We start from the raw sequence: 71,576 nt of genomic DNA on the forward strand, positions 1-71,576 counted from the left end.
TTTTTTTTCCTTCTCATTCCCTTAAACAGTGGTCACATGAGTGAATGAGCTCAACTCACCGGACCAACAGAAAACTATGTCTTTTCTTTCCATTACTGTCAGAATTTCCAGCTGGATTCCTGTGCTGTGCTGACTCACCCCAGAGCTGTGGGGTCACTGGAGCTGTCTGAGGAAGCCGAGAGTGCTGCTGGGGTGATGTGATGTTCTGCCAGATGGATGTAACCCCCGTTCAGTCACTGCTGGGGCTGCACGCAATGAGATGTAACATTCATCTGCAATCGAGAAGAACTACTGGAAAAAAATAGTACTGTGTGAAAATAAATATAGATCCTATTGTAGCTTAAAAATCCCCTAAACAATTTGCAGTGCTCTTCAAAATTGAGCAGACAGTTGACAGAAGCAGGGATGGGTTATTAAAAGCAGGTATAGATAGGACAATAGGGAAGACCCCTTGGCACTTCTGTCAGGCTGAGGGGAAGAGGAGCTGAGTGACCCACTGCGGGGATGGGGTGGTGTCCAACACCTGAGCTGGGGTCTGCGATGGAGCCCCTCAGTCGGTGCTGCCTCTGTGGCGGTGCCCCAGGGCATTCATGCCTTACAGGGTGATCCCCACCGTCTCTCACCACTACATAACATACCTAGTGGTCACATTGAGTAGATGTGCAGAGCTGCTCGTCTGGCACCTCTGCTGCTTGTCAGTCCTGCCATGGTGTTCACCCGTGCTGGATGGAGCCAAAGCCTCCAACAGCAGCTGTAAAGGTCTTGGCCTGGTGTTGCTCCCCCTCCCATGGCGATGGAGGAGCGGAGACACCGCTGGAAGGTAACGGGCAGAGCTGGACCTGACTCCACGGAGATGTCTGTCCTGCAGCTTTTAGGGGCAAGGACCGGCCCCCAGTGCCTGCAGGACAGCCCATGGGCAGCACACATGGCCGGGAGGACCCCCGGGAACCCCCGCTCCCACCCTGAGGTGGGGTCCTGCAGCTCAACACCCACTGCCATCCCGTCCCAAAGGGACCCCTAGTCCTGCCCTGCAGAGCCCCGCACATCCACGTCCCCACATCCATGTCCCCACAGCCATGTCCCCACATCCATGTCCCCACAGCCATGTCCCCCACATCCATGTCCTCACATCCATGTCCCCACATCCATGTCCCCACATCCATGTCCCCACAGCCATGTCCCCCACATCCATGTCCCCACATCCATGTCCCCCACATCCATGTCCCCATATCCATGTCCCCACATCCATGTCCCTACATCCATGTCCCCACAGCCATGTCCCCATATCCATGTCCCCATATCCATGTCCCCACAGCCGTGTCCCCACAGCCATGTCCCCATATCCATGTCCCCACAGCCGTGTCCTCACATCCATGTCTCCATATCCATGTCCTCCACATCCATGTCCCCACATCCATGTCCCCACAGCCGTGTCCTCACATCCATGTCCCCACATCCATGTCCCCACAGCCGTGTCCTCACATCCATGTCCCCATATCCATGTCCCCATATCCATGTCCCCACAGCCATGTCCCCACAGCCATGTCCCCACATCCATGTCCCCACAGCCGTGTCCTCACATCCATGTCCCCATATCCATGTCCCCATATCCATGTCCCCATATCCATGTCCCCACATCCATGTCCCCACAGCCGTGTCCTCACATCCATGTCCCCATATCCATGTCCCCCATATCCATGTCCTCACATCCATGTCCCCACATCCATGTCCCCACATCCATGTCCCCACAGCCGTGTCCTCACATCCATGTCCCCATATCCATGTCCCCATATCCATGTCCCCACATCCATGTCCCCACAGCCGTGTCCTCACATCCATGTCCCCATATCCATGTCCCCACAGCCGTGTCCTCACATCCATGTCCCCATATCCATGTCCCCATATCCATGTCCCCACATCCATGTCCCCCATATCCATGTCCCCACATCCATGTCCCCACAGCCGTGTCCTCACATCCATGTCCCCATATCCATGTCCCCACATCCATGTCCTCACATCCATGTCCCCATATCCATGTCCCCACATCCATGTCCCCACATCCATGTCCCCACATCCATGTCCTCACATCCATGTCCCCATATCCATGTCCCCATATCCATGTCCCCCACATCCATGTCCCCACAGCCGTGTCCTCACATCCATGTCCTCACATCCATGTCCCCATATCCATGTCCCCACATCCATGTCCCCACATCCATGTCCTCACATCCATGTCCCTCACATCCATGTCCCCACAGCCGTGTCCTCACGTGCTCCCCCGCCCCGCCCCCTCCGAAGCCCCGCCCCTCCGGCCCCGCCCCCCGGCCCCGCGCGACACCCGGCGCTTCCGGCGTGGGGCGGGGCTGGCGCGTGCCGCGCCGCCGTCACTTCCGCGCCCGCCCCGCCCAGCGCGGCCGGCGCGTGCAGCCGGTTGGCGGCGGATCCGCTCGCGCCTCGCGAGGCAGCCGCAGCCGCGCGCGCGGCGGGCGGGGTGGGGGGGGAGCGCCGGTCCCGCGCCGGTCCCGCGCCCGCCCCGCCGGCGATGGGGCTGCGCTGAGGCCGCCGGTGAGTGGGGCCGCGGGCACTGCACTGCACGGCCCGGCCCGGCAGGTGAGGGAGGGTCCGCGGGCCTCCAGCGGCGCTCGCAGTCTCCGCCGCCCCGGGCGCGGCGCGGCGCGGCCGCCCGCAGCGCCCTTCAGCCGCGCCGGCCGCTTCTCCACCCGCGACAGCCCCCGCGGGGCGGCCCGGCGCGGGCGCGGGGATCGTGGCGGGGCCGGTGCCGTGGAGCGGGTCCCGCGGCCGGGGCAGCGCCGCCGTCCGGGGAAGGGGCGCGCGTGGCCGGGGGCGCGGGCCGCCGGCGTGTCCCTGCCGCCGGCGTGTCCCTGCCGCCGGCGTGTCCCTGCCGCCGGCGTGTCCCTGCCGCCGGCGTGTCCCTGCCGCCGGCGTGTCCCTGCCGCCGGCGTGTCCCTGCCGCCGGCGTGTCCCTGCCGCCGGCGTGTCCCTGCCGCCGGCGTGTCCCTGCCGCCGGCGTGTCCCTGCCGCCGGCGTGTCCCTGCCGCCGGCGTGTCCCTGCCGCCGGTGTCCGGACACGTGCGGCGCTGGCCCAGCGGCCCGGCCGCCCCCCCGCGCTGCCCAGGGGCCGCCGCGGGCTCTCGGGGCACCCTCGGCAGCTCGGGCAGCTCTCCCGTGCCGCTTCCTCTGTCCTCTCAGCCCAGCCCCCAGTTCTGCCGGCGGTCCCGGCTACCGAACACCGCGCGTTCCTCTGCCTGGGCACACGTCAGCGTGTTCTGCAGTGGCGGGGTCGGTGGGGAATGCTGGTGATCGTGTACCAAAGAGAAACTTTCGAATCCCAAGACGAGGACTCAGTGCGTCTCATCCTTTATTCAGCACATGAGTCAGTGCGTTTTCCTGATGCTGACGAAGGTTATAGAGCACCTTCTATCAGCTGAGCTACGGAGATGGGGATCTCGCAATGTGAGCACCTCTGACAACCACTGCGTCATCCCTAAGAGGAGGCCTGTTTATGCTTGTTCAGGGATAAACAGCTACTAGGTGAATTAAACATTGAGAATTTAAACAGAATTGATACTTAAGGTGAAGAAAAACTTGAGTATCTACAGTATTGGCTCTGAAAGCTTGCTACTACCATCAGTGTTCTGGCTTGCCTGCTGGGATCAGTGTATCCCTGCAGGTGCTGTAGTTGGAAGATACTTTTGGAGCCCTTCAAGAAGCTGAGACAGCATTGCCTCCAGCAGTGGGAGATGGTTAACTCTAAACTGTTCTAACATGAGTGATGGTAGTTGTCTGGCCACGCTGTCTGACTGCTTTCTCTTCTGAGGTTGCTGAGTTTTGCACCAGCTTTAGAATTCATTAGTGTGTTTTCTTTGCTGTATGCAGTCACTGGAATTGTATGGTGTTTTCTTAGCAAGGGCAATCAAGATTATGTTCCATTTAGCCTATTCATTACTCTGTTTTTTTTGTCGTTTTTTTTTGTTGTTGTTGTAGGTGACTTGGCTGTTGTATGTATGAGATTTGTCCGCACACTGGCTCTTCAGACAGGTTAGCAATATTTTTCAGCCCTCAGTTCCATCATGTTTGAAAGAATTGCCACTTTTACCTTTTTTTAAAATTATATACAACACCGTTACATCCTGTAGAATATTGATTTTCTTGATGTTGTGGAGAAACGGCTTTTTTTGGCATTATTTAAATTTACTCTGTGGTAGAAGTGTGGTTCTCATAAACTTAATGTCCCTGTATCAGTGCCATGGGTGAAGCAGTGCATCTTTATTGCACATATACTGAGGAAATGTTTGTCTTGGTATTTGGCATGACACTGATGGCTGTGTACTACTGCTTTTGTTAGCTGCTTTTTCTTGTTGTTTAATTACAGTTCCACAAATTTTAAAGAAAATATGCTGTGCCAACTTGGAACTGTACAATTGACTTGGAAATCTATTGGTACTGATCTAACTCTCCTGACTTCTAAGAAGCATATCATTAACATGACTTAGTGAAACAAAAATGTCATCTATTGTTGGTGTACTCACCTGTGGGAAAGAACACTGGCTTTTGGCTACATGGAGTGTTCTAGTGTGAGCACCTAGGTCAGCTATGAAAAAGTGATGTGCTGCAAGGTTATCATTTTTTAAAGTGCTTCAGAAAATGAGTAAGGGAGATCTTTTTATTAACTTTGGTTTTGACCAAGGCTGACTGTTCATGACACAAGGAGGTATAAGCAGTGAAAGGGTCTGAGCAGTTCTGCAGACTCCAGCAGAGCTGCTGGACAGCAGCTGCTGCCTTCCCAAATACCTCCCAAGAGCAGTGGTGCTGTTCCAAGCTCTGTTTGGTATCTTCCAGTAGTGCTCTCTAGACTTTGAACTCGTTTTGCTCTCCCCCCTTACATTTTTTTGTTAGTTGTCTTCTAGAACATGCGTCTGTTCCTGTATTTCTTTTTCATTTCTTTCTAGTCTGGGGAGGACCTCATGGCATTGTTAGGCACTGATTCATCCATAACCTGGAGAGAGAGGGGTGAAAGGTCCCAGCTGCCTGGTCAGGAAGCTTGCAGTGTCTGCAATGGAGTGTGGGGGCTGCCTAGCAGGAAGGGAAGTTGCATCATGATGTGTGAGTGATTGAGAAACTTCATGATTCAGGCCTGTTCTGCTCCTGTGCCATGTGACAGGCATGGGTCGTCAGACAAGCTATTTTGCTGGGCTCCTAATAAATTATTCTGAAAAAGGAAATTTAAAAAAATTCTGTATTGACATGGAACCCTCAGATTATTTCTTCTCATTTGCCTTGAGGAGGTAGTATCCTACTGTTTTCTGTGTGGAGTATAAAACAGCCAACAAGACATTAATTTTCTGTGGGATGAAGACAAATTCCTTTTATTCTGTGAAAGTAAAATAACTTTTCATTGTTAAAGCCAGATCCAAGTGGATTGTCCAGGTTGTAGAGGAAATCTGCACTAGAACTGGGAACTGGCGTGGAAAGGTCAGGTTTTCATTAAGCATTTTGACCATTGCACCCTTGTTCCTTTTTCTGGAAACCTTCAGATAGCGTTTGCTTTATTTCTGTACACAACAGATATCTGCAACAGGGGATTACTTTGACTTAGCTTGTCCAAGGTCTGTTGTAGAAATTATTACTTCTGTTGTGATAAATGTCTCTGTTGAGTGTTGTGCTCAGGCATCTTTAACTGCAGACCAGGGAGCATGGTTGTAACACTTTTCTTATTTAATGTCTGTGTGGTATGAACCTGATGGTAGCTAGCATGGAGAGATGTTTCATTCCTTTATTGCCTTGTGAAACAAAGTCCTTTAGTTAAATCTTCTAAAACTCTTGAGTTCTGGAAATCAGAAATACAAGGTTTCCTTAGATTTAGTCAGTGCCCAAGCCTTATTAACATAACATGAAAATACGTGGTTCTGCCGTGTGTGTTCAGGCTCATCTTTTGAATGTCTTCAAGAATTGCCTTGGAGAACAGATCTTGTATTTAAGTGCATGTTTTTTGAGCAGGGATTACTGGTCTCCACAGCATGGCATCTACTATGGACAAACCTGCTTTGGGTCTGGAGTCATGCTGTTGTACAGATGAGTAGGTTTTGTGGACTTTCAGTGGTGAAAAATACCACAACATTTTGACTAGTGCTTGGATCTGGTTATGTTTAGCATGAGAGGGTTCATACAAGACAAATCCTAGCTCAAAAATCCTAATTTCACAATAAAACTTGGAAGAAAATGTTTTAAATAACTGTAATGCTAAAATGTTTCCCTTTCACTGTTACACAATGAGCTAAAAATAGTTTTCATTCATAAAAAAGCTGCTTCCTTTGTTAAATAATCTGCATAGGAGAGAACAAAAGTTCATTTTGTAGTAAACTGTAGTTGTATTATAGCTCCAAGTCTGACACCTTTATTCCTGATAGAAATAAGACTGTAAACTTTAAATTTTGGTGGCTGAAAAGCAGGCTTAAATACAAAAGGATGGGTGATTCACAGTCTCTGTTCAGGAGTTATGGATGTGATCTGCACAAAAAGCTGAAGTGCTGTGTCTTGCTGCTCCTTTTCTAAAATGTATCATTTCAGCACCATCTTCATGGAGCGCTGTGGCATGGATTGGGATTGGGAAGGATTCTCCCTGGCCATGAAATCTTGCTGCTTGCTCTGAAGTGGTGCAGTATCAATCACATTTGTAATCCTGTCAAACTTACCAGAATTAGCTGCATTTGCGTTCATTCTGTATTTTAATTTTTTCATTGTGTGTTTTTAATTTGAAAGAGTTTAGCCCTTTTTTTGGTTTGGTTCTGCTTTATTAGAATTGTGACATTGCATGGTTCATCTTAAAGCAGCTTTGGATGAGGATGTGGTAGTAGAACTGGTAGCAAGTCCATTACTTTTTAGTTGGATTGAGATTTTTTTATGTGGTATTTAAGATTAAAAGGTCATCCTTCAAAATCAAAATACCCAACTTTCTTTTTTGACCTTTAGCCAAGTTATATGGCAGTGATATTTTCAGTTTAGAGGGTACGTGCAGCAACAAAAATGGCAGCTCCTTTAGATTTTATTCTAGCTAGAAGATGTCAAAATGGAAGGTGATAAATGGCAATGGCTGTGAAATCAGAGCTGATTCTTTTAAAGGATAGGCAGGTGACAGAACAGTGTAATGGGAAGGCTTTTGAGAGAGAGAGTAGTAAGAGCAGCTTATATTGCAAGCTTTTACTGACTTGGGATGAAAGAAGAAAATACATGTATAGTGTGAAAGTGAGTCACATTGTGAAGAACATGTGTAAAAGAGTGGTAGAGGCAGATATCACAAAGGCTGAAGTGCAAATGAAATGGCAAGTAGCAAGAGACATAAAAGCCAGCTACCTGTAAAAGCATGTTAGTAGTAGTAGTAGTAAGACTGGGAAGTGTCTCACTTGATTCATGGGGAGCACATGTATCTACAGAAGGTGCAGGACATCTGAAATGCTTAGGGCCTATTTTGCTTGTCTTCTTTCACAGTGTCATGCAGGTGCTTAATCTTACGAATATTTGTGACTATATTTGCACTACAGCGTACTTCCACTAGATGTTTGTGTCTACTAGCCCTGATAAGTTTAACTGTACCATTCTCAAAACAGCTCAAAAATATTATCTAGAACTGTGCGGAAGTACTAGAAGACTGGGAAAGGATGAGTCTTCAGACAGTTACAAGGGAAAAGAGCTGAGGAAGATGAGTTGCAGTCTGACAGTTCAGTTTGTCTCAGTTTTTTCCATCAGTTGAGATTAATAAGCAAACATTCTGTTTTCAAGTGCATGGAAGATACAGCAGCATGAACTGATTTGTGGGAAAAGTAATTGTGTCTGAAGTCTTAATACCTTTTTACTGCAGAGCAGAAGGCTCTGTGGCTGTAGCAGAGGCAGTGGAGGTTTTGTCTCCTGAATTAATTGATTGATTTAATAAGGTTTTCCTCATTTTAATGGCCTCATAAGTAAATGAAGGCATGATCTGGGGGTAGATGATCCTATCTGGAGAACTGTAATTAACAATCCAGTGTTAAAGTGAGAGGTTATCTTGAAGGATTCTGTCCTGGGTATGGTTGCCTTCAAGGAAAACATTAGTCAACTGGCTGATTAAATGTGCTTACTAAATTCTCAGGGACTGTGTGTTGGAGGACATGATGAGAGTTCAAAATAACCTGAAACATAGTGTGACATTCAATAGGGGCAAATGCAGAGTACTGCACTTAGGCAGAAATTACCAGCTGTGGAGATGCAGGGTGAGGAATAACTGGTTAGCTACTAGAAAAAGGACCTGGGGGTGTACTGGATCACAAGTTGAACATGAGTCAGTGTCATGCTGTTTGCAGAGAAGACAAATATCTTACTGGAAAGTTTAAACAGGAGTATTGTCTGAGAGATGTAAAGTTTTAATCCGTTGGCTTTGTTTGCTGTTGATGTACAGTCTGTGCAGACAGCATCTGTTTTGGGTGCCAAGATTCAAGAAGAATTTGGACCACTTGGAAGGAGTTCAGAGTAGAGAAAGTGAGTGATCAGAGTTCGAGGAAACAACTTCATAAATGTGGAAAAAATCCAAGTTATTTTGGCAAGAGATGAGGAGTTTAGGGGGAATGTAAGAGATTTCAAGTATTTAAAAGATTTGTAAGAAGGAAATGCTATTTTCAGTGACCATGATGGACAGGTTGAAATAGGATTAAGTTTCATCATGGAAAACACCAATTATACTTTTAACATTTCTCACAGTAGAAATAGTACTTTAAGATGTCTTTACTTGTGGCCATGAATAACAAGTTTGTGTGTTTAGAAGGACTGGTATATGGTTTAGGTTGGAGAATAGACAAACTCACTATTAATGTCCCTTTAATCTCATTTTATAGGATTCTAGTTTTAGTTGATGTCAAGTTTGAGCCAATGAGGGAGAAATACACAGGATTCTTTTTGTCAATCTCTTGGTAGTATCATGTGTGTTTAGAAGATCTTGTACAGATTCAAATGGTTAGAACTGTGGTGTTTGTATTGGTTTGGAAACATGGTGTACTGGATGTTACTTCCTTCTCTTGGATGCTGCCTCCTGCAAATGGAGCAAGTTTTCTTGTGCTGTCAGGATGTTCTAAACCTCCATGGTGGAGGTACTACATGGTCGCAATGTCTGTGCGAGTTAAGCCTAGCAGAGCACTGATGAGTTTCCATTCATTTTAGTAGTCTTAGTAGCTTTCAGATTACTCCTTTAGACTCAGGTGATAATCTTATAATATTTCTCATCCATAGTTACAAAGATCTGCCTTTGGCTTTGAAGATCTCTTTGCAGTTCCCCTACCGTGGTATATTCACCACTACAGGGAGCCTAAGTGAGGATGGACCCATTGCAAACTGGAAAGTCCAACTGCAAGTATAGCCATGCTATTTCATATATAATTATTTTTATGCACTGTTATAATTGCTTTTGATTGTCTGCAGTAGATTGCATGACAAAACAAAGGATCCAGCTATTCCTTCTATTTCAGCAATTGATTTGTAACATAACTGGAATGTGTGAAAACACTTCAATTAATCCTGTGCATTTCGCTGTCATACCACGCACGTCTCCAAATCATTGAAGAAAAGTACAGTTACCCTTATGAACTCTGCCCTTAAGATCTGCCATGGTGTTTCACGTCAACAATAGCAAGAGTTTATTTTCTGCTGGCTACATTTAATGCAGCAGTAGATAGCAGGAGCTGAAAGGTCGATGACAGGGGTAATGGTTGGCCTCCAATAGGGAGACTGTACAGTTAAGTTACACTACGAGCCTGACCTTACCTTTACCCCATAATAATATTTATTGAACTGTAGAACTTTTGTGTACAGGTTCATTTCCTGAAAAGTCCTATTACTGTTTGCTAGAAATTTTTTTTTCTCTGAGCAGAGGGATGATTTTTCTTACGTCTGTTTCTCAGTCAGGGGAACTATTTCTATCTTAGAGGTGTGGAGGGTTCTTAACATATCTGCAGTTGTCACTAAGTTGTGAAGGCTTGATCCAAAGCCCAGTGAATTCAAAGGGTTGTTCCACTGGCTTGAGTGGTCTTTGGCTGAGGGTGCTGCTGTCTGAAAGCGGTGCTTCTGTCACTAGAGCAGTACTCCTGATCTGCTGACAAGCCAGCAGAAAGTTCTTTTCAGACCAACTGGTAATTCAAACGGAAACATAAAAGGGCTGTCAAATGTGCAGTCTTGCAGAGTGCATTCTTTAGATTAACCCTATCTTCAGCTGGTCCATTTGGTGAGGACCTCAAAACCTTAAGTAGTGCTTTGAGAGAGGGTCTTGACATTACTTCCCTGCGTCATAGCCATGCTTTATTGCTAGGGTCAGCCTACTGGGCTGTAATACTGGCAGTATAGAAGATGTGTGTTGTGGTAAGGAGTGATGGTGTTGAGTCCAGTTCGGACAGCCAGACTTTAAATGCCAACAGTGTATGGATGAAACACAGCTTCTGCCTGTTCGTTGCAGTTGTACTGCTGTGATGGCTTTCTACTGCTTGGGTGAGATTAACCTGTGGTGAAGGACATGTGTCTGGAGCAGAGGCACATGTAGTGTGTCTGGGTGAACTGAAGCACTTGGAAAACTGTTGTTGCGTTTCAGTGTTGGTTGAAAGTCTGCTTGTGCTCCTAACTTCTTAATTTTCCTTAGTTCATCTGCAAATTTTAATTTTTGTTAGTAATATAGGTTGCTGGTTTTTATAACTTTGTCTTCTCCAGCAGAAATAACTTTAGTAATGAACAGGCAAAAATGTAGGAGCACACAAATTTCACCATGCAAGTTGCATGCCTTTTGTAGGGCAAGAGCACAATGAAAAATTGCTTACGGTCTTGTCAGCCTGACAGAGTCCTTACTCAGTAGTGTGCAGATGGAGGTGTCCTTATAGAACTCTTCCTTCTGCCACCCTTTCCATTATCCAGCAAAATCCCTTCCCCAGAGAGACAGGTTTTTTCAGTAGGAAGACTGTTGGCATAATTGCATTCTGAGCATGTATTGTGTAGGATTTTTATGCCTTAAGATGGTACTGGTATGCTGCTAGCATTTGTAATCCCAGTTCTTAGCCCATGCTCATTTCAGTAGTGACTATCTGCTGTGTTAACTAGCAGCTGTCTCTTTGCTGGAGATGCTGTTCCACATAAGTCCATTTCTGGAACAGGTCATAGGAGTCTGGCTCTGGTTTCAGTGCAAGGTGTTTTGAATTAGTGTAGTCTGCACCTTGCATTTAAAACAAATGTATATTCTCAGTTTCCTGCTTGCTGTCATCCTCTGCTGGCATAATGTCTGTGAAGAAACAGTATCTTAAATGCCATAATTGTCTGTTGTAGTTGAAGCGTGATAACACTTGTATGTAACACGGATGGGTGTGGTGGAAGAGCTCACACAGCCTATAGTCAAACAGTAGTGCTGGTTGATGAGGTACTGGCAAAAGAAGAATGCATTGGGTTGAGAATATTTTAGTGTGCACCCTAAGAAAATAACTTTTTGTTGGCCTAGCTTAATGGAAGTAGTTCACCTTTTGTAAAGCTCACTGTTCTTGGAGACTTGTAATTTTTGGTAGTGCAGACATTGAGCTATACCCAGGCACTTGAGTTTGCTAAGCTTGTGAGGCAGTATTTTGTGGTGAATCATCTGCATGGTGTTTTGCTCTATCCTCCCATCTTACCTATGTTAGTTTCCTGAAGAATGTGTTTTATATCTCTGCATCCCTCTATCAGTGAACAGCCTGGATCTTTGGATACTAATTTTGATTTTAGCTGGGTTAGTGTTTTTTAATTTTGAAAGTGTGGGAGTATATACAGCTATGAAAAAGGGCTTGGTACCTATAATATCAACCTGAATGATAGTAAAATTACAGTGACTTGTGCTTGATTCTTTTCTTAATTTCCCATAGAAGTAAGGTAATGTTCAGAGCTTCAGTCTTTTTCAAAGCATTTTTTATTATTTTGCTTATATTCAGATTAAGTAGTTGTTTGGCAGTTGCCTTTTCCGAATGCTGTAGCCAAGGAGAAACCGAAGTGCACGTTCATAAAGTTAATAGGTTGAGGGTCAAAATAAGGGAAAAATGAATCCTTCTCTATGAACTCAGGAGTTCTGTGTATAATGTTGGCAGGCTTAAAATGTGCCACAAAATAATTTAAAAAACCCCAGGAAAAGTCCAGTTAGTTCTAAATAAGTTGATAGGGTATTTGGCTCATGAAGCTCTTGAACTAAAAGTCCCTGGGACTGGAGATTGTGCACTGGGGAGCATCATTACGTGACTCTCTCTGTGCTGTCTCCTTGACGGCAGGGGAAATGCACGTTTTATCTGACCTTTCTGGCCTATTGTTTTGTTGCTCTATTAGCCTTCAGCCCAGCTTTCTGTTCTTCTGTGGCTTTGATACAAAGGGTATGGAGTTAAAGCCACTTGGGCATTTAATGTAAGTGGCAAGTCCTCAGTGGTGCTTTAGGAAGCTGACCTCTGTTTTCACCTAACATTTATGAAAAAGCAAGGCTGAAGGGGGAAAGCTGAGTCGAGCATCTGGATTAGAGCTATCTGGGAAGAGGCTACTTCAGAATATTTGGCTAGACAGTGATGATATTTCAGTTAGTGAGGTCAATGCTTGAGGAAAAAGCACTCCTTGATACACTTCATGTACCTGAAACATTTCAGTCTTGCTTTTAAGGAAACTAACTTTCCTCCTCCAGGAAGAGAAGATGGATACAGTTACACCTCTTAGTACTGTTACAAAAAATTTTATAGGCTAGGAGAGAGAGAAAAAAGTTCTGAAAAAGGTATTTCAAACAGATAAAAATGTTGCTCTAGACAAGATATGTTAAGGCAGAATTTTTCCTTTAAGGTAAGCGTGCAGGATAAAAGTTAACTATAAATGGACTGATAAGTAAAAGCTATTACTTATGGGAGAAGCAAGTCTCAAGACCTTTACTGATGGTCATTAGGACTGAGAACATTGCAGCAGTTGAAGGGATATTCCTTGTCAAATTTCTGCAGTCTGTTTCCGTTATACAGGAGATGTCTCCCACTGCTGATGCTGTAGAAGTCATTCCCAAGGGGCACAGAAGCACTGCACAGTGTCATTTAAATTGAGCTATTTAAGGTAGTGATGAAATGTAGTAGAATGCGGGGAGTTATTTGAAATTCATGGATTGTAGAAGTCCTTCTCTGAAATATAACTGTTTATTAAATCTCTAAAGCTCTTCTGGATTTGTAGGACTGGTCTGAATGACTGGGACGGAGTAGCTAGATGGATGTGGGACAAGCTTTACATTACAGGCATGGAAGCATAGAGTTAAATGTTACAGTCCTGTATGTCTGTTCTGTTCTTGACTTTGTCAAACTTCTTTTCCTGGAAACAGGGAGCGCAAGTTTTCCCCCTTGGTTTTCTCATCTTGCCTCATATGGTAGTTCTGAGAGTAAATTAATCATCTTCAGGAGCTAAGCTGTGAGGTCCCATAAATTCCTGTGCATAAGAAAATTGTCCTCTACAGCAGTCCAGTCTCGGAATGGAACTTTTTTGCAGATTTTTCTGGGAATTATTTCAGTTACTTTGAGATCAAGACAAATAAATTGTCATATGTGCCATCTTAAATTGAATATCATTCTTTTACACAGTCTTTTAACTTGAATATTTGGTGTTGTTATATGATATTTAGATATTAGAGTTTTAGCAATTCCTGTCTTGCACAGTATTTCTATTGACTGACGAGTTGTTTGCACACAAGAGCTCTTTCCTTGAAGTGTTTCTGGTCTAAGTAAAGTGAGTGTGCCACATACTTCAGACTTTGTCAATTTATTGACTACTTCAAAAAATAGTACTTTCAGTAAGCATTAGAAACCCCAGGTTTAATATATAGATTCTCTTACAGAATACATTTTTAGAAATGAGTACAATTTGATGCTATTTCTATTATTCTGGAATATACTCTTGTGTTGTGTACGTTTAGTAGTTATATAGTTGAACTTAAGACTCCCTTAGTTTTACATTTTGACTTCAGGAAACGGAAGAAATACTGCTGCTTTGTCTGAGCATGCTTGGCTGAAAGCAGTGAAAGGTACTAAGTCATAATTAGGCTGGGAAAGGAAGACGTGAAAGCCAGTTGCTTGCTTACAGTGAGTATGACTGCTGTAGTCATAGCTGTATGCCACTATATGTGCTTCTGAGGAAACAAAAGTTAAATGTCTAAACTTTGGAGGAAAGTTCATCTCTTGTGATTAGTCTGGTTGTGCTTGATGATCTCCTTGCAGATGAAGAGAAATTTAATTCAAATGTTCTTATGTTAACCTCAAAAGTATTTTCCAAGAATATAAGAGGAAGAGGAAAAAAAGTCATTGCCTCCTTTTATTGAGCATCCATACTACAAAAGCAAATATATCCCAGGAAGCAGATACTCTACATCGCACAATAAGGCGGCAGCCACACAGGAAAGGTTGGGCTCTTGGCACGGCCCCTAAGGGGAAATGCTTCCTTGAAAGGACCCATTGTTGCTGGGTCCAGGTCTTCAGACTCCCAGTTCTCCTCTAGAGTGGCTGCGGGTCTCTTGGTGCTGGGATGGGGCATCTTTGCCATCCCCATTATCTGACCATAATAGTCTTGGTTATTTAATCACATAGAAGGGCTGAGTAAAGTTCACGCCTCGTGTGAGAAAGGAACGTTTCTTTGGAAACAGCTTCAGTGCTCAGCTATTGAGAACTCACGCTGGGTGTAATGGCGCCATGCCTTACCCAAGGTATTTGGAACAGTTTAACTTTCTCTTCCAAGAACAAACAAAACACAGTCTGTGAATTCTAACCCAAATGTCTGGTATACTCTTCCAAGAGAGAAAAGAGCTAACAAGCGTCCAAAATAAATGTATGCTTTGTTGGATTCCCTGACTATGGGACGTGTCTTCTTTCCCTCATGGCAGCTAGGTAAGAGATCCAGAGCTGAAAGGAAACAGGTAAAGACTGCTTCTGTGAGCCTGAGAGTAAGAACAAGCTTTGGTTGATTGTGATTTTTGGTGCTTGGTTTTTCAGTTTAAAATTTTCATTAATGTGAATAGCTGCTGCTTGAAGTAAGATAAATGAGATGCTGAGGTTGGGTGGTAAAATGGTTAACTAAATGTCCTTGAGATGACCAACAGCTTTCCTAAATTCTCTTCCAACCTATCTTCAACCTCTGCATTGCTGCTACATTGATAACAAATTTCTAAGTGGTCTGAAAATAATGATCTGAAGACCGGTTAGAAAGTAAGTTTTGAGTGTAGTATTGGCTATAGTACTTTGTTATCATGATGAATTGACATACTGAGTTTATTGTTAGATGTAGAATTATCTTTCCTTAATGTAGTCTGTACTCTACTGTAAACATTGCAATTGCTATTACAGCCTGCAAAAAGTATACTTTACAAAGAATACACTCTACAAATGTAAATACAATTTTGGTTTGGTGATTGTTGGATACAATGGTCTTCCTTAAGCCTAAACACAGAAACAAAAGCTTGTATTATAACAGAAAGCCTAAGATGGGAAGTGATAAAATAGGTATTGAGTGGAGGGCTTTGTTAAAATTTAGCTCGTGTACTTGTAAAATTTCCATGTATTCATTAAACTATTATGTCATTCTTATTGTTAGAGCTTGGTTAGTTGACTAAAGTGTTAAGCTTTGTTTGTAGTACAAATTATACCCTTAACTCCTTTCAAAATATAGTTGAAGGATTTTTGATCTTCCATAGTTATTTTAGTTTGTATGTCTTACCCAAGCATCTGTTGCACATTATGTGGATAACTTTGTATTTAAGGGTTCAGCTGGAAGTTACTGGAGAGCCATAAACTGCATCAGTTCCCATATTTGTAAGGTGCATTTCTCAGGATGAGGGTGCCTCTCAAGTAGAGTATTTCTTCTGTTTGTAAACCACATGCTTATAAAAATACAGATATGTTCAAATAATACTGAAAGCTTTACAGGTGCATTTAAACTATGTGTGTAAGCTCACGGTAGTGCATGTTGAAGTAAAAGTCATAACCTTTATGGTCACAAAAGTGTGATAGCCCCAGGCCTTTGACTAAGTGGTGTATCACCTGTAAAGGGATCTGTTTGAGTTTCAGGGCGGTCTTTGACATGGGTTTTATGTTTTGGGGACAGGCAAAGAGGCTCTCACATGTGGTATCAGGTTTGCTTGGTGGTGTGAGACATCTCTAGCGTTGTGCTGCAGCTCAGACATATGGATCCTTCCAAGTCCAGTAGCAAAATCCACCTGGCACACACCATGGTGTCCTGGGTACCTGCAACAGTGGTACATACCAGAGAAGCAAAAAATGTGGAGTGGAGGCATACTTGTATACAGAATCTCCTTGGAGACTGAGAAACCAAAAAGAACAACATGGAAACTCTTTCCTTTGTGGAGGTAGAGAGACTAATGATGAATCCTGATTACAGACTGTTTGGTGACAAGATGTCATAAGGTGCATTTTAGCAGGACTTTATTATAGCTGTTTAAATAGATTTCAAGATTTTTAATTGCAAGTGTATTAAATGGTCCTTTTTTCATTCTGAGTGGCTGCAAATTCTGCCCATCTGTTTCAAAAGCTGCCAGTGGAGAAATTTTAGGAAATAATACATTATTTTTATAGATGCTAAAAAAAGTAAAGGAGAATGACTGGAACGTAAATATAGAACTTATGTCCAAGACACTGTGGGTGGAAATTTTGGTGCCATCCCTTGCAGTGTTGTGTTCAAATTTGCTTTTTTGGTGATTGATTTTTAGCGTGTGCAATGTTATGAAATACATTTTGAGAAGAATGTGCTTGTAAATATTTTTTTCCTGATCCTTACATTTCCTTAACCTTGTGCCCTTGTCCATTTATTTATTTTTACAGCATGTTTTAATTGAAATTCGTGTTTTAGGTTCAGCTTTTCAGGTATTGTATGTGGAACTCATTGGCAGTCGGCATGGGCAGGAGCTGCAGACTCAAGTAGTAATAGCTGATAAGACTTTTCCTTCTATTTTTATAGCTCCATTTAAAAGTGTGCTTTTTCTGAATCATAGTCTCCTAAGCTATACCTAGAACTTCTTTCCTTGCCTGCTGGCAGTTCTGACATGAGGATAAATATTGCAGATGCATTGAAAGCAGATGTATCGAATGCAACCTTGCATGGCCAGTGCTGCCAAATGTTGTACAGACCAAGAGGTCTCTTTAGCACAATGGCAGAGGAGGTCTTGGGTCAAGAACAGGTTTTTTCAGTGTGCCTAGAAATGTTTTCATGGCCCATGGAAAAGAAGTTCTAAATCTTCTGGAATAATTTTGAAGAAGCATTTTCATTGTTTTTTACTGCTGGTATTTAGGTAAGAGGTACTTTGTTTTTTATGCTGATAGGCATATTATAGCATTTGAATTTCGAAATACATTTAATATTCAGAGCATCTTGGCATTTGGCCTGAGGTATGTATGAGTGCAGAACTGTCTCCTTGGATGTGCCAAATGGTCTTGTGCAACACCTGATGCACAGCCCTTGTAAGGTGATGTAGAAAGGCGGCTTCTATGTCAGGGCAAAAGAATACACTTTTGATCATTCTGTCAGTCACTTAGGAAAATGAACTGCCATCCTCTTCTGCTAATGGTCAGCTATCACCCAGGCTGAGTTTTCATCTTTCCTAAGAATTCGGATGTATTTCAGATGGAATATTTTCTTAGAAGATACATTCATTCCTCTTCCTGGCCTGTTATGGCTCTTCCAGTTTGAGTATTTCTTCAGTTTTAATTTCATTACTGCCATTATGGCAGAGATCGAGCATTAGCTGATGTTTTGTGTATGTGAAGCAATTCTTTTACCTCCATTTTATGCCCATTGCATGAATCAAAGAAAACTTTATTACTATAATGTTTGGAAAAAAGGGACTGTTTGGTAACTGATCTCAGTGTGTGGGAATCTCATGGTACTGTAACAAGAATAAGTGGTTACTCTAGTGGTTTACCCTAGTGGTAAACATTGCCTTTGTAAGGTCTTTTCCCTTGTAGGGTTGATTGCTTCTTGGGGTAAATTGTTGAAAGTATAGCTCTAAAGTGCAGAAATTTTGAATTTCTGAGTGACCTAAATAATGTTTGGCTTCCCACTTGGAAAAAAACCCCCTTTTTTTCCTGTGTTTTGGCAGCTAGTTGGGATACAGTTGAAGATGATGACTTTCAAGGTGTTTTTTATTCAGAAATATGAAAAGCTTTTAATGACATTGAACTATTTAGAAACTTAATTTTTAACCACAGAGGTGTAAGATGTCTCTTATTGGAGGATGCAGTTGTTGTAAATAAGTTCTGGAAGAGGAGTTTTAGTGCTTTAGTAGCCTGTTTGGACCCAGAAGAGTCACTTGCTAGGACAATATCTCAGATGTAAGGAATAGGAATTGTGTTTGATTGTTTTCTAGACAGGTCAGTCAGGTTTTTTTTTTCTTAATTTTCTTTCTGTATTAGTTTACTTTGATTTATTTACTGAGAGTGATTGCATAGGGTGCTGAGGAAGATTGACTCTTTGCACAGAGGTGAATTTGAAGTTTGGCCTCTCTCATGTGTGTGTCTTGCTTTTTCTGTCTGCCTTGTTACATCTCTTCATTTGCCTTTAGTGTTCTTGTCAAAGCAGAGCTGGTTGAGGCTTGTCTTGTACAGAAAAGTACCTTGTTTCTGTGATGTTCAGGTAGTGACAAAGTTCACTTTTAGCTTTGTAGCACTCAGTCTGTAAAGGTCGTCTGATTTGGTGTGTGTGATCACTTCATTATGTACTGCGATAAACTGCAAAATGCTGAGTGAGAAATGTGCGCGTTTCTGACCTGCTGCCTGGAGCTCCTCAATGTGGATGTTGTTGTCTTCTCTCGCAACTGCTGTAAATACAAGGAAGGGTTTGGTCAGAAGCATAGATGCTTTTAGCTGAGCAGATAGTATCAGGGCTTGTGCATAGCCCTGCAAGTGTCTGCAGGCTCCTGGGGAGGCATTTGTCGTTTGAATAGAAGGAGCTGGACCGGGTGGCTGATGCCTGGAAGCGCAGCCTCCGCGCCAGCCCGGCCACAGTCCTGCAATTGTTCAGCCACACTGGAGGGAAGAGGGAAAAAAAAAGCAACATTCCGAGCAGTGCCAAATTTTCTTTGATATGTTAATCTTTTGATAACAGTTTGAAAAGCCCTTGGAGACTTTTTTTAGATTTTAGACAAAATAGTTCATTTGTCAGGACTTCCCTTGTAGATAGGGTCTCTGTTATTAAGAACTGCCTCGCTAACTCATGGTAACAAAAGCAAGTGCAGAGGACAGCTGCTGGACTGCTTGTTGGTAAGAGAAACTATTAGTTATCACAGGACTTTTTACAAATATCTGAAAAGAAGAAAGTAGGGAGCGTTTAAGATACAAATGTGTGAGTTTAGTCATGCATTTTAAGCAGACAGATGACAAGAGCATAAGAAAAAGTAATAGATAATTTTTATGTGTATCCATACATGGATTTTATTAAAGACTTGATCTTTAAAAATTACATTTTAATTTGAGAAATTTGGGGTTTAAATTACCCAGTGATTGCAGGAGATATCAAAAGTTTCTTCTTTTGTAGTTGTAATTTGTCCATACTTTAAAGATTTTTCTCTTGAAGCTATGAAACTTCCACTTATGTTGAAAAGCTGGAAGAATAAATAGAGGGCAACAATGTGTGTATGAATTAGTTTTTAAGGATTGTGGAATTGGGACAAATGTTGAGGACAACGAGGGAAGATTGTCTTTGCTTCCCACCCCCCAAATCAAACTCTAAGGGTAAAATGTGCACTGAAATAGTTTGCTGATGATGCCAGCTGTTTGAAAACTGACTTGAGGTAAGCCAGTAAGTAGTCCTTCGAAAGTGTGGCTTGCAGAACTCTTCAGGTGTACTGATGGAGACTTGCTCTGGTGCTTTGAGAACAATTTCCTTAATGAATATGCCATGAGTTCACTTGCACCTTTTATGCTGTTGATACAAATGTTTGTTACTTACAAATATTTTGGTACAGTTGCTTGCTATCCTGGTTGTTTAGTCAGGATAGATGAACAAATGCAGAGTGGTGCAGTAATTGAGAAAAGGTGCAGCATTGTCTTCACTGTGAGGGATGCATATAGTTTTAAGCTCTGTACTCTGCTGTAATTTCTTCAGTGATCCCATTTGTGATTTATTTTAGCTCCAAAATAGTATCAACTTAAGTCTGAAGCTGCAGGTGCTGTCCTGCTCACAGCTGCATACTCTTCAGGACAGTAACAAATTGGAAATGCTGTTCAAATGCTATTTTATTTTGATATACTGTATTTTGCAAAGTTGCAGATTTACTGTTTAAGCTTGTGACTCAAATGTATGCTCTTAGAAGTACTTACAGTTCAGACACTGTTCAGCTGATCTCTAGACCATTTGTTAAATTTATACCTACATTGTTATAAAATGTTGCAAGTGATTTCATTCTCTTAATCTCAGTGGCAAACAGCATTTTCTTTTACAGACCTTTTGGTATTTCTGACTTCTCTGACTTTAGAATATGCTTAGCTGTACAATAGCAACTCAGTAAGTAAAAATTATGAGTGTAATGATAGTAACTTTCACCATTTCCATTGGTTAAAAGTTCTTTCCTTAAAAGGTTCCTATTCTCAGTTTGTTAAAGGGGGAGAGGATTTCTCTAGCTATTCAATCCAGGGAACTTGGCCTGGGGAGAGGCTGAGTGGTGGCTTGTAATGTGCATCAGAGGCACATTATATTTGGATATTCCCATGTTCATATTGCTTATTGCAAGTGGATTTCAACCTCACTTCGAGTACTAGTAAAATGTCATACTCTCTCATAGTCTGAAAAGTCCAAGGTTTATATTTAAATCTTTAATTAAAAAGTTAAAGTAGATAAATGTTTAATTCCCCATCATATTATAGAAGGAAGGAAGTAAAACTCAAATGCAGATTGTTAAAGTCTCTTCTGTATTGGTAAGGTTTTTTCAGTCTGACCCAGCAGCCTGAAGTCACTCAAGGAGGCAGCCCTGGGGAGTCCATGTGGTGGTGTTCAACCCCAACTTTCAGCAGGGCAATGGGAGACAAACCCAAAGCAGTTAAGCATTTGAGCTTTTGATGATAAGCTTGGGCTGATGGTGTGCCAGAAGGGATAAGACTGGAGAAAGAGTGCAGTTCTTTGCTGTGGAATAAGAATAATTTCCGTGACCCATTAACAAAGAAACTATCTCTATAATGCTTTTTAAGTTTAGAGATTTGAATTTGAGTTTAATATGGAAAATTACCAGCAGCATGTGCCATGTTGAGAATGTGTGTTAGTTGAAGGTTGTTCAGTAAATGAGTCTGTATGAAATAATGCAGATGGAGCTAATGATGTGAGTCAGAAATAGCCTCCTAATTCTCCTCATGTATTCCCTGTCTGATTCTACCCAGCTGTTCAAAGAGTTTACTGAATCACAGGCATTATTGCTAGTGCTGAGATTTCCTTTCGTACTTCTTCAGACCCACAACTTGATGTTCCTTCCTGGCAGCGGAACAACCCTAAAAGAAGGCAATTGCACTTCTCTCTCAAACTGTCATGATGTTCCATAAGGTCCCTGTGCTGACATATTGGCCATATTGAAATCTTAGTTGAGATCCATTGATCTGGAAGCTATTTGCATTTATTTTTCTGCCTGGTGCTTTCCTGTATCAAGTTCCTGCTTGATATGTCCATCAAGGTTGGAGAGTTGCCTGCAGGCACCCTTTTTGATGTTACTGTACATTATAGTGGGGAAGTGTGTGTTTGTTTAAGCGCAGACTAGTTCAAGTATGATTAAGCTAATAATTCTTTCCTGGAGCTGTGAACTCTATTAGAAGTATAATTCTGTAAATACACAGAACTTTGTCTGGCTGCATGGCTTCTTGATTGAAAATGTGATCTGTATGGTGTATATAAAGTTGTTTGATGTGATTAATTGAAAGCTTGTCCTCAGGAGCTTTCTTAGCAATCCTGTGTAGATTTAGGACAGATTTTAACTGGTTTTATATATTATCTCTATCTTTCCCAGAATAGAAAGCTTCTCAGTTAAGAAAAGTGGCAATTTAAACAAAAGTGTGGTTTAGAACTTTAATGATTTGTGTGGCTTAATTTCCAAATAAATCTGCAGTAAAATTATAGTATAGCAATAGAAAATTTTCAGCTTAACAAGGGAAGGGAAGTGTGACCTGGTGCTCCAATCAAAGGAGGCAGTTGTTGCCAAGTTAGCTTCTTTCCATTCAGAACAAAAGGCAAACTGTATCAAGCACTTAATTTATGAAGTACTGAGCTTCTTCTCACCTGAGACTCAGTTCTGTGCTGTGATGCAGTTCTCTCCGAGTGTGTGTTTCTTCTACTAGGACCTTATTCAGCAGTGGGAATAGATTTCTGAGGAGATCCGGATCTGGGTAGCAAAATAAACCTTTCCTGTTGGGTTCCTGCTTCATTTATTGGGTTAACTGGAAAGGAGATGGTAGGTTGCAGAAGACACGTGCGGATGTGATGCTGTTGATAAGCTGCAGGAGTTGGGAGGAGGGACCCTTTGAAGCTGGCATTGCTGGTGATTGTAAGTGCATGGATCTGGGGGCTGACTTTGAGAGGATCTGACTTGGAGTCCAGTGATTTGGTTTGTGAAAATGTTGGGGAGTTAATGACAGAGAAGTTGGTAGTGATTATACTTACTGTCTACTTAATACTAATAGCAGCCTGAAAAATGACAATCAGAGTAGCTGCTTGTGCTGTGACTTAATACTTGAGGACTGGTTATAAGCTGTGGTAGTAAGTGCTGTCTTCCAAGAGATCTATGTATGTGTAGTAAATAAAATTGAAGACTGTACCATGTCAGTGCAGAGAATTATAGTTAATCCATGTCTTGGCAGGTGAGCACTGGCTATTTAGTGATGTTAACTGTGGTAGTTGTTTGTTCCTGTGCATTAATTATGAATTGTATACAATTAACAGGTACAGGGGTGCCCAAATGAAGGTTAGATGCAGTTTTAATTTCAAAAATTTGGCTTTTTGACATGGTACTTTTGATTTTACTTGCTTATGTGATGAGGAAAATTCTGATAAGCCTCATAGTATGTTGTAGCCTTTGTTCGTAGTTCTCCCCTTTTGGAATAAGTATCTGTGTGCACCACATTCATCTCGTAGACAGTGCCATATTTTTTCCATGCCTTTCCTTATTCATGAAAATTGTGTTCATAATCTGTCCTCAAAGCACTTCTCAAGATTAGCAACTCTGAGAGATTTTGATGCAAATTGAATAGTAGAGGAATTGGAAAGAAGGGAAAAGACTGACCAAAAAGCATTTCTTGATTTAGAAATAAACTGGGGACTAAACTTTTTCGAGCATGTATTTATTCTTCTGCTCAGATGAGAAGTGTAGATCTCAGGGGTACTGTGCCTTTCCGCTTGAAGGATAGCCTGACTTCTGAAAGCATCTGATTGGAGCTATTACATATAGAGTGATACAAATGTGTAATATTGACCTACTTTTAAGCTTTTGTTTTACAGGATTAATTTACATTTCCATCATGAAGCTTGTAGCATGTACCAAAAACTGCTTGCTGCATGTAGAATGTAGCCAAGTTAAATTAGTACAAGCTTCTGCCCCCTCTTCTAAAGCCTGCTGTTTATGCAGTATTTCACGTGTATTCATCTGATGTTCAATCATAAAGCTTTATAGAACTCCTTGGATAGTTATTTCTAGAAACTAGTAACAGTGCAAATTGAAGATAAATATTGATAGCGAGTCAGTGTTGTGTTTTATGTAGATGGACCTACCAAAAGTAACTTGAAACAACCTAAAACTTAGGTATAAAATCAGTACTGTTGCTTCAATTTTTAATTCTTTTGTTGTTGAAGGTCTTCCATATCTCAAGTTGAGAAGTTCCATATCATACTAAACATGGAGAAAGAAGAAAAGAAATATGTCAATAAAGCAGAGGAAGATGAGATGGTAATGAATTCTGGTAATCTGTTTTTATACAATGAAAGAAACGCATTTTCAGGGTTTTCTGTTTAAAGGGGGCATATTACATCAGGAAGTGGATTGTCTCATTTTAAATCAATTTAGCAATTTTATAAGGTTATCCTTGGCAATATTTTTTGGTATTAGGAAATTAGTCATGGGATAGGAAAGGTTTCTGTTGAGGTCAGTAGTCCAATAGATAACACATTTTGGTGCTTAACATTTCTTTTTTTAAACATGAAAGTGGAAACAAAATGGGTTGTGTTTTGGTTTTTTTATTATTACTATTATTTTGTTGTTGTTTGGTAAATTGGGGATTCTTCCTGCCAAATCCTGGAGATTTTTTGTTGAATGTTAAAACAGGTTAATGCTTCATAATGTGACTCAAAGCAGTAAGTTTTGACAGGGAAGTACTAGCAGCTAATATTTTGATTTCTGGCCCACTTGGGGTTCATAGGGATTTTTCTAGCCCATTTGGTATATGTAGGGATTTTTGTTTTTAAGATGGTAGGTTTCTGTGAATTGAAGTCCTTGTTCTGTCCTTGTGCACACTGCTAGGAAAAGCAGTTCTTCATTAGACAGCTCTAATACAGAGAGTAAGCAAATGCATCTTATAACAGGAGATGCTTATGGCCTGATCACTAAAATAAATATTTTTTTGAGGAAATAATTTTATTTTGTCCTAAAAAGAAGTATTAACTTCTCTCACCATCTTTCACTCTCCTATTTTTATTGCTAAGGAATGTTTTGGGGGCAAGAGAGAATGGACTTTATCTCTGCTTTTTGTCATCTGAGAAGGTGGCTAAACAAACTTTTGAAAAGCCTTTTCTTAGGAAAGGAGTTTAAACAATTTCCAACACTGTTTAATGAAAAGTGAAAAAGTCCGAGAAGTTAATGTCAATATGAACAATGGGTGGGACTCAATGGGAAACTTCATCGCCCTTTTACAGCAGGAAATATAATCTGATGATGTAATGTGAAACTCAGGAATGTAACACAGTATCCAGTAAATCACTAGATTATTTTCTGTTCCTGGTTGTCATCAAGTTAAGTTGGTGCTTGCATGCTGAATACTTGGGGTTTTTTTAATGGGAGAAGGATTTTTCTAACTGGTGCAAGTTACAGAACCTTTGAGTGTGGCTTGGAGTTTGTAAAGTAGCATTTCTTGTTAAATGGCAGGCAATATAAGCAAGATTCTCTACTAAAAAGTGGTGTTTGATGTATTTATGGTTTTTTTTAGAATGTATAAAATTCAGCCTGCAGTAATAATTCGCTGTGAATGCTAGCTAATCAAATGCTATGTCATAAAATCAGCATTTGGCAAAACCACATGCTTTTGCTCTTAAATGTTCAGCTAACTTGTGCTGTGTCATGGTCAGAAATGTTCTCTGGGAGGTAGAGCACATTGTGTAGCACCGTCAGTCCTTAGGGAGCAGTGCAGAGAGGAGACAGGTCCTGCCATGAAATGTTTTACACAGTGTGGATGATCTGCCTCTGTCAGGCTTTTATTGATGTTTATATTTCTGACTGAGCGAAAACTGTGTTCCTTTTTGCTTCCACTTCATCATGTATTAAGTGTTTCAAATCTTTCCTTCCCCCAGAAAAGAAAAAAGAGGAAATGGTTTTGAAATTTGATTTGCTTTAAATACTGCACATTATGAAAAACTAATGTTGGCATCCTGAGCCAGAATAATTAAAGAGAGTCATCATTACTTGTTTCTACTTCCATGCAGGAGATCTATGGCTATGATCTGTGTCGCTGGAAGTTGGTGCTAGTTACTGTAGGAGTGATCTGTTCTGGTGGCTTTCTCCTCCTCCTCCTCTACTGGATGCCCCAGTGGCGCGTGAAAGCAACGTGCAAAAGGAGCGCGCTTAAAGACTGTGAGGTGGTTCTGCTGAGAACAACTGTAAGTGTGCAGAGGGATGTGCTTCTCCCTGTTGGCAGGTCCTTCTGCTTGCTAGATTACTCCAGTCCTTGCCTTGCAGTGTAGACATGACTGTGTTTTACAGCACTGCAGAACTCTGCTCCCTGGGACTTGTGCGTAGCTTTGCTGCTTCTGTGGGAAGCCTTACAGCTGTTTGCAGTGGGCATTGCAAATAGTTTATCGTGCAGTTTTAAGAATTAAATACATGAATGCTGTTGTCATCAAAAGTTACAGAACAAATACCTTGTTCATATAAGCTGAAACATGGTTTCCCTTCCCTTGTTCAGCAAAGATACATTTGTTGAAGTAAGGTATAACTGCTGACCCAAGTGCAAAAAATACGCTTTTAGAATTGTAGAAAGTAAGTTATTCTTAAGGTAGCTGATATTAACTTGGAGATAATGTTCTGTAGTTCTGTATGGGCTCTGCTAATCTATTATCTGTGATTTTGCTACAGCTGTTGTAGTAAAATGCTGTTTAAATGCTCTTTTGACTAGATCATTTTCCCCCCCTCTTTTTAAGGATGAATTCAAGATATGGTTTTGTGCAAAGGTTCGTGTTATGCCTTCTTTGGGACCCAATCCTTTACGGAATCCTAACCCTCTAGTGCACAAGGTTTCAAATGGCCATGCTGTTCATTTCTCTGAATCTGCTGCAGAAGAGAATAAAAACGATTCGAAAAAATATTTGCCTGTAAGTAAACCTGCAATACTATGCCGGCTAATTCTCAAGTACTATTGAGAATAAATACACACAAGGCAGTACATGTGAGCTGCTACTTTTGTTTGAAAGGCTAACTCATGGAACAGAAATCTCCTCAATAACCTGTTTCTGGAAATTGTGGAAAGCTTGAAAGATTATGTTGAAAGAAAAGTATTAATTTTTCAGTGAAGCTTTTCTAAATTCACTTTCTGTCACCTCTGAGAATAAAGTCAGAAGAGAGGTGTTAAGTGATACCAGTTTAACATCTATGTTTTGTTGCCCTTACAGATTCGTTACTTCACACATCACAGTGTGAAGTACTTTTGGAATGATTCAGTTCAAAGTTTTGATGTTGTACGGTAAGAAATCCTTTTTTCTTATACGTTGTGCTTCAAACTGCATTTAAAAAAAAAAATACAATAGCATGCCTAAGAATATGCTGAAAATTGGTGTTATTTCCTGACCAGCTATTTTAGCTCTTTGAGTCTTTGTTTGAACCACAGTGAGTGCAGGGTGATTTTAACTCGGTGTGAATTTGGAAAGAAGGTGTTTGTTTAATCTGCCTTTATCAAGCGTGTAGGGCAACAGGCTGCATGCCTCTGCAGGCTTTTTGCCTTTTCTTGAAGTGTTATTTGAGAATCAGAGCACCCGTTCATAGACAGTAGTACTGCTTCTATAAACACTCAAAAACTTTGCTTATGATGGAATAACTTATGTTTTTTGTGTTGCTGAGCTAGACCCATAAGGAGTATCTAGGAAGAAGGGGAATTCAGCAAATACTGTTTTTGCTCATCTTTGTGTGGGTCTGCTGCTATGTTTTAGTGCAGTTGAGCTGGATCTGATCCATCTTTTGTTACTCTTTAGTAACAAAAACAGGTCTATTGCACTGATAAAAAAGGTCTTTTAGTGGGCAGTACTAGCTTGTGATGCACTGTATTTTCTCTTATCCAGCAGCACTGTTGCATGATGTTAGTGTTGAAGAAGAGTTTTTCTTTCTGTGATAAGGCCTTCTCATAGTGCCACAAGTTAAATGAGCACAGGCTTGTCCACTTTTGGCAACTGCACATTAAAATGATAATTCAGATCAGAAATATAACCTCTTTTAAACTTAAATCAGTGTTCACTGCATTGAACCATCATGTGGAGAAGTTCAAGCATTACATACAGAAAAAATTCATGACTGTGGCTGAAGGAAAGCAAAACAGCCAAAATTTCTCTTAGAAGAAACATACTTTGCCAGTGTTGTTTTTTCCAAAAAAAGTGTGTGCAAATAATATGGAAAGTTATCAGCAATGAAAACAATTTAAGGAAATTATTATAACACAAGCAATTACAAAACTGAACAGTCTTCATCTGGGAGGGTGGAAATGTCTCAGTTCTTGAGTAAATCAATAAAAGCTTTGTATGCATTTTTTTTGCTAAGCCTCCCATGAAACACAGTTGTGTGGGTAGCGACACTTGTCATTTTGCGTTGAGGGCTCCTGTTTTCATGCCTATAGTGCTCCTAGTTTAAACTGTTCAAAGGGAATAGTTCCCACAGCTGAGATTAAGAAACTGTATTTGTATGTTAAGAACAGGTATTGGGAAAAAATCATACTACTCCATGTGTTTAGAAAAAAGTGTTGTTCCTCAGCATTAAAGCAGTGACTTGAAACTTGGCATTCGTGGCTGTTTGACTGTGCCTTTTGATGTTCTTCTGATAACTCAGCCAATTTGTAAGCCCTGGAAAAATCTCAGATATGCCTGTGAAGTTATGTGAGCATTTATTCAATCACATTCTTGCTGATAAGCCAAACTTTCATTTGTTTGATGTATTAGCCATGACTGAGCCTGGCCACTTGTTTAGTCAGGTACAGTAGCTGAGCTGGACATGATTATTTAGCTATTGAATAATAAAGAGGAGAAAGAACTGGATCCGAGACATACTGGATACTGTTAGAGCACTAAGTCACTTTTCCACAAGGTCAGATAAAAATGCCAGCTTGTTACAACTTCTCTCTAAAGGAGTGGTTGTGTAGTGAAGTACTAGATACCATGTGCAAAGTAGTATCTGAGCTTGTGAATGATAAATGTTCTGAAGTCTTAAAAAATTTCCTTTTCCAAGATATGTTTTCTTATTCTGCTCTTCAGTTTGTATATATAAACCAAAAATTGATATCACCTAATAACATGGTAGAGAATCAAGTTAATATTTGTAAAGAGAGAGTCTGTGAGACAGAAGGCTTTATAGTAAAACCCTTAAGGCAGGCAGCACGCCTGTAGTTGTGGTCTAAGCACAACACTGCAGCATGAGGAACATTCACTTTGGGCAGCTGGTTACGCAAGTACCCAGAGACAGAACAGTTTGATCACATAATGAAAGGCTTAGCATGACACAGAAGGGAGGCAAATTAAGATTTCTTGGGCAACTAATTCAGTTATGAGAGCTTGAGTTTCATATCATTGTTCTTTTTATATTACCATAATATTAAGATCACCATTTTAAACACAGGAAATGCACGTGTAATTGTTCTTGGACTAAGTCAGACTTGGTCACATAGCCAAAGAGGATGCAACTCTGACCTTGGATGTCTGTTTTGTTTTAGCTACTGTCAACTGAATTTCTGAGTGGGTTGATGAGTGCTTTATATAATAAATGCTGCACACAGGGATTTTTTTTTTTATTATTATTAATGCCCTGGGAATTCAGTCTGTAGCAGACTGAATTAAAAAAAAAAAAGCAGAGAACGTCCTGCTAGAAGCTCTGTCTTTACATAGACATTGCACACATAGGTATGCATATTTGTGTATAAAGCACTTAAATTTAGGGACCCTCCTTAAATCCAGTTACATTTCTTTTCCTGCAGGAAAAGAAAGATTTTTTTTTTTGTGATAGTGGGAGGAAAGACACAGCTATTAACAGAGTTTTGTGTATTTTTAAATCTAAGATAGTATTTTTACAATCCTTGAACTTAAAAAGTTTTAGGGAAACTTTGTAAACCTAGGGCCAGGTTGGCACATAATTTTTGTCTTCTGTTCTTGTACATGCAGTTGGTGGAAATGTGATCCTGGCTTTGCAGTAGTGAGGATTTTTAAAGCTTTCCTTGTGTTACAGAGAATGGAAGTAATTGTTACTAAATATGCACAGTAAAGAGTTGGGTGGTTTTTTTTCTTTCTACTGGGATGACTCTGAATCATTTTTGATAGATAACTTAATAGATATCCAATATAAAAAAGATTTGTGTGGAATAGTGCTGGTTTTGTCAGGGCATCTGTGAAAGCCTTTTGGAAGGTGATGATATTTTCCTGTGCTTCCACAGTATGTCCATAAGAAAATGCCTGGATATTGGGCAGCATACATCTGATTTACAGAGTTTCGTAGTTAACACAATCCCATAGCTGGAAACATAATGGTGTTTCAGGTGCTTCTGCATGTCTGCAGATTTCCTGAAGCACAGCATTGGCTTTCACAGCAAGTGGAGAAGTCCTGTGAAAATCAGCCTTCTGGTGATAAGAAAGAACTGAAAATACAGAATGTATTTTTCCTAGTCATGAATAACACTGTGATAGTAAGATGCTGCAAAATAGCTGTGGTATAGATTTATTTAATAAATTGATTAATAATTATTTCTAAAATACTTCCATTGCTACTTAGAGTCAGATAAAGATAATTTGAAGAAATGTGAATCCATATTGATTTCGTATAATGTTTTATAAAACTTGCTCACTTTTTAGAGACCTTTGAATACTGGTTATGCTAGTATTCTACTTAATTTTTTAAGTGTCTCCATTTTGATTGAAATAGGTATGACTATCCTACAGAGTAAGATATATCAACAAGAAGTCTGCTTTTAATGTCTGCATCTGGTATCTGCAGTTGTTGTGTAAAACAGTGTGTGTCTCTTCACAAAGACCTAGCTCTTTTGAGTCACTGAAAACTTAATTTTAAATATCGGGTTTCTTAAATAACTTACTGATTTTTCCTTTACTTAGAGGTCTAGATGAATCTACCTTCTGCTCTGCAATTCATAACGAACACAGCACAGGACTGACAAAGGGAATGCATGATTACAGGTAATATTGCAGTAGTATTTAAAGGGAAGAATTGTTTATGTTTCATTACCTGTGCTCAGAGTGTTAAAAAGCCCAGAAGACAATGGAGTGATCAGTGTCTGTTTTTTTTGAAAATAAGACCTTCATACAGGTTCAAATGTGGAAGGATCTGCTTGCTCATCAATTCATCTTCTGGCAATTTGTGTGTTTTTCTACGATAAAAACCTTCCCCTCAGATAATTTTAAGGGCTTTTTCATGTCACTGTCATTTAATCAGCTCAGATCCCATCAGAGCTTGGTTTCTTGCTCCCCCTTTCATGATTTGCCTTTTTTCATTGTAAGAATAAAACTAAGATACAGGACCTTGAAAACAGTGTTTTACTGCAGGGTAAGAGTTAACACTTGTTTAGGCTTAAGTTAATGAGAATTACATACTGGCTTTCAGAATGACATATTTAATAACATTGGACCCATACAGAGTTTACAGGGAAATCTTGTTATGAAAGAACCTAAAAATAAGGTACAGTTTAGATTGAAGTATAAAATGATTATCTTTGTATTGGAACATCTCACTAGGTAAATGTTTTCTGAAAAGCACTTTTTGAAACTATGATAAATAAGAAGAGAGTCGCAGATTTAAGGACATGTTATACTTTATCATATTAGTGGAATTACTTTGACATCAGTAAGACTCCTAATAAAAATCTTAACTTTTTTTTGGTATTTTTCTTTTTTAATGCAGGAAAGCATTCTATGGAGTAAATGAAATTGCTGTGAAAGTGCCTTCCATTTTTAAGCTTCTGGTTAAGGAGGTAAAATCTTCTCTTTAACAAATTAAAGACAAAAGGTATATCATTGAAAGTTGCTTCAAGTGCAATTGGAAACCCCCTAGAGCCCAGCATTGTAAGACAAAATCATATGGACAATTTTTTTGAGCTGTCCAGCTCTCCTTAGAGCTAAGGATCAAAGAAGCCCCAGCTACAAGCTCTCCCGAGTTCACCGCCTGGTGCCTTAGTAAGGACATTAGAAAACATGTCAGAATTCTTTGAAAGGCTCAGCATCTTATTTATTTTTTGTAGTTAATTTAAAACATGAAATTACTGTGTTCTCCATGAGGAACTCAGGGATTATATATTACAACATATGCAGCAAATCAAATGTGGTGTTGTATATACTTCTGTTGGATTTGTTCCATTTTCCTTGTATTAGGTGGATTTCAATACCTGGTTTGTTATAATAGTGCACAGTGAACTTTTGGACAAAGAAACTCTCTAATCTGATCAAGCTGAGTAAGAACTGAAGGTGGCAGGGCATTTATTAAGAAGAAATAGAAAATAACATCCCAGTTGGTTTAAGAATTGTCACTTAAGGTGCATGCAATATTCCCATTTCCTTGTTTTGAGGTGTAGTCTTCAAAGTCTGTATTTGTGTATTATTTTAGTGAGAACTGTGCTTTTGAGGGGCTGAAGAAGTAGTGAAAAAAAAGGATCATTTTGGCAAACCAGACAAAAATTATATATAAGGAACTGAAACTGTCTCCTCCCTGGAGGAGGAGAAGTTCAGCTTTGTTCTGATGGAGAACGCATGTGACCTTTTGGTTTAACTTGAATGTTCTGTCACTCTTCTAGGTTCTCAACCCTTTTTACATTTTCCAGTTGTTCAGTGTGATACTGTGGATCACTGATGAGTATCACTACTATGCATTAGCAATTGTGATTATGTCTGTAATATCCATTGTTAGCTCACTCTACACCATTAGAAAGGTAAGCTCAAAGAAAATAGAGGCATCTTTTTGGTTTCTTACTGATTGCCTTATTTTGTTGCGAAATTGCCTACAAATCTTTAAGAATTTTCCAGAGCTATACAGGTAGAATATTGTTATGCATTTTGCCTCTTGGAGCTGAAAGATTTATAGTTTTCTTTGAGACCTTTGCAGACAATAGGTTGGCCTCAGATAACAGAAACACTACCTTGCTTAAATAAAACCCGGACACAAGTTTATGTACCAAGTTTTATTGACAGTAGTGATTCCATCTTGCATTGTTTCCTTGTTTGAAAAGGCCCTACAGAATTGAGCACCAGTGAAATGTGTGGATTGTTAAATTGGTGATTCGATTTTCTCTGTAGATTTAGCTAATGGAAATCAAAGTAGTAATTATCCTTAAATTGCAATCGCTGAATTCAGACCAGAGCCAAAAAAACCCAAACAACTTTTACCTAAATTCAAGTTCATACAATCACTGCAGCTTTTACCTTTTTATGTTAATGACCAAATGATTTTATAAGATTTTGCATGACAGTGCATATTTGCTTCCAGAATGCTGTTAAAAATAGGAGCCTGTACAGGTTGATGCACTCAAACTTTATTTGCCCATAAGTTTTCTAAACTGTGTTCAAGTGAATGTTTTGAGTAGCATTTTGTTGTTAAAGAACATTAGTAGAGAACCTCATCACTTTTAACTGTGGAGCTAGAATGTGCATTTAGAAGAAGATAAGCTGTGCTTTTGAATAATGAACTTTTCTCCCCTTTGCAGCAATATGTTATGTTACATGACATGGTAGCAGCTCACAGCATTGTAAGGGTCTCTGTCTGCAGAGGAAACCAAGGTAAATTTCACTGGTGGCTTGGAAGGTTGAATTTAAATTGTTCATGAAGTGTGAGTGTAAAGTGGTTCTGCATCTGTTCTTGAAATGCTTGCATTCCTTAGCAAAATTGCATGGGAAAAGGAGTTCAAAGTGGGATTTAGTGTAATGTTTTCGGGGTTAGTCTTCTAGATGGTATTTTCAGTGAGTGTCAGGTTTGTTCTAGATTAGGTGCTTGTCCTTTTGCTGTTTCTCGTTCTCTACCATTCCACTTATGTAATTGTCATTCTAGTTTTTTTCTTGACTTAAAGATGTGCATGTGTTGGGTCTCCATTACAATTTATTAGCCAACAAGGACTGCAAGATGATTTCTGAACTTCTGCTGATTTGGATACCACAGCAGTTAAAGGTGTGGTATCCAAAAGGTTGTGATGCATGGTATTGTTTTTTAAGACATATATTTCTGTTGGACTCATGTCTTTATACTGAAGTTATACTGTAGCTAATTGTTAATATCTTTTGTATAAGCTTGATTCCTTTCATTTGTCATGATGAACTCTATCTGTGTGCTCTGGAGTTTAGTTTAATCTGTGGTGGAATTGGAGCAAATCAATGGCTTTTTCTGTATATTTTTAAAATCACTTCATGCCATTAATGAAATGAAGTACAGTCTTATTTGTCACCACCTGGATCTTGGATGTGAGGATCTTTATCAGGTGTTGTAGGTGGTGGCTGTTTTCAAGTAAACTTGTTTGTGTTTTATTATTCAGAAATAGAAGAAATCCTTTCCACCGACCTCGTGCCTGGAGATACCATGTTGATTCCATCCAATGGGACAATTATGCCCTGTGATGCAGTACTGCTCAGTGGGACTTGCATTGTAAATGAAAGTATGCTAACAGGTAAACTTGATACACAGTGCTGCATGGCTAAATGTATTAGTTTATACAAAATAAGTGTGGCTTCTTACTTGAAGTATGTTTTAGCAGAAGTGGATATGTTTATTTTGTTTGAAAATTAGACATGTTCCTAAGAACTTATATACTTGTGTCCTGCTTATCTGCAACAGCTACCCCGATACTGCTTGGAAACTTCAAAAATGAATGATGGTTTCTTGTTAAAAAGATTTCTCCTTGATAGTTTGTCTTTCTGCCTCTTGACTTGGTGTTCTCAGTGCAGACAGAGTTCTGAAGCCTGCTTCTTCAGAAAATTTTTGCCCAAACTTTTTAGCTTCTTCCAAAAATGAAGGTAGTGAGTAGAATGTTCTACTGTATTTAAAACCACAAATTATTATCTCAACTTGTGCCTGCATACTCTGAAATCAGGGATCTGATGTATTTAAAGGACAGCTTCAGTGACTAGAATGGACTTTTTGTTACTCTTAGGATAATCTGTCCAAATTGACAGCCTTTAGAAGATTGTAGTTCAGAGATTGTGTTCTGTCATATTCAGTTTTTTTGAATATACTTGATCCTCTTGCTGCTGCTAGCAACTGATAAAAATTGATTGCAGCCCTAGCTTGAGTGCGCTTGGTCACCAAAGGAGGTGAGAATAATTTTCTTCAGCTTCTAGTTTTTCTGAGTAAAGATGGGGTGATGCTTTTCAGCAAGAGAAGGAAGCTTGTCTTGGTTTTGTTTAATGAACTCTGTTTTACATCTGTGTGATTTGAAGTAAGGCATATAAAAGCTGTATTGGTGAATAAGGAATAGAGTTAAATAGTATTTGGGTAAGGACTCTGCTGAGCTGAGGCTAATAGGTGAGGGACTACCTAATAATATGCTGAAAGGAAGATTACTTCCGTAATTCTGCCTGCATGCTGGTGGAGTGAGATTATATTATTCTACTCACAGTTGTGAATGAAAAAATGTCTGTTTCTTGATCTTGCTTAGAGACTTTCTTTCCTTTAAGGTGAAAGTGTTCCTGTCACAAAGATTAATCTGCCAAATCCTTCGGAATATCCAAAAGCAGTGGGAGATGAGATCTACAGTCCCGAAGTGCACAAGCGGCACACGCTGTTCTGTGGAACCAATGTCATTCAGACCCGGTTCTACACTGGAGAGTTGGTCAAAGCTCTGGTAGTGAGAACAGGTATTGATTGTTGGGTTTATCCCTTGTTAATGTACTACTCCCATTTGTTGGTGTGTGTCAACTGGCTGATGCTGCTAAGCTTGGGTAAAGGAATATACCTCAAATAGCTTGATAAAAAGTCTTAAAACCATAATAAACCGGATGATGGTCTGAAGATTAACAGTTGGTAAGCAAGAAAGTGAATCAGTCTTCAGCATCAATTTAAAACTTACTTGAATAGGTTTTCATGTCCTTTTGATATTGTTTTATAGTGCATTGGTTGAACTGCATGTGCCTCTTGGAAAAGGTGTGGCATACCATCAGATTGGGTGGGTAGTGGGGAACAGCTATTTTAACAGTCATTCATGCCAAATGTTTATCTTTGCCTATACTTATTTCAAAGTACATAACATTTGCTTAAAAAATGAATTTGATCTGTCTACAGAAATGCTAATTCATGTGTTAGAGATTTGGGGTTAATTAATACAGATATTCTATGAAAACCAATTGTACAGGCCAGTACAATTGTAGGATTCTGCTTTACAAAGATCATCTTAAGCAAATTACCACAAAATAAATGAATGCAAGCTATAATCTAGGTACAATAGAATTAGATAGAAGAAATTGGACTGCATTGATTAGACTCCTACTTAAAGCAAATTTTCCAACAAATAACTTCATCCTAATTAGCTGCTTCTTAACTCTGGTGTATTCTTTTCACCTTCAGTTAGTCTGCTTTAGAAGTAAAAGTTATGATTTTTTGTTTTATTCTCTTTCTTGAGGCTTTTATTAGTCTTATCTTTCAAAGAGATGTTTTCCTTCCCTTGAACACATCTGCCTTTTAATAATATCCATCTCAACTTGTTTTGTTTCTTAAATAAATTTCCTGTGCCCAGCCTGGTGTACATGTACAACAAAGTGAGCCCAAACAGCAACAGAAATGAGCTGCTGAAGGCCTGTTACTTCTGCTCTGCAGGAAGGATAGTACCTTTTTTTTTAAAGTCTGATACCGTGGTCTGTAACTCTTACAAGGAGCATTGCAATTGCTCTCAGCACACTGAGTCTTACTGCCCTGACATTGGAAGTTGGTAAAATGTTCTTTGCCCATGGCAGGTCCGAGTTAGCTCCTGTTGTAAACAGGATGAATTCCGCTCTATGGGCTTTATTCAGGTTTTATGTCTGCACAAACGTGCTTTTCCTGCTGTGGCTATGTATAGAGAGAGGAGCAAACTGATAAAAAATCCTCTATTCTCCTGTCTGGTTTACAGGAACAGTTTTTAGGCAAGTAGGGAATTTCCCTCTCCACAGAACTGGATAGATGTCACAGCACTTGTAGCTTCTTGCTCCTAAGATGTCTGATAGTAAGAACTAAAGTAATTCTCTCACACTGAGATAACAGAAAAAATCCTTTTGTATGAGGGAGGGAAATGCCACAAAATTGAAGGTACTTTAAAATTTAGTCCTTAAAAGATCTAGGAGAACAGAACTCTATATGGTTGTGTGCAGAGGCATGTAGTCCTAATCTTTTTATAAACCAGGATATAAAATTGAGCTGCTGGGACTATACTCATAGTACTCTTCAAGTTAAACCTTTAACTTGACATGTTTGATGTTACAGCTGAAATACATAAAATGTATTCATTTCTTTCCTCCTAAAACTCAGTTGATGGATGTCATTGTAGCTCCTGTTTGTAATTGAAAAGAATTCAAAACTGGTTATTTTGCTTTAGAGAACAGAATTGTCCACTAAAGTTATCTGTACATCCAGTGTGTTCCAAAGACATCCCATGAGGTTTGCATTTATTGTTTTGCTCTATCCTGATGTGCTCTATCCTGTGTAGCTACAGAACCTTCTGCAAAACCATGTGAAAAAAAGTAGAAATAGTTCTGATTTTTTGTTGACCACTATGTTGAATTACAAAACACTCATTGCTAAATTCTCAAATACATACAGACACGGTGAACTTCTCTGAACAGGCCCATGTCTTGTATTCTACAGTAGCAGATTCAAAGCCTGGACGCTTCATGCATTTTCCTCTTGTGATGAGCTCATCCACTTTAAGAGTGATGCCATAGTTGCTCTGTTTTGGTAAAATCCTGTATGCCAAATGTCAGAGTGGAGGACTCAGCCTTTGCAGTGGTGGCTTGCAGACTGAGAAGCTGTCAAGGAGCTGTCACTAATGCCAGAAGACCTGGCATTGATGTTAGGTTGTAGTAATAGACTTTGAAGTCTAAGCAGATGGAAAATGTTTTGAGCACACAAAATTGGGCATTAATGTTGGCCTCTTTAGCCATCGAGGCAAAGGTTCAAGGAGGACGTCGGGATATCTGTTGGTTGTTCAACTGTAAGACCTTTAGAAGGGTAGTCTCCTAGTTTAGTTGTCAAAATGCCATCAAGAGGTAGATTTCTCCAGAAGATGACTCCCTGCATTGCAGATTTTTTGAATCTTTGATTCTGGCTGTCAAGGGCCCTTATGGAGACTTGCCATTTAAGCATGTAATGTTGGATTCTGAATATCTTAATTTTCTTTTTGCAAGGACTGGCTTAATTAGATAATAAATATACCCACTAGCTCTGCACTGTGAGGGACAAAATGCACTACAACAAACTCTGCGAGGCCCAAACCATGTGAGGATTTGCTGCTGCTGCTGAGGAGGGGTTTGTTTGCATCAGCTGCATGTCCTTGCCATAGGAGAGAAGCTCTTAGTAGGATGTGCATGTACATTTTTAAAGCACCTTAATTACAGTATTACAAAACATCTGCTATGGATATTGAGACACAGTTGTAATGAAATTAGTAGCTTGAGGGTTTTATTGAGGTTTTTAATATATTTGAATAGCTTTGCTTTTGTTTATACTTTTAATAACTTAACTCCTTTTTTATTTCTAGGCTTTAGTACTGCTAAAGGACAGCTTGTTCGTTCCATACTGTATCCAAAGCCAACTGATTTTAAGCTCTACAGAGATGCCTATTTGTTTCTCCTGTCTCTGGTGGTGGTGGCAGGCATTGGGTTTCTTTACACAATTGTTAATAGCATCTTAAATGAGGTATGTTTTCATTTCTGGTCCAGAATTGCCTTATTTTAGAAAAGAGTGACCGTGACTTCCATCACACTTAAGATGATGAGAAGCAATTTGATTTAAAGTGAATTTTTTTTTGCTCTGTTTTATATCAGTGAAATGAGACAAGGTTACTGAGAATAAAATTCAGCACAGAAGCAGAATTTGAATATCTTACAGAGAAATTTGAGTTTACCTTGATTTCTCTTGATCCAATTACTAGATTTTTATCTTTGTTATATGTAAGATTACTATCTGACTTATATACAGTTGGAAAAAATAGGATACAGCACATCTAAAACATGCTGCAGGCAAAAAAATCCTTATCAAAAAATAACCTGATAACTGTTAACTTTTTTGGTTTGTTTTTTTTTCCTCTCAAAAAATTCTGCAATATTCAGCTAATGTTTTAAAGTAATATATTTCCAGGGGATAAAGTGCAAATTTGAAGTTATGCATTGTGGATAATTTAGGACTGGATTATTGTGGTTGCTGATGGTGGGTGAAGATTGTGCTAAATTTCTGGGCAATCCAGAACACGCTGTACTGGGGAAAACAGTGTGTGGGTTTTCCTCTTGGTAGCACTTCAGTGGGATAGTGAATCTGTAAGCAGTGAGTTCTTGTTCATTAACTCTGACCTCTGTTGCAGGTTCCAGCTCATACTATCATCATCGAGTCTCTTGACATTATCACTATCACGGTGCCTCCAGCACTCCCTGCTGCTATGACTGCTGGCATTGTTTATGCACAAAGAAGGTTGAAAAAAATTGGCATCTTCTGCATCAGTCCACAAAGGATAAATATTTGTGGCCAGCTGAACCTTGTGTGTTTTGATAAGGTTAGGTAAATTTTGAAAACTTGCCACCTGGAGGGGCATTGTCTTAGAAAAGGGAGTTTGTGTAGGCAAAAAAAGGAAAACGCATTACTTTTCATATAAGTTAGAACATTTGTGATCTGTTAGCTTCCAGATATTCAGTGTTTACCATCTGTTAAGTCTCTTAATTTAATCTTCTCTAAAATGTTGTAATAGAGCTTCTTTCTTACCTTAAGACTTCCAAGTCCCATCTTAACTGCTGGCACGTCAGAAATGTGAGAGTAGAGGCTTACTAACAGGTTTATTTAGAACACAAGCTTCTGAAGAACTCAGTGTGGAGTCAGACTTTTTCTCATTTTTACTCATTTCAATGAAAAGCTGAGTGAGCATATTTTGTTAATGTTCCTCAACGAAACATGAGTGAAAGAGTAATGCTGCTAGACAGAATTCTTTGCTGTTGGCTGCTTCCTAGATAAAATTTATTCTCCTCCTTATACTTATTATTTGAGATAAAATCTGATACTAAATGTATTATTTCATTTGTAAATACATTTCAGTTACTGTTGTAACTATGTAAGATAGTGCTAATGGTTTAGTCCCTGTTTTCCATTGTCCCCAGTCCCTGGATATTGAGATGATGTATACTGATGATTAAACAGACCCTTAAAATCTTTGGATTTTAATTTGTCCTGTCTCTAGTGAGGGGCATGACTGCTTTGAAGTTTTTTGAAGTTATTTAACAGGCTTGGAACTTAGTTACTAGCAAAAAGCAAGTATTACACTGTATTTTCTGTCCCGTAGTCTTGATTTGTATGTGAAAATGAAAGAAAATATATTGTTCAAGTGCAATTAGCTTAAATAGCTGCTAATTTTTGCTTTGCCTGAAGATAATTTATTTCTGAAGGCTTTTTCTTCATGCCATGCCCCTTGGTCTCTTTGCAGACTGGCACACTTACTGAGGATGGCTTGGATCTTTGGGGAATTCAGCGGGTGGAAAATGCTCGGTAAGGATGAGCTCAGAGCTGATAGTAAATATGATACTCAGTTGTAGTGTAACAGCTTCAGCAGAATAGAATAGAAAATTCAGTGTGAGCTCATATATGTTTACATTTCTGTAATGAGCTGTAGGAGTGCCACTTAAACTGTGGTTTAGGTGTAGTGCAAGTTACAACTCCCCAGCAAAGCTGAGGTAGAATTTTATTTGTTAGAGTCTGAGACCTCATTAGGGTCATACTGCAAAACTGTTGCAGATACTGTTGCATGTTTCTTTAATCCTGTCCTCCTAAGCGATGACTTTTCAGGCTGCTAAAATGAATTATCTTAGTAGCTGAATTAGCTAATTAAGTTAAGTACAAAGTGATAAGAGGGCTTTGTATGAGACATCAAACTAGACAGGGAATGAACACTCAGTGTTTGAAGGAAGAAGAAGTTGTCATGGTTTTTGAAGATTCCAGTCCAGAGTCCTAATTTGTTTTCTGTGATGTGTGAAAATACAAGTGAAGGGACTTGTGCAGTCAATTTTCTTCTGTTAATCTAAACAAACCTTTTGAAATGGCTCATAATAAATAATTACAGTGCTAAGTATGTTATTACTTCATTGTTTCAGTTTCCTTTTGCCGGAAGAGAGGGCTTGCAGTGAGAGCTTGCTGAAGTCAGAGTTTGTTGCTTGCATGGCAACTTGTCATTCCCTTACAAAAATTGAAGGGGTACTTTCTGGGGATCCGCTTGATTTGAAGATGTTTGAAGCAATAGGATGGGTAAGTGCTGGTTTTTTCCCTGAAAATTGCATTATGAACAAGTCAAAGTTAATGTATAAATTAGTTGATTTTTTTTTAAATACAGATTTTAGAAGAAGCAACTGAAGAGGAAACAGCCCTTCATAATCGAATCATGCCGACAGTGGTTCGACCCTCAAAACAACTGTCCCCAGAATCCAAGCAAGCAACAGATCAAGAAATGGTATAAAAACTCAAAACAATTGATTTAAAGAAACACATTTTACTGTATGCTGTGGTTCTGGCTGATAAAACTGAAACAGTATCAGAACTGGGAGGGTTTTGATGGCAAAGACACAACAAGCATGTTTAAACCGTTGTTGAAGGTAGTGGTTCAGTATATGCCACTTTCAAGGTGAGCAAACAGTGTCAGCATTATTACCTTTACAGACTGGTTATAAAGTACAGAAACGCTTTTTGAGCTTACACCTTTTAATATTGGTGTTGTTACCAAATTCCTGCTGTGTTAATGAGGTGCTTAGGTGTGCTCACCTTGCAGTTTCAATTAAAACAATCATTTGTTAACGTCACTGTGTGGTGTGGAATTCTGCCACTGCTGTACCTTAGAGATATATTAAGTGCTGAGTAAAAAAACAAAATGTACTTAGCAGATTTAAAAGTTCTTTCTAGCTGTATTTTGAAGTATTTTTAAATATTTCACGAAGGGAAATTTTAAGCATGTGAATGTATATCCAGATTATCACAGGGTAGTGGGAGAGTATAACAGGTCAGCTCATCTGTATGAGTCATATTTTGTAGTACATAAAAGTGTCTTTCTTTTGTTCAGAGCTCAGTGTCACGTGCACAGCAGCAATTACTTTGCAGTAGTTGACATCTGAACATTCTTGAAACTTACTACATGATTTTTTTGGGGGATATACTTAATCGTGGCCTCATTCTGAAACGCCATTGTACTTTAGTCTTTTACAAAGGCTAAACAGATGGTTTGGACTATGAAGGGTCTTGCAAATTCTAATAAAGAAATCAAGCTCTGCAGTTCTACTGTGTCTCACTTAAAGTAAAGGATATTAAACAGATGCAGTATATTTATATTTAGCTTTTATGAAGTCCATTGAAAATACAATATGACTTGATACCAAGAATGCTGTGCAGGTTCATTTACTGATTTATGTTGAAATAATTTGTAGCTGAAGAAATACTTAAAATTGATATTTAGGGTGACTGTATTTTTTTTTTTTTTTCAGGAATTGTTTGAGCTGTCGGTAAGTACACTTTTCCATTAGGAACATACCTATTTTTCTTAAGATGTATGTGGATGTAACCCTTTTCTTCCTTCCTTCCTGTGTGACACAGACTGGGTATGAAATTGGAATTGTGCGCCAGTTTCCGTTTTCCTCGGTGTTGCAGCGCATGTGTGTAATAGCCAGGGTTCTAGGGGAAAAGAGAATGGATGCTTACATGAAAGGTGCCCCAGAAGTGATTGCCAGCTTGTGTAAGCAGGAAACAGGTAAAGGGGCAAACTATTTTTATTTATTCTATAGCTCAGTTGAAAGATGAATATTTTAATAACTCTAAACTTGATCTTTCTAAAGTTCCTGTTGACTTCGAGCATGTCCTGGAAGAATATACTAAGCAGGGCTTCCGAGTTATTGCTCTTGCTCACAGAAAACTGGAGTCTAAGCTTACGTGGCACAAAGTCCAGACTATTAGCAGGTAAGAGTGACTTCACTTTTTTAATAAGTAACAGGCTTTAAAAGCTGCATGCTTTGAATTAATATGTAATGTGTATTTTTGTTTAAATCAATTACTACTCATGTTTAGCTTTCTTCTGTCTTGACATACATAGTTCTGTGCATCCTTTAGTTGTGGCCTGGACATTTAAGATAAGGAAGTTTTTTCTGCAATGAAGTGAATTCAGAGGATGAGCTTTAAGCTGGAAATGAACTGGAATATTATTTTCATGGTGTCCAGTTTACACTATTGTGGCAGTAAACCTCATCTGATTTCTTTACTTGCACATACTTATGTCATCTCTGTTTATTAAGGATAATAGCAAGTAGGTGAAATCCTCCTGTGCATGTTTGATGCAGTTTCTTTGTCTTCTAAAGGCAGCATGTCCATTTTCACATTGCAGAGCTTGTCAGAGGTTTGGGAGGTAGAAAGGTTTCTTCCTTCAAAGAGTAGTATCTCCTGTTAGTTATTTTTCAGCTGAGCCTAGTTTTGTGAATAATGTAATCTTTCCCACAGTGTTTGAATGTGTAGCATAGCTATGAAAATGCCAGCTTTGACTGTGTTCTTTTGTATCAGCCCTGTGTACAAGGTGAACATTTGGCAAAGCAGAGAAATGAGTTTTCCAGTTTCAGGTGTGAAAATTTACAGTAGCAGTAGCCAAGACCTGTAAATACGCCGACGTTTTTATGTAAACCAAAGTTAATTAGTTTCTCTGTTTAATTAGGTAGTGCCTGTTAATCTTGCATGCCTTTGTAACATAATGTGGTGGCTTTTATGTTAAGGTTCAGCTAATTTGGAAAACAAAGATGTACACTCTAAACATATCTTAATATTTGGCCTGTGAATGCAGTTAGTTTCAGAGCATGTTTTCTAGCTATAACCTTTTTGAGACTATAATTTCCTTTAGAAAGCATTCTTGTGGAAGAAACTGAAAATTGTGCTTGAGAGGAAACAACATTTTCTCACACTGGTTTTCAATTAAAACAAGGGAAATAAGTGTAAATTATTGTGATGGTATCTCTCACATCACTTTTTATAAAGCAAATTACTTCATGGTTAAAAACCCACACATTCCTCTTTAATAAGCAGAAAATCAGGCTTTTAAGGCTTCATCTAATAATTGTAAATCTTATAATCTCTTCCTTGTCTCTTTTTCATCAGAGATGCTATTGAAAGCAACATGGATTTTATGGGGTTAATTATAATGCAAAACAAGTTAAAGCAAGAAACCCCTGCTGTACTTGAAGATTTGCATAAAGCCAACATTCGCACTGTCATGGTTACAGGTTAGCATGTAAACATACTCAAAGGTCAATCTCTTCTTGGTCTTGTTCTGATTATGGTGTATGAAGTCAAATTTTAGGGTCAGTAGGCTTGCACTGTGTTTTTAGCAACAGGGAAGTTTAGAAACTTACGAAAGTATACAGACACTAATTTATTTCTTTTTGGGTGCAAGTTGCTTGGGAAGTCAGAGAAAGCAGAAGAGGCTCTAATTCCACTTCATAGTTTCTGCTCCCTAGCTCTGTGTACAAGCGACTTGATACTGAATTGGAGGATGAAAACCCTTAGAAGTCTTCCAAATTAGGCTAAGTGAAAGTCCTGGTCTAATTTTATGACTGAACTTGCTTTGAGCAGGAGGTTGGACTGGATGTCCTGAGGGTCCCTACCATTTTGATTTATACTATGAAAAGTCACTTTGCATTGGATTTTTTTGGGGAGAATGACTTAGGTCCTTGTAAGTGTGCTAGGTGTCTGTGCTCAGTGTTTTCCATACAATCTGTGTTGGCTTTTTAAATCACAGGTGGTGTGATTTTGGAGTGTTTTGCTAGGCTAGCAATACAACTCTCTGTTTGCATGTTCTGTGACTGTGTGAAAAGCAGTATTTTAAATGGCTGCATGTTTTCTGCCTGATTTTCCATATACACTATGATTTGGTCAATAAGAGATCTTTATGACTCCAAGTAGCGCACAAAATTTCTAGGGTAGGGGATTTACCTGGTAGGCTTTGATTGTTGTCTGTAGGCTTGGTTTGCTCTGAGGTTGTCACTGGTACGTGGGGCAGTCTTCCTTCTAGTTCTAAACTGGCTTTGTTAGCTTTTCTCTTATGGGGAATATCAGTGTATGATTGATTCTTTTCTGACTGAAGCCCTTTTAAATGCAATTGTTTAACAGGGGATAACATGTTAACTGCTATCTCGGTGGCCAGAGACTGTGGAATGATTCTACCTCAGGATAAGGTCATTATTGCTGAAGCACTACCTCCAAAGGATGGGCAGGCTGCCAGGATCAACTGGCATTATGCAGATACCCTCGCAAAATGCACTAGTTCATCACCAGCCATAAACTCAGAGGTAACATGACTATATTATGCCCTTAGAGTGTAAGCAGTTAGTTTTACTGTTCTTTTTATGTTATTCCATTAAATAAATCTTCTGTTAAGTGTCAATTCAGAATTGATATACTAGTTAACTTTCAGATCTTCAAATACCAAAGACTAGTAAAGCAGCTGAGGGAGGTAGTTTTTCAACTGTGATATGACATTTGACATTTCACTTGTGCAGGAGACAGGGCTTTTTCCCAACATTTCAATCTGCTAAGACTGCTCTAGCTGCTTGTAGTTGAAACATTAAACCACATTTTCTTAGTAATAAGTAAGTGTTTTCATTATATGAGGATTTTTCAAGTGACATTCTTACAAACCTTCGCTTGTGTGGGATCTGTAGGAATACCCCTCTGAGTATTAGCTTGAAATGGCAAGGTATCTGTGTAATGCATTACAGCTGGAGTATTAAACTACTTTTGATAGGATATTCCAGTTAAATTGGTCCATGAAAGCCTTGAGGATCTCCAGATGACAAAATACCATTTTGCAATGAATGGGAAGTCATTTGCGGTGATTTTGGAGCATTTTCAGGACCTGGTACCCAAGGTGAGCATTTTACTTGAGTATGGGTACTTTCAATGGTGAACAGACTGCCCTGTGAGCATTAAGAACTCTTCTCTCTTCCAGCTCGTGCTGCACGGCACCGTGTTTGCTCGCATGGCGCCTGATCAGAAAACGCAGTTGGTGGAAGCTTTACAAAATGTAGAGTAAGTATTTGCTTAAGCATAGAAAGCGAGAGGGTTGACTGTGTTTGGTGTGATAGGAGACAAAAATTATGCATGCTGCTAGCTGTTGTGCCTGAAGAAAAAGGTTGGGCTGATGGAACTTCCTTGTGTTGGTAGATCAGCCTATTAGCTGATCCAACAGAATGAGAGTAGTACCATCTGCTGGCTAGTTGTGAAAGTTGCAGACTTTTCATGAAGTTTTAAATGAGGAATATGTGCGTAAAGTGACTAACATATTTTTTTAATGCAGTTGCTTGGTTTATGAAACAAACTCATCAAATGTCTTCTGTGTATTACCAGAAGTATTATCAGGATGATTTCTGTTCACATTGATCAATATGTGACTTGGTGTCAGGCCTTGCAGCTCTACAAGATACTACAGAAGTGTCATTGCCTAGAGCAAAGGTTCTGTTCTTTAGGCCACCTTGTCTGATAGAGAGCTAATTCACCATTATTGCTCTGATGGACATGTCAGTCGTGTTACTTTTCTGTCTACTTCCTTATATGTATAACAGCAACAGTAATTGATTTCAGCATTAATGATCACACATAATGTTATGCAAACCCTGAATAACTCAAAGCAATACAGAAGTAATTAATGAAATAAGCTAAATGGCCTGTGGTTGGAGAGTGGTCCGGAATGCTGATGTCTGTTTGGTTTTTATAGTTACTATGTGGGCATGTGTGGAGATGGAGCAAATGACTGTGGGGTAAGTATATTTTTATTTTCCATACAGAACTGTTCAGTTAAATTGTACAGCTGAAAGCAAGTCCTAAAATGGTCTCTATTTCAATGTTCCCTGGCAGGCACTAAAGAGGGCACATGGTGGTATATCTCTGTCTGAACTTGAGGCTTCTGTGGCATCACCATTCACTTCCAGGACACCCAGTATTTCCTGTGTGCCAAAGCTGATCAGGTAATGCCACTGACCGTGAACTTCAGTGTGTCTGTGTAACTCATTTTGCATGCTCTATTTTAGTATACATTTGATGTTGTAAGAAACCAGTGTGAATTACAGAACAATCCATACATTTATAGTGGTTCTGTTTCTGTACTGAAGGTACTCTGAGCATAACCCTGCCATAGCATGATTTACTATTTTGTTATAAAATCCTTTGTCCATGTAAAGTTAATTTTTCAAAGCATGACCAAGCTTCTACACTTTAGTCTTTAATTTTGTCATAGTGACTTTGCTAGTTTCCATAAAGGCTGTTATAATTGCAAGCAGTAAAAATCTTCAGGTGATTGCTCAGCACCATACAAAGTAGAAGACAATTTCTAAACAGGTTTTGACCAATTTTTTACTCTTGAATTGGAAGTTAGGTAATCATTTTTGGATAAAGGTCAGCCAAAGAAGAATCTGGGGATCTGTGGGGTACTAATGAAGTAATGCATTATCAGAAACATTTCTGAAGTCAGCAGCTCTGTGGCTGACTCTGTGTTCATTCAATCATGCAGTAAACTAATGCTTCATAGATGTTTTTGTAGAAAAACCTCCATTTTAAAACCTCTGTTAGAAAGCCACACGAAGTCCAAAGAGGACTGAAGTTAGGTGGTGGCTGAGTTTAGAAGGCATGCCCACAATTTTGATGTTGGTGGAAGTGTGTCATTCTGACTCCTGTTTCTCTCTCTGTCTGCAGCCTAATGTCCCTCAAAGGGTTTTCTGGTGTGTTTAATTGCAGCTAATGTTTTGGTAGGCAGAACTGAACTGCTTGCACAGAAAGCTTTGTAGTTACATGATTGCATCTATTTTGACAGGGAAGGCCGTGCTGCTTTAATAACTTCCTTCTGTGTGTTTAAATTCATGGCATTATACAGCATCATCCAGTACATCACTGTTACTTTGCTGTATTCTGTAAGTATTCTCTAAATACTTTTGCAGTGTCAGCACAATTTAGAAATTTGAAAGTTGATAGATATTTAATGCAAATTGTTGCAAGTCCCTTTGAGTACAACACATGCATTCAAAAATACATTTAGACTAAAAATATTGTTAGTATTTTGGGGTTTTTTATATTAACTGTACAAAATACATGGTAGTATCTATTTAGAAAAGACAATAACCAATGGCTGTGAAAAGAAAGTCTCTACAGTGGGAAGTCCAGATAAGCATATAAACAAAGCAAAAATACAAATTTCAATTATGTAAAAACTTTCAGCAGTTTGAAATAGCCTAACATTTTTTAAAGGGCAATGCATTCCTTTTATGTTAGAATTGAAAGAAGTTGGAAGTACTGATTTGGGGGGGGTAGGGGTGTGAAGCAAAGTGGAGTATTTCCTGTTAATATGATTGGATTCATAATAATGGCATATGGTAGAAATCTTGTATTTTAGTTTGCATTCTGAGTCAGTTAAAGGTGCAGAGTATTAAAGGACCTTTGAGGTGGAAATTTTGACAGCTGTATGAGTACCTAGTGAGGCTATGGTGTTTAAAGAACTGTGGGCCTAAGATGCTATTGCATTGGTGTATAAGATTCAATAATGTAATTTTGATTACAAACAAATTTCAATTACAAATAGCTTATCCATCTTGAAATTGTTTCATACCATGATACTTCAGGAATTGTTCTGTGAATTGTAGAGTATTGAGGGTTCCTGCAGGTAAAGGAAGCCAGTTTGACAGGACACTGTCTTGTTTATAGAGTGAAATTCAAAGAATTAATGCCATAAGAGTATCACTGTAAATTTTTTGGGGTGTGAAGAAATTACCAATGTTTCAGTTGTGATTTCTCTCTAGATCCTGAGCAATTTGGGAGATTTCCAGTTTCTCTTCATTGATTTGGCAATCATTTTGGTGGTTGTCTTCACTAGTAAGTATTGTACTGAATTACTATTGCTGGCTTCTGTGAACCACTTTTTGCTTGGTCAGATTTTCTTCAATACCTAATTACATGTGGTTTTGAGAAAACACTGTGACATACAGTGAAGATGTTATGACTATTACCTCTGTGCATTAAGAAACCCAAACTACCACTGTGTATTGAATTAAACTCATATGAAATTTGTGAAGTGTCCTCATACAAGAAGCAGGACATGGGCACGATCTTGGGCAATTAAGTCTTCACAGTACAGGAAGCTGGTTTTGGAATCAAAACAGGAGTTATTGCAATATCTTGCTCAAATGTTGTGATTCCTTTCATTCTTACTTTGAACTTCTGTCCACAAAATGTTACATTCAAAGTATTGCCTATTGAAACATTTGATTCCACATATGAGCCTAGCCTTCAATTCACTGGCTAGCAGTAGAATTCTATTTTCAAGTTTTAATAAAAACCTCTTCATTGAAGCAATGGCAGTCCAAAACCAAGGAGGCAAGCTGTAAGTCCTTGTGCTAGACAAAGGGAATTTGGCCAGACACTACTAATTCCTTAAGTCTCATGGCTGCTACTGTCCCCTGCTATGCTGTGCTGCTGGGGAAGCAGCCTGTAGAAGGCACTGTGGCATTGTTTTAGGGCTTTACAATCTTTTCAAGGTAGTTTCACATTTGCAGTTCTGGACTAAATATTAAAGTGATGTCATGAGCAAGACATTCTAATTCCACAGAATGTGAATGGGATAACTCTTGAAAACCATAATGATGTAATGTGTCATTTGTTTTTTGTTCTCTTTGCAGTGAGTCTGAACCCTGCTTGGACAGAGCTTGTTGCACAAAGGCCTCCATCAGGTCTTATCTCAGGTCCACTTCTGTGTTCCGTGTTGTCTCAGATCATCATCTGCCTTGCTTTCCAAACCTTTGGGTTCTTTTGGGTCAAACAGCAGTCCTGGTATGAGCCTTGGACAGCAGACTCTGAGTAAGTGTTTCAGTGGCTCTGTGCAGGGTACAGTAGTAGTTGGAAAGCTATAGGCAATAATTGCTCTCTTCTTTCTTGCCCCCCTTTGGGGACTTTGAAAATAAAGCTTCTGTATGGCAGCTTTTTACTCTGCTGATTTCTTCTGAAAAGCATACTAATATATGGGAGCTACCCAGTGGCTGAAAAGCAAAATTGGGTCAGAGTCAGATGGTTTGGTGTAATGACTCTTCAACTTTGGGACAGATGAGGTAGAAGTTTGAAATTAATGGTTCAGATCTATTTTGTCTCTTTCATATTATAAAGCTTTGTTTTACTGTTAGAGTTACAGTAAATCAAATTCATTTTTTTGAAAATGAAGACGTGTTTTAATTTTTTTTTTTAGATTGCAGTATTTTCTTGCCTGTTTCTGAAGTTTGTCTACAATGACAGTTTTTAAACAGTTAATGTGGAAAATTTACAAACTGGAAGCATAACAGAACTCGAAGCTCTGAAGTCAAAAAAATTGCTATCTCCTTGCCACAGTTTTGTGTTATTTCTTAGTACCTGTAATATGTTCTCAAGTTTAAGCTTTTTTGCTACTGTAGCAATTTGTTCTGTCATTACTTTTGTAAATAAGTGGACCTTATTTGCCTCTTCTCCATAGCTCAGTGTTCAATGCTTTTGTGTTGTAGTGCATGTAATGTGTTGGACACCAAGAACACCAGCTCTGCACACCACGGGAATGAGACTATTCATGATGAACATTACATTAAAAATTATGAAAACACAACTTTGTTTTTTATATCCAGCTTTCAGTACCTCATAGTGGCAATTGTATTTTCTAAAGGAAAGCCCTTTAGACAACCATGCTACAAAAATTGTAAGTCCTTTCTTGGTATATAGAGTTCCAAATAAAACTCCCAAGTGACTGTGCATTTGTTGACAATTCTGTTGTGCTGATTCAGCAGCAGTAGTGTTGCTAGGAGATCATAGTGCAATTATCCTCTGATCATCACAGCTAGAAATAATGAAATACTAAACTGTATGGAGGAATTTGTGTTAATAGTTGCTTTGTTTGTAGAAGTATATGTGTATATACATTTCAAAGTGAGCCAATGAGAAAAACTCAGGCCTTCTGTCTCTTTATGGCTATCAGCACAACTAGTATTGCCAAAATTTGCCTGGAAGGGGTTTAGAGGGTGAAGAGAGGTTGTATCCAGGGAGTGATGAACTCATGATACTTGTTAAAACTGTCTAAAACTCTTGATTGTGAGATGGTCCAATTAAAATTTTTTTTTTCTTCTTTTACAGTTCTGTTTGTTTTATCTGTTATAGTTCTTTATGTCTTCATATTTTTCATCATGTTGCATCCTGTTGAACCTATTGATGGATTTCTTGAGGTGAGAGCCAGCAGATCTGTGGGTGTGTCAGCTTCCTGGGGGAGCTGATGGGTTGCCTTTGGGGCAGGTGTGACCCCTGCAGACCTTTAGCATCATGTCACTGGGTGGAGAGGGAGAATTGATAATGCCGAGTCTGTTTTGGATGTGTGTTTATTTCACATGTGTGTTTCTAACCTCTGGCAACTTGTTTCCACAGCTTGTGTGTGTGCCACCTGAGTGGCGCCTAAGAATTGTCATCATCGTTATTCTAAATGCTGTTGTATCTGTGCTGACGGAGGTAAGAAATCCAAATGGAAAAAATGCTTCTAAGTGTTTCTTTTTTCAGGGTGCATGTTCATCTTTTATTTAGAGGGTCTCTCTTCACAGCATGCCACTCTGAGTGGCTGCTGTTTTCTTGTTAAGTGTGTATTTCTTAAGGACATGCAAATGTCCTTGTTGGCTAGATTTAAGGTGTCAAGATTTTCTGTGTTAAAAGTGTAATTTTAAAATCTTTTTTTATTAAAAAATGGCAGCAGGGAGGGAGCTGAAAGACTTAATAATTCAACTATTTCATATTAAAATACTCCATTTTTATTTTCTGTGTTACTTCAGAAAAACAATGTACTAGAGAACTATATAAAATCCCTAGGGGAGCCCCCTGTACTCCATTTGGATTGTACACATAGCTTATTGTTCAGAATAATGTAGGTCTGTGTAACTCACTTGTCTGATATGATCAAAGTTCAGAAGTAGAGATGTTCATGCAAATCTGCTTTTTCCATCACTGAGCTTGTCCAAAGTCAGTCACTCTGGATGTTGACCTCTTCTGCTGTAATTCCAGAGTTAATGTGTGCAGAAACATGCCCTACCTTTCATCCGAGTGCCTTGTTTTGTTTCCAAGAATCAAAGTTTGACAGATAAATCTTCCAGAAGAAGTCTGGATTCACAGTCAGTTTTTATTCCTGTGGTTAGTTCTTCTCCCTGTTAACTGAGGTGGCATTTCCAACCTGAATATATTTGGGTTTTGGTTGCAGTCATGAGTCACATTTCGTTCCTACAAGATGAAAAAGCCTTCCAACATTATGTAGTGCTTGCACACTACAATTATCTGTTTTTACTATGTAACATTTTCTACAGCTTCTAATCAGTATTTCCATTAAAATGTGAGGGGTTGCTGTCAATGTAACCAGCATAATATTTGCTTGGATCATATAATTTTGGCCTTCAAAGAGTACTACAGCATTAATATTCTGTCCAATTAACATGTTTTTCCCTTTTATTTGTGACCTAGTAAAAATTAACTCAAAGGTTTGTTTCAGATACTTGAATCAAAATTATCAAGGCTTTGTGTTTAAAATGTTGTTCCAAATAGAATTTGCAAAATGTGTTCTTATGTTGCTGCCTATTGGAACATGCTTTTCAGTGTTTTCACATGACAGATGACAACGTGTCTTTTCCAAAACATGGCAGTAGATACTAATTTTCTTGGCCTCTGTCTTGTTGTTAACAAGTTTATCCACTATTAAAGCTCCTGTGCCTTTCTTACATTATCCTGTATGCACTCTAACCCTTCTTGTGATGTTTTTCCTTTATGCCCTTGAATTCTTTCATTTTTTTGTATTAGTGAATACTTAATAGTGGGGTTTTTTTGCTTCCTTTTATTTGTGAAAAGTCAAATTTTATGTATATTGCTGTCTTTACCACTGAAACAAAATAGTTATTCTGAAGCTTCAGAATCATGGCTTTCTTTGTCTTCTGATAAATTTAAAACAAACCTCCTAGACAGAAATACTTTTTCCTGTGCAACTTCAATTTTCAGTCCAGTGATAAACATTACTGAGAGAAATAAGCTTACCATCTGCTGAAAAATTTCTTCGTTGTGCAGATGATCTTGCAACTTTTATAGAATCTGGTGTTTTTTCTGTTCTGGATGCGTAAGGGCTCCAGTAGAAAGTCTGTACAGTGTGCCAATCCATGTTTCAGCACGTGACTCTTGAGGACAAATGGTTCTCCTCTGGTTTAAATATGTGTTCATAAAGTTCCACTTGTGGGCCTTGCTGGTTGTCACATCAGCCTGAAAACTTGTGAATTTCCACTAAGCATCACCTAAGCAATATAATTACCTGGAGACTGTTTTCTTTCACCCAGTGTTTCAAACCTCACCCCACTCTTTTTCCTATGCAGGTTTGAGTTAGCATCTTTTTACACTTCAGTCATTTAACTTTCATTACCAAAACTGCAGGGGTGATTTGGCACATTTCTTTTAAACAGACTTCCCTATTTATCTTGTTGCCTGTACTTTGGTAATAAAATAGAAGTACCTAGTTCTTGGTCCTAATTGTTTGGGCTGTTATGCTTTGTCTTAAACCTAGTTTCTTCCACTTTGTAAGGTGAATGCTTTGTTACAGCAGATGAGTTGTTCTACTGTACAGCAGGGTCCCAGCAGGACTGTTGTTTAGTGATCCTCAAACCCCAAACCTTGTTTTACAATACACCTTCCGTAACTTCAGCCCAACTCTTGAACTGCATTTGTCCAATTCCAGCAGTGTTACTCCATACTCCCTAAAGCTTTGCCATGTGGTGCCAGCTCCTTGGGTCCAGTGTGTTGTGTGAAAATCCCAGGCTATTTCCTTCCTTCACTTCCAGTATCTCATTGTTTTTCTCTCCTTGTGTGCCTGGCTGGATTTTCTGCTTCCTACACTTTTCACTACAGACTTGGTGCACACGTCACATTCTGAGTATCTGGGAGAGGCTGCTGGTGGCAGCTCCTTCCGTCTTTTAACAAGGTACTCTGTTTCACCTAGAGTTTGTTCTGCTGAGAGCTGTCCCTCAGGAATTGCCTCTTTAAGTCTCATAATTTTGAGATACATGAGGAATTGGATCTTTAGTCACACCTGCCAGTATGACACTTTTGTGTCACGCTATGGTCATACGTAGTTTTGTCATTGCTTCTACAACAGGAATAGTTTCTGACTGTGGTTTTCCCAAACATGTTGTCTGAAATGCTCTGAAATGCTTTTGCTCTTTCTGTGTGGCTGCCAGACTAGATTCACAAAGCATGCAGATTCTTTCTACCAGATGCTAGAAAATACTGCACAACAAAGGCAGATCCTAGCAGCTGTTCCTCCTTACCCCTGATGCCTGGTGTAGACATGCTTAAACCAGACCGGCTTCAAAAATGAACATCTAACAAGCTGAAGATTTGTTGGCAAATGCTTTATAAAAGCACTATCAAATTCTGGCATATTACAAAATCATAAGCATTATAAAAATCTGTTACAAAAGTCTGACTAATCAGCTCCCCATTTTCAATGGCAGAGGTTAGTCAGATGTTAGAAGTGGAATCTGTCCAAGGATCAGAGTTGTAGGCTTGAGGCCATGGAAGGTACAGGTTCACACCTGTGTTGTCAGATTTGATCAAAGCTCTTGAGTCCGCCCGTGCAGCTGTATGAGGATAACCAGATGTGCTCAACATACTATTCAGGTTCTGCCCTCTTTTAAAAAACCTGGAACTATGCCTACCAAATTCCTTCATTCGTGCTGGTGGCTCAGCTTTGCTACCCCACTGCTGCTTTTCTGAGAATGTCACTGGTTTAAAACAGACTGTGAACAAAGCATAGCTCCACAATTAAATACATTGTAATGTTAAAGATGGTTTATGGGGAAACTGCTCTAAGCACTTGTATCTTCATGTGGTGCTTCGCAGGTTTTTAGAGTATTGAAACACGTTAAGAATGTGTCTTTATGATTTTTACCCATATCAATGGATGCAGTTTTAGTTTGCTGTTGATTTGAAGTACACATTCATATTCTTAAATTTTGTGTGAGCACTTAAGAATGAAAATGTTTATCACAAAAGTACCAGCAAGCAGCGTAAACTCGGTTTTGCTTGCCACTGAATTAGTTATGCCTAAAGCACTATTTCAGGTTTTATTTGTAATGTGCACACTAACAACAAATGATCATTAGTTTCTTTAACTCTTCCCGCTCACTGTAATGTCTCACAGAATGTCCTCCTTGATATGATCCTTTGGAAGGTTGTGTTCAATCGAGACAAACAAGGAGAATCTCGCCTCACCATACCCCAGCCGCCTCAGGTTGGAGACGAGTATTTTGCTGTCATCATTTGAGTGCATGTGGATTCATTTAGTTTTGTCTCTTAATTATCTATAAGTGTCTGTTGCCTTATCTTTAGCTTAAGTCTGCTTAAATTAGATTTCTGTAACTAAAATATTGAAAGGAAAGGATTTTGGGTTTATATTCTTTTCCTTATTGACACTTACGGAGTTTAGTGTGTGTGCAAGAACTGTGACACAAACCTAGAGTATTGCTTTAAGACTTTTCTCACTTCATCTTTAGTTTCCACTTTAGCAAATTTTATTTGTGGTGTCACAAGTTAGCATGTTAGGACTGGGAACATCTTGATTTGCTTAGAAGCAATTAAATTAAATTAATTTGGTTTAGAGTTTTAGGTCATTGTCTGAGAGCAGTAATTTTTAGCATGTACAAATGAAACAAAACAAGATGGCAAACAAAAACACACTATTACTACTTCAGATGGTTTAGGACACTGAAAGATTTTTCAGGTGACCATGAATTTTGGCCTGGTCTGCCCCTCTGCTGTTAATACATGAAGGAAATCTCTGTGAATCCCATAAAAACTAGCTTTAAGCCTCTTGGCTTATTACTTTTGGGTGATTGTACATTTGTGCTTGCTAGAATTACAATGGTTTATTTCTCAGCACTAAATTTTATTAAATGTATTCACTTCAGATTTAACGTTGTCATTTTGAGGCTGTCGTAGAACAAATTGTTTTGTGTTCACTGAAGAATGGAAATTGTTCTCAAGGCTCACATTTGGTTCAGTTCACCAATTGAAATTTAGAGCATGATGAAAACTACAGAATATATTACCATTAAGATGTCAGCCCTGCAGACTATAGGTGTTCTCTGAGACATTATAGGGATTCAGTCTCGAGAATGAGGAGTAGTGTTTCTCCTCCCCAGCTAATTAAATTACATGCATTAGACTGGGAGAGGAAACATAGGAACGAAGACTTAAGTTCAATAACTTGTGTATTTTTAAGTAGCTATTAATACCTGCACTATATAGATTTCACAATATCAGCAAATTAAATTTTGCTACTTTTGTCTGACTGGCTGCCTTCAGTTTAACAATTCATGGTTTAAGAAGTGTTTTGAGATTTGGGGAGTTTGCTTTTTCTAGACCAGGATTTTATTCTCCAATAGTAAAATCATTTAATGTTGCCTGTTCTATCTGTGATTATTGAAATGATTATAAAATATGCATAAAAACTGTTGGTGGTCTTAGATGTTATGATAATATTGAACACTTGCTTCTTCTTAATGTTTTTTGAATGTCACTGCTACAATAGTATAGAAGAGATGACACAGCAAAAGAGTTTCTGTACTACAGGTCCAATCCAATGTGGTAACGAAACAGTAAATTAAAGACTGAAATAATAGTTTTTCTTCTAGTGATTTACTGTATTGTTACTGACATTATTTTCTCCTTACGGTAATCCAATTTTCAAATCTGTTCACTCCTGCAGGAGGCTGGGGACCGCTGTGGAGTCTCTTTCCTTTCTTCCCTATTTGGTTGTAGAGAAAAGACACCAAAAGCCAAGTATATGCACCTAGCTCAGGAACTGCTGGTTGATCCAGAATGGCCACCAAAACCCAGGACAACAACAGAAGCAAAAGTACCATCCCAAGAAAATGGTTCATATCAAATCATCACTGTAACGTAGCAGTGGATCTTGGTGGCATGTATCTTCAGTAGTATTCAGAAGAATGTAATTTTAAGGCTTTATTTGAAACTGCAGTGTGCTAAATGTCAAATTCTAATGCAGATATTTCCAACTGTTTCGTCTCTCTGAATACAAAATTCAGAGCCAGGTGTCTTATGGCTATACATTTTAAAAATGTAGGTCACCTTAGGCAGAACAAAAATGATTGTGTTTCCTTCCACCTTCTTTCAGATTTCATTGTTCCTAAATGAGATGCATTTGAAGGTTTAAACTGCAGGGCAGTTAAAACAGGTTCACATTATTTGCCTGGAGTATCTTAATAGTTGTTCTAACCTGCTTATCTGGGCATGTGTTCATGTAAACCTTATGATGTAATGGTTTCATGGCTGTACTAGAGGTGCATAATAGCCTTGTCATGGTTTTGGGGTTTTTTGTGGTTTTTTTTGGTTGGTTGGGGTTATTTTGGTTGGTTGGTTGGTTTTTATATGACTGATGAAAAGTTTTGTGTCTTCAAACGGTTCTAAAGTTTGTGTGTGTGTACCTCTAAGTTTGTCCCTATTAGTAAGGAGTGTTTCCAGGTGTAATGCTTGGGTTCTAATTTCAGTTGTTTAGTCTGCCACAGCAGGAATTGGGAATGCTGTAGAAGCAATATGCTCTGTCCTTAAGAAATAAGCACATTGCTTTCATGTGGGTTCTTGACTTCTTTTCTAGCTAACCACAAGGAAGGGCTTAGGTGGCCTCCAGAGGAGGAGCCATTTGGCTACACTCTAAAGTTTTTGGAGAAAGAAGGATGGAGAATCTAAACACTTTCCTCTATGTCATGTTTTATTACATTTAGCTATGCATTTCTCCATAGACCTTGCTTTTTCCAGCAGAAGGGTTGGATTACCCCTTTGTGGACCATGTTTTATTTGTAAATCTAAAGATAATTTTCCTATATACCTTGAAGTGGTAAGACCAGAGTTACTGCTGCAAGTGATATGAGAGTGGGAGGGAGGTCTATTGTCACATGCCCACGCTTGGGATTTGTGCACGTTAAGGACACGGGCATTTCAAAGAGTCTGCCAGTGTCTTAAGTGCTACATGTAGCTGTATGAAACAAAATTAAGAGAAAATTGAGCTAAAGTCTGTCTTGCTGCAGAACTGTAAGGCTTATGCAGATTTTATTTATTAAAAAAAAAAAAAAGAAAAAAAGAAAAAATAAAAGCTTGTATCACCACTAATGCTGGTTAAGCATTAGGGGTAGCCATATATCATTTTGCCATGAGGCGGTATCAGAACACAAGACCACTAGAAAAATAGGTCTGCAAAGAAGTAGAGGCAGACAATGCTTTGACTTGCAAGGCTTAAAACTTTTTTGTTGTTTTGGTTTTTTGGGTTTTTTTAACCCACAAATTACTGATCTCCAAACCATTGTCAACTTTGTAAATGTTTGGAAAAGTGTTCTTTTGTGTCTTTGGGGAGATTATAAATATTAAGTCTTGATCAGTCTGGTTTTGACCAGAGGCAAATGACTGGTCCAGACACCTCCAAGCTTTGGGAGAGGATCTGGGGTCTGAAGAAGTCATGATTCGATAGAGAACCTTTAGAGAAAGAAGTTGGGTCCTTTAGAGTAGTTGTGGAACGAGGGCCCCAAACTCACTGGCTGGCTGGGATTGTTTTGAAGTGTGTATATTCTGATGATGGAATTTGAGGTTTTGATGTTAATGGGGTTTTTTTGTTTCCTTTTTTTCTTTTTTTTTTTTTTTCTGAGTTGTCTTGTTTTGTTTTGTTCTTTTAAATTCCTGTGGAGACAATTCCATTCCAGCCTTGTTTTAATAAGCAGAACTTTTCAGATCAAGCCTTATTCCCTTGTGCTGTTCTGTAAGGCAGTATGGACAGTGCCCTGCTGCTCATAGAGTCATTAAGGTTGGAAAAGACCTTTAAGATCATGAAGTCCAACCATTAACTATGTTAATGTCAATCATGTTGTGGTTTCTGCAGTGTTGATTATACTGTGCCAACAGGGAATTTAAAAGTGGTGCTAAATGGTTTGGAAGACCTTTTCCTAGAACTTGGTTGTTGAAGTTATTGCTCCTCCTAAATAGTATGCATATGGTGTACTATCTTCCAGTCCAGCTGTCAACTCTTTTCCTGATTTCTGTTGTTGTTGTTGTTGTTTGTTTTTGAGGAGTGGAGCAGGGGGAAAGGGGGAAGTGGTTTTCTTAGCATTCATTCAACAGAGCAATGTTCTTACTATCCTGGCTTCGTACGGTCATAAACATTGAACAACATTGGTAGCTTTTAAGGGGTCTGCAACTGTGGACTTGGATATATTAATTAGTCATGAACCTGAGTCAGTTGGCTAATTTCTGCCAATGTTGATTTTACAAAACCTTTGTAGCATGGAATAACTGATGAAGAATAATTCTTAGCTGCGTAAGTAGTATTCAAATCTAAACAAAAATAATACTTTAGTTGAAAAATGTTGTGAAGCTATGCATCTTGGACCTGGGAGCTGTGACTTATCCTTAAACGCATAAGCTTCTGCTTTCCATTTCACTGACCATTTTAGATTTGCTGTTTTGTGAGAACTGAAAGAAAATACTTGTCTTCCCCTTTTAAATGCTTTTGCTTAATAATTTCCCTGATAACTTCTCTCAGCTTGTTTGGTTTCTGAAGCTAGTTTTTCAGTCTTATTCTAGTTTATTAGACTTACCTAGAAAGCGAGGAGGAAACAGCTTATTAAAGTGGGCTTGTCTTTGGAGAACATTTTAGGGAACTCTTACTAAAACAGAAATTGCCAAGTGTCTCCACTTAACCGAGTGACTGATGGCTCATGAGCACAGTAAACTTGAATGTTTTGCAAATGGGAGCTTGTTTCCTCCAGGTCTGCGTTCAGGGTTGGTAAATGTTCTTGAGGTTGCGTGCTTGAGCTCTGACGCTTAGTCAAGAATAATAAATCAGCTTTTCTGAGAATCCGTCTTCTTGTTGCAAGTTCAGCCACAAAATAAGCTTTTGCATTTTCTGCAATTACTGGGATTTATGCCTTCCTGCCCAAGAGCTGAATTTGACCACCTATAATTTTTCTCATTTTGAGCAGTTTAGTTTTTCTGGTTTTCAGAAATGCAGCAAACTAGATCTGCACTAGTGTATTCAGTTTCTGTTTTGAAGTAAGGTAAAATTCATTTCATAGTGAAAAAAATCTCTTTTAGAGTTCATCTTGGAAATCTAGATTCCGATGAACAGACCAAGTTAGTGAGCTCCACTAGATACTGGGTAGACATTTTCTTCCTGCTGTATATTTTGGCCTTATGTTGAGGAGTTTGATTTATTATTAAATTATTTGTGTATGCAGACTTTAATCTGTACGTATTTTATTTTGATGTATTAGGATTTGTAAATATTACTGATTTTTAAATATTATTTATGCACATACTTAAAGGACTGGTCTATCCAGAAAAGCAATTGCTAAATAATAAATATTACTTTTTAGAAATAAATTACAAGATCATGAAATTGTATATCCCTCAGGGTTATTTTTAAAGTTTTTTTCCCTTTCCCTTCAGATTCAATTAGCAGTAACTCTAGTTTCATGTACTATAGAGCTAAATCTACTGTAAAAAGAAAATGCTGCAAATAATGCTTGAATAGAAGCAGCTAAAAAAACCCACAGAACTGTCCATATTCATCTTAACTTTAAATTGGAAACTATTACTGTTGCACTTTTAAAAAAGTTGTTGGATTTTTAATTCTATTTATTTTTTCTTTTTTCATGAAGGTTGTGCTGAACAGTCATCCCAAATTGGGTAAATAATCCTGTACTGTATATGTGTATGCAGTATAATACTAAGCAGATGTGGAGTCCTTTTTATGCTGCAAATTTTTAATGCTTATGTTGGTCATCACAAAATGAGAGAGCTCAAGTCTTGTAGGATTTCTCCCGTGAAATTCTGAATTGTAAACTTAGGGTTTTGTATGTCTAAGGGAAAGCTGTGGGTTTTTGACAATTTTTAGAGTCTTGAATATGTTGATTTTATATACAGTAAAGCTTCAGGTTTTTAAAACTATTTTCAACAAACTGCAGCTTGTTTAATAATTATGTGAACCAGAAACTACTTAGTTTGTCATTAATTCCTCAAGCCTAACAGATTAAAATGTTCATCATTACAGCGCTCTCTAGAAGCTCAGCTTCCTTTTATTTTTAAATCTGAAATGATACTACATCTTTGTATTTAAAATATGTATTGCTGCTCTAGAATGGTACCCTGTTGTCAAGAGGCATACATAAATAACTGTACAATAGAATTGTAAATAGACTTGTAAATCATTTTTGTGACTGAAGCTCTTTGAAAATAAAATTAAAATGAACGGATATTTTAACTCTTCTCATTAGTTTCATGAAATTGTTTTTAAATATTCTTTATAGAATTAGATCCAAAGTTTGTTGAAGAACACAGACTTACTCCCTCTGATGGCATGGATATGTTTTGCAGATGGGGGTGGAGAAGGGTGGATGCTGTGCTGGTGTTCTGCAGGGGAATCACACTGACTGCAGCTTTACCTGGTGGCTTTTGGGAGCCATGCTATAGCCAGACCTTGTACATGTGACAGCAGCTTGTTTCTGCCTTCAGCTATTCAGATGTTCCTTCTGTTTGGGCATGTGGGAGGCATGATCTGAGCTGTCACCATTGTCACAGTCATCTTCAGAAAAATCACGTGGAAATGAAGACACCTTTTCCATCCTGTGGCTCACCTTCCATCAAAACAGTCATTGGCAGAGCACATTATTTTAAACTTGAAGACAAGATACTTAAAATATCTTTTTACTTAATAACAAAAACTTAATCTTTCAATTTCAGCTTCTGTTTTAAAAACTTAGCTTTTCTCTTTCAGAATCTTACAGGTTTTAGGTTTTGTTGGCCTGCCAGTCCAGAAGACTTTGAGGAGAAATAGAAACTAAATGTGTCAACCTTGGAATGCTTAGCCAAAGCACTAAATAAAAATCCCCTTCATTCCCTACTGAAATTGCTTTGACTCCAATTCTGCAAGAAAGTAAAAGTCATAGCAGCTTGGTGAAGGTACGAGCACTTGGTTGTTTAGAGTGGAGGTGTCCACTCCTTCAAAACCTATGTAGCAGACTGGTGGAACTATCTTAACGAATGTGAAATTTCTGATCACATCTCACATTGAAATGTGGATTTCTGACTTCACCCAGATTTGCTTCAGGTTGGCTGAAGCACGTACTCCAATATCACTGCCAAAGAAGCTACAAATGGGTTTTGTGCTGCTGTGTGTGTGACTTAAAACTTTCTCCTGTTATGTGAGCAGCTTCAAGCTGTGCTTTTGGAGTTACATACAACCTGTGGGAGTTGTTTGCTTGCACAATTGTAGGCAAAAATCTGCTCTGAAGCTTACAATATTGTTTGGCCTTTGGCCTGTCTCAGTAACTGGGGAAAAACGGGTGAAAGTGTTATCTAGAGGATGCGTTTTGCTGTTTTACTTCCCATTTAAAGTGCAGTGTCATGGTGAAGCTTGTTTGCCTGCTCTGCTCCTAGTAAGTTCCTTTAAAAAGCAGATAAGTTTCTAAGGTACAGCTCAAAATTCCTTTTTCATGCTTGTATGAGTTTAGGAACTTGCAAGACAGTAAAAGAGGTAAGCACCACTGTAAGCAGTACATGTACTCAGTGTTCTATAAAACTAAGTTCAAAACTGATTTGTGACTTTTAATATAGTAACAGTATTAATGCATTGCTTCTGGCATCCTTTTGTAGTTGAGGAATATTAAGGGGTGGCTGAAAGGGAAAGGGGCTGTAGACCAGACCATGGTAAATGACCGGACAGGCTGGTGCCTTTTCTGGAATGCCAAGAGCATTCAAGAAAATTCATTTCTGGAGCATTCAAGAAAATTTTAATGCATGACAATATATAATTACAATCTTTATTGTGGGTGTTACTGTATTCTGTACTGTTAAAATCTTTAAATAGTTCTTCAAAAAATACTGTTAGCAGCTCTAGATGTTTGAGACCCGTAAGCTTATCCAGTTCTTGTGCCAGCACTTGTAGCCTTCATATCTTGCAAAGAATTTCTACCATTTTGTTGCTTGTTTGTCAAAACTAGTGCTTTCTAGTACTTCTGAGCATCTAACCTTGTCTTCTTGTATACTCTCTTATCTTTTGCTATAAGACCAGGAAAACAGACATCACTAACCTACAAACTAGTGTTAGTGTGTTTCTGATTTTACAGACTGGCCTGTAGTCATACCTTCCAAGGGACCTGCTTTTGCTGTTTCTAGCATAATAAATTGGGGTTTTTTCCCCCATTTGGTTCTCTAGATCCTTACTTCTCTTGTCTCACTGAATCCTGTAGTTCTGCTGTGGTCTTGAGGTAATCTGGTGCAGGTTGAGATGCCAATCAGGGCTTGAAACAGAAATTTCTTAATTGTGTTTCTGGATGGAGGACTGCTCATCGGGATAGGTAGGATCAGGGACAGGGTGAGCTAGAAATTTGTGGAGGTAAAAGCATCACTGGCTTATGAGAGAGAGTTTAGGGGTGGGGAGGATTACTAGGTGGGTGAGGTTCTCTGAAAGGTTCTTGTTTGACATGTAAAAGACCTTTGGAAGAGTGATACTTCATGCTGTTTTTTGGTGATGCATATGTCTCATTCAGTGAGTTGTGGAAGCCCACTGAGATCTTGCTTTGTGGCACTGTGTTGCTGGTCATTGATAGCACTAAATGCCATGTCCTTCCCTTGCCGAGGGAGAGATGGAGATTTTACCAGTCTTCAGTACTCTGAACCTAAATAAAATTTTTGATATTTTTTAAAGCACTCACTTTTGCCTTTTTTATTATTTTTTTATTTTAATGCAGTAGCTGGTTTGGACATACAGCAGTTTTGGGTCAATTGTGGTGTCTTCTTGTCAGCAGTTCAGGTTCATGAGAAGCTCTGCTATCCCTCCTGACTTCTCTTTAAGTGATGGGGGTTGCACCCATGTCTGTCTGTGGGGTTGATATGGGAGAGCTTCATCCTTGCCCCTGAAAAAGGGTAGGTGGGGATGGACATGCCTTCCTCTCCCTCCATGTTCCTGGTGCAGAAGACTGATGGTGTCAGCTATTCCAGTTATGTCTGTGGAAGTTGTGTAGCTATTCCAGCTGTCCAGCTGCTGCTTATTCTGCTGCTCAGCCAGGTCCTTGGCCTCCAGGTTTCTGATACACTTAGACTTGTTGATTTCATTGAGAAAGTATTTCTAGACTATGGGTTTCTGTTTGATTTTCTCTTTTAAATATTACCATTTATACCTACAATGATTGCTTTCCTGTTTCTTTAGAAATGTATGCAACTTTCCAGCTTTGTGGTGTGTTTCATGCAGATGTATCTTTATTGCTACAACTTCCCAGGTAATTCTGTGCACTTCTTTCCTCTCATTTCACTGTACTTTTAATGCCACTGCTGATAGCACAGTATTCTGTTAAGCTGTTGAAATGAGACTTGTTGGTTATCAGAGGCTCACTACTGTCCTGTACCACATGGGGTCTTCTGTGTTATTTCAGGCTGTGTCAAAAATAGCCTGTTCCTTCTTGTGTGTTCCTGGGATGTTCCAAGAAGCCATCAGTTGAAAATGCTGAGGCATGATTTAACTGGACAGTGCTGTTTTGCTTTTCACCACTTAAAGTACAGGACAACCTTTTTACCTCCATTGTCTATTTTTGCAGGCTGAACTTTATTTTTAAACCTCAGATAACTTACAATGGAAAAACACTGTGAGTGCAGGACCTTTTGATAATTTTTGAAAATATTTTTGGCATGTAATTTAGTATAATATACTAAATCTTGTCTAGTGGATGATGTCCCTGTCAGTTGGAAATAGATGATCCTTAAGGTCCCTTCCAACCCAAACCCTTCTGTAATGCTTTTCTGTTCAAATAAATACATGTCTTTTGACTACTTGTTTCATCATGATTTTTGTATACTTTTATTATAGTTAACTAGTACAAATACAAACACAAAATACTTGATTTACAAAAGTAAATTTATCTGTACTTCTCAGTGTAAGCTGAGCTCTTTAGAAATATTGGCAGTCAACAATAAAAGAGATTTTGAAGTTTGCTTTCAAGGCAAGGGCAATTTTGCACACATTTGCAGGTTTTATGATATAATCACACATCTTTGTGAGCTGCTAGGTTACCTATGATCAAATCCTGATTCTCCCTTATCTCTTGTAACAGCTAATGTTTCTGGCACTTCAACAAGGATGTTGGTGTTTCGTTTGTCAGTGATGATCAAGCTTTTCTTCCAGTTGGATGCATCTGTTTGTCCTGAGAAGTGCGACTGCTCTTCAAAAAATGCAATTCATTGCTCTGGCCCACACATAAAAGACCTGGAGTTGTTAAATCTGCCTTGCAACATGACAGAAATTCACATAACAAACGCTAATATATCATACTTGCAGGATGTTTTTGCTAGGATGGTGGAACTGCAGCATCTCATCCTGTCTTCAAACAACATCGCTCTGGTTTCACCAATGGCTTTTAAAGGCTTGGGAAGGCTAAAAGTCCTCAAACTGCTGGATAATAAGCTGGTTGAACTTCCCCCAGAAGCATTTGATGACATGGTGCAGCTTCAGCAACTGATCATTGAAAGTAACAGGTTGAAATCTATCAAGGAAAATCTGTTTGACAAACTGGCTAGTTTGCAGGAGCTTTACTTGAACAAAAACCAACTAACAGCACTTCCCAGTGGCGTGATGAAGAAACTCGCCAAACTCAGAGTACTGAACTTGTCAAGAAATTACTTAGCAGCACTGCCTAGAAATATATTTAGTGCATTAGCCAGGCTTGAGAGGTTGATGTTGTATATTAACAGGCTGTCTTCAATAGAGTCTGGTATGTTTGATAGCCTGAAGGAGCTGCAGGAGCTTTTCCTGCATTCCAATAACATCCATTCCATTGCCCCTGATGCATTTCATTGTCTTCGTAAACTGAGAACCCTGACACTCTCCAGAAACAGGCTTCAGGTTTTGCCTTCTGGGCTTTTTTTGCACTTGCATGGCCTGTCTAAACTGACCTTGTACAGGAACCCACTGAAGTGTCTTCCAGAGGTATTGTTTGGAGAAATGAGGCATCTTAGTAGCCTATGGCTGTATCACACAAAGCTCTCAACAATACCAGATTTTGTGTTCAGTAACTTGACAAACTTAGAACTTCTTGTGCTGAGTTTTAACCCAGAGCTTACGGTTCTTCCTAGGAATGTGTTCAGTGGCCTGAATGAACTGCGGGGCCTTTCTCTCCATACAAGTAATATTTCCAGTTTGCCAGAGGGAATCTTTCTGAGCCTTCAGAAACTGCGGAACATTTCCCTCTTTGATACAAGACTTGGGGTTCTTCCTAGAAACCTCTTTCATAATCTCAAGCACCTCCAGAAAGTGTACCTGAATAGTACTAACCTGCAGTCTCTTCCTGCAGACTTCTTTACTGCTTTACCTGAGCTGGAAGAAGTTGTCCTTGATGACAACCCTTGGAAATGCGATTGCCAAATTCTTGGCTTCCGAGAATGGCTCCAAAAGAGCACGACAATAGTTAGAAATGTGCTGTCTCTAATGTGCCACAGCCCAATGGCACTGCAGAATATTTCTCTTGTGTCTCTAAGCATCGATGACCCAGAGTGCCTGCCAACCACAGCCATGACATATCAGACATTCAGCTCAACATATTCCCAGACTTTGACATCTCCTGTGACGGAGCACTTCACATCATCTCGGCAGACTGCTGTAACAGTAGTGTCCGACACGGGAGTCATCAGCATACCCACATCGGTTCCTCCTGCAACTCCAGGTTTTACCTCCTCCCTTGTTGAAGATGTTGGACAACCTGGGTTACATTTCTCAGATGTTCCAGTCCAAACTTCTTCTAGCATCATAGCACGAACCAACAGTGTCAGAGGGACAGATTTAACTACTCTTGTCAGGTGGGATGAGTTTCCAGCCCGCAGCAGTGCTAAACCCTATTTTAATACCAGAGTGACTTATTGCCAGATATTCTTGTGCCTTCACAGTTTGATTTTAACACTCCAGACTGTAGTCATTGTGCTCAGTCTGTATGTGATGGGTAAAACCAGGCAACTCTTGCACTCCAGAAATATTCCTGCTCAGCCTGTAGTTCTGATAAGAATATTAAGAAGATAGAGAAATCTAGCCCATAAAAGAACTAGAAGTGTTGCTTTGGATGCTTTTTGAACATTCAGCAGCTAATACTCGATTCAGATCTGGATTACAAATCTTCATAGCAAAGACCATAAAGACCTTGTCTTTACAACATAATGGAAATGAGTTTTATGCACCTTGCAGCATTTGCCAAGAGTGGCTGTAATCACTGTGAGTTGCTACAGCTCTTGGTGCACGAACCCAGAGGGCGAAATGAAAGTATCTGTGGTCACCTCTACACGTGCACTGTGTGTTTCCTGCTTTGAAGGGCAGCCCTGTCCCTGCCAGAGGCTGCTGCCTGCTGAGTGTTCACTGCTCAGATGCAGTGCCATCAATGTAGGTACTCTCACATAGGAACATGGCTTCAACTGTGCTTTAGAGATTGCCCAAAGTACTCCAATACTATTATGCCCTATACTGCCTGCAATGTTTTGTCTCCTTACTGAGAAAACAAATGGTATTTTTGGGAGGAGATGCTTGGAAGGACCTTTAAACAATGGAGATGTGGGCAGAATGGTGTGGTGCAAGTGTCTTAACTTTTGCTTTCTGTCCCCAGCCCCTTTCCAGGATGTGGCGTGAGGAAGGGGTACCAGTTAAAGCTAACAGCGGAGGAAGATGCTGAGCTAGGAAGTATAGTCTTGATGTATTTTATTGGTTGCTTGGAGGTTTTCTGGAAACTTTGTAAAGTTACTACAACTCTGAATTTTAAGTAAACAGTTTGATCCTTAAGCTTTGGCCAGTGGTCTGAATAAATAAGGTGTTCCTGGTTGCATGATGCAGGGAATCTTGAAACCACAGTACCAGGTGGATGCCCAGGGCTCCACAAGGGTGAATTGGTTTGAGAGCTGGTCTTGACTGAGCTGGGAGAGAAAGGTATGGGCTTGGCTAGCAAAACGGCAGCATGCAGCCGAGGGGCAGGGAGGGCCTGAACTGAGGGCCACAAAGTGTCACCTCCATTTTGAAGTTGCCTGGGGAACACACACAACTCCATCAGCTTGGAGTGTTCAGTCGCATTTTCAGTCTCACTGTTTTCTACCTTATAACATAGAGCTATTCCTGACTTCCAGCCCTTTCAAGTGTTGATGTGCAAAGGCAACTACAAGGCAATAGTGTGGGTTTTGGTCTTTATACTGACATTATATTAATATTTTGAATTGTATGGATATTTTAGTTCATAAGTAGACTGGTAGCTGTCAGACTGCCTGTGCTTTAATAGCTCCTGGATTTAACTATCAGCTTTTATCTACATTATGGGACTTCATTGGCTCTTAAAGGCTCTGACATTCTTTAAAACCTCTGGGTGTGGTTCCTTGGCTCCTTGGGCCGGAGAGCCTCTACTCCAGGAGTCATTTTGTAACCTTAGTGACTTTCTAACTATAAAGGATTTTCCTGGATGTCCTTTAAACACACATGACAGACTTGAGGTGAAGAAAACTTGCATTTCCTTCAGGTTTATGGTTGGTTCCCTGCTGTGTGTTACTCTAGGCATTGAGAATAAATTGTGACTGCTTTGTTCCAGGGTGCTCTACTGTGGGACCTAAATCCTCTTCCAGACTGTGAAAAGAAAGTTATGTGCTTCTGTAGTGTTAAATGATCATTGTCTTGCTGGTGAGGTTTAACAAAATTTAGCAAACCTGGCTAAATGGGAGTTAGAGCCATCTCTAAAGAAGCAGAAATGCGAGGTGCTGCAAGTGGTGCGAAGCAATCTGTGACTGGATTCATAAACATGCTCCAGAATATTTATTGCAATGTATTTGAAAGAAACACAAAACCAACAGGGAGCTTTCTTGGTGGTGGTTCTGGGTGGCTGCATGTAGTGTTTAAGAAGAGACATTTGTTACAAATTTAGGTTCTTGGTTGGACAGCTGTAATGACCACTTTGTGCTGTGCCAGCTGCAGCGCTGTCACACGGTGCCACGCAGGCATCTGCTCTCAGCAGGCAGATCAGTATAATCAGGACTAGTGAGGAAATGGTTCTACAAACCATGCTGGTGATCCTTCCCCTCAGTGAAGGAAGTGTGCTCTGGGCACTTGGATGCACAGTGTGTGGTTTCTAAGGAAAAGCACCTGTTTGCTCATGGCATGGGTACGGCACCTTGATGTCCAACCCGGGGGCAGCACCAGCTGCTGCCTTTCTGAACCCTGCTCTGGCTGCCCCAGCCCTGCAGTGGAGCCAGCTGAGCCCCCATGCTGCTCCTTGGCTTCCAGTGCAGTCGCTGAGCTCCAGCTCTGGCACGTGGGGGCTCTGGCACAGAGCTGTGTACAGTCAAGTGCTAAGACGAGGATGATTCCTCTTCCCAGGATGATTCCTCTTCACATGCTGTCATCGGGCTTTCCCCACACTTGAGAGCCAGACGGGGGAAGTGAAGTCATCAGACAACAAAAGGCTGGAGCAATGAGTGCCTGGGATGGTTTACTAACTCTTCCTCTGAGGTGTACTGTTTGGAGCTGCCTCTGATTCATTGCTTCTTGCCCAACAGAGCTCAGCCCTTCCTGAAAAACTCCATGGCCTGAGAAATCCAAGGATATCCTTATTTATACCCCATTTCTGTTTTTCCTGGAGAAGGGATAGTCTTCCAGGTCAGCATGATGCAGCTGTGGCCAGCAGGAAGGCAGCAGGCTGGTCCCCAGACCCTCTCTGGGCAGCTCTGCCTCGCTGCTGCCTCAAATCACTGTTCTCTTGTGTGCAAGGATTTTCTCAGTCCCTGCAGCCCATGCTTGCATCATCTACTGCTCAGCCATTGTCACCAGGCTGGGCTGAAGATACAGTGGCCTGGAAGAAACTGGAGGTACTTAATTCCTGGTCCAGCGGGTCCTGGATACTGGGGAAGGGGTGAATGCAAAGCACGTCTGCACACAGTGGCTGAAGGGGTTGGTTCTGCTCTCTTGGCACCTGATTGGGGTGCAGAGTCATGGTTAACAGCCCTGTATGTTATCCAGACCTCCAAGTCCAGGACCTGCTTCCGGGACTGCATCCTAGCTGGGAGTGCTTGGGTACATCACCACTAGGCCAGCTGTGCCAGCCCAGCCATAGCTCGCTCAAGTCCTTTCCAATGCTTGTTGCTGTAGCAGTTGCTCCTGTTCTCTCTGTTAAGGAAATCCTGGAGCAGTGGGAGCTCTGACCTACCCTGTGCCAAGCCATGGGAGTATTCATTGTGTTTCCACCTTGATGTCACTACAAATGCCATTCTCCTTTGCTCATCGGGATTTGAATCCAGAGAGTCCCCAAAGCACAGGGTGGTGAGGGAATGAATGCACTGCTGCCATAAACACTGGCAGCTCTGCCTGTTTCACAACCGCTGCAGCAAGCACTTCCAAGTCACCAGCACACACATCCCTTCCTTATGTCCCTGCTGTCCTGGTCCTTGCCATCCCACCACCTCTGCCCTGTGAGACCAGGAACTGCTGTAGGGCCCGCCCTGGTCACTGCTTGTAGAGGGCAGTGAGCTCAGGCTGCTGCCTGTGAAATGCAGTTCAGTCCTCCAGCACACAGCAGCAAGATCAGAGCCTGCACCTTGGATCTTCCCTCTCCTGATGGCAAAGAGAAGTCGAGTGATGGTGGATGTGCTTGGAGAAGGCCCCCAGCAGTGCTCCGTGGTTCAGGAGTGCATGCGGCTGCTGGCTGCGAGGCAGGAGCCCTGGGAGCCTCTGCCTGACGTTAGGAGCATTGGCTGTGTCTCCTCCGGGCCTCCAACCAGTACTGCTTGCCTGGGGCTGCTGATCTGGCAGCCCTGCTATCAGAGCATTTCCTAGGGATGACAGAAGAGCTGGGAGGAGACGCAGCCAAAAGCACATACCCGCTGGCCAAGGCTTCTTTACAGGCTCACAGTGAGGGGAAGGCCTGAAGCTCCTGCTTTGTCCCTGCTAGGGAGCGGCAAACTAGGGGGGTGTAATGCCTCCATTTTTGTAGCCAAATTCTGGGTTTACACTCCCTTGTGGGTGTTCATGTCTCTTACTTGGGCCAATGGGGGTGAGTCCTACTTCACTACAGGGTGGGGGCTTCTGTTCCAGCAGCACCCAGAGCCATCCACTACTGGGCTCAGCCCCTGTGCCATTGCTGCTGCTGTAGGACTGGCATGCCAGACTTCCAGCTGTGCCTTTGTGTCTCTCTGGATGGAAAAAGCTCAGGGCAGAGAGCCAGCGATGGCTGGCAGTAGCTCTGCAGCCTGCTGTTCACTCCTCTGCTGGCTTCTCCTGGGAAGAAATGAGGCCACTTCCCCCTTTGTGTGTTGGGAAGAGGTGCTTGGGGCACTTCACGGTGCCAGAGGTAGCTTTACAGAGATGAAGCTGATCCAGGAAATACCTCACAGTGTGTAAGCCCCATGCCATCGCCTCCCGCCCCAGCTGGTCCTTCCCCCCTTTCACAGCACACATAGGACAAGCTCTTTCCGCTTCGGATTATCTCAGCAGGCGGACTTGGCTGTGGGCCCCGCATTCCTTCCAGCCTAGCGCTGCCCTGAGCCTGGGCCAAGCCCTGTGTGCTGCTGCTATCGCTCGGGCCAGGGCCGAGCCTGGAGGCTGTTCTGCTGCTGGGGTGAGCCCCACTGGAGCCCAAGATCCTAAATGCCATTTTCCTTGAGCTCCAGGAAGGTTGTGGTGGGCCTGGTGCTGGTGTTTGGATGGAGGTTAGCCTGATGGCCTTCCCTGCTGACCGTCCTCGATGGACCAAAGCTGCTGCTGCTCCCTCCCAAAGTTCCCACTTTGCATAAGCACTTTCCCAGGGAAGGCAGGACATGTCCCCATCCC

General features: G+C 40.0%; 2 protein-coding genes across 2 annotated transcripts; both read left to right on the forward strand.

The window, feature by feature from the left end:
- The first annotated feature begins 2,599 nt into the window (after nucleotides 1-2,599).
- ATP13A3 (ATPase 13A3) lies at nucleotides 2,600-56,720 on the forward strand. The gene is made up of 33 exons (XM_082287821.1): nucleotides 2,600-2,610; nucleotides 23,866-23,959; nucleotides 25,705-25,878; nucleotides 26,419-26,589; nucleotides 26,887-26,957; nucleotides 30,571-30,651; nucleotides 31,373-31,442; nucleotides 32,259-32,393; nucleotides 33,165-33,237; nucleotides 33,984-34,115; nucleotides 35,122-35,301; nucleotides 38,172-38,329; nucleotides 38,991-39,179; nucleotides 40,098-40,159; nucleotides 40,762-40,912; nucleotides 40,998-41,114; nucleotides 42,136-42,153; nucleotides 42,245-42,398; nucleotides 42,484-42,604; nucleotides 43,784-43,908; nucleotides 44,795-44,973; nucleotides 45,429-45,551; nucleotides 45,633-45,712; nucleotides 46,398-46,440; nucleotides 46,538-46,647; nucleotides 47,490-47,586; nucleotides 48,469-48,541; nucleotides 49,345-49,522; nucleotides 50,194-50,381; nucleotides 50,813-50,901; nucleotides 51,098-51,178; nucleotides 54,888-54,977; nucleotides 56,454-56,720. The coding sequence occupies exons 2-33, from the start codon at nucleotides 23,909-23,911 to the stop codon at nucleotides 56,649-56,651; spliced, it is 3,762 nt and encodes a 1,253-aa protein (XP_082143947.1). The 5' UTR covers nucleotides 2,600-2,610; nucleotides 23,866-23,908; the 3' UTR covers nucleotides 56,652-56,720.
- Nucleotides 56,721-62,196: 5,476 nt separating this feature from the next.
- LOC309576825 (uncharacterized protein) lies at nucleotides 62,197-66,812 on the forward strand (the record flags this gene model as incomplete). Its single annotated transcript, XM_082288373.1, has 2 exons — nucleotides 62,197-62,297; nucleotides 64,858-66,812. The coding sequence occupies exon 2, from the start codon at nucleotides 64,884-64,886 to the stop codon at nucleotides 66,810-66,812; it is 1,929 nt and encodes a 642-aa protein (XP_082144499.1). The 5' UTR covers nucleotides 62,197-62,297; nucleotides 64,858-64,883.
- Nucleotides 66,813-71,576: the final 4,764 nt, after the last annotated feature.

This window comes from Coloeus monedula (assembly GCF_965178545.1).
Source record: "Coloeus monedula genome assembly, chromosome: 10".
Taxonomy (NCBI): Eukaryota; Metazoa; Chordata; class Aves; order Passeriformes; family Corvidae; genus Coloeus; species Coloeus monedula.

What these genes read in the sequence shown, in the direction of transcription:
- ATP13A3 (XM_082287821.1), top strand. Translation starts at nt 23,909, where the DNA reads ATGGAGAAAGAAGAAAAGAAATATGTCAATAAAGCAGAGGAAGATGAG. An exon ending in ATTCGAAAAAATATTTGCCT is followed by an intron (nt 26,590 to 26,886) that starts GTAAGTAAACCT and finishes TTGCCCTTACAG; the next exon opens with ATTCGTTACTTCACACATCA. An exon ending in TGTCTGCAGAGGAAACCAAG is followed by an intron (nt 33,238 to 33,983) that starts GTAAATTTCACT and finishes TTTATTATTCAG; the next exon opens with AAATAGAAGAAATCCTTTCC.